The sequence below is a fragment of the Mytilus trossulus genome, chromosome 14 (assembly GCF_036588685.1).
Source record: "Mytilus trossulus isolate FHL-02 chromosome 14, PNRI_Mtr1.1.1.hap1, whole genome shotgun sequence".
In the NCBI taxonomy this organism is placed as follows: domain Eukaryota; kingdom Metazoa; phylum Mollusca; class Bivalvia; order Mytilida; family Mytilidae; genus Mytilus; species Mytilus trossulus.
In genome coordinates this window covers 1,041,931-1,102,878 of record NC_086386.1, presented here as the reverse complement: position 1 = coordinate 1,102,878, position 60,948 = coordinate 1,041,931, and the positions used below count along the sequence as shown (strand labels likewise).

At 32.1% G+C, this 60,948-nt stretch overlaps 1 protein-coding gene and 1 long non-coding RNA gene across 2 annotated transcripts in view; both read left to right on the top strand.

The window, feature by feature from the left end:
- The first annotated feature begins 4,756 nt into the window (after positions 1 to 4,756).
- On the top strand, positions 4,757 to 37,748 carry LOC134696711 (cytosolic phospholipase A2-like). Its single transcript, XM_063558632.1, has 18 exons — positions 4,757 to 4,785; positions 9,410 to 9,437; positions 9,741 to 9,810; positions 10,246 to 10,410; positions 11,696 to 11,805; positions 12,910 to 12,941; positions 14,741 to 14,876; positions 16,396 to 16,532; positions 22,167 to 22,380; positions 23,444 to 23,552; positions 25,880 to 26,017; positions 26,757 to 26,804; positions 28,518 to 28,565; positions 31,205 to 31,226; positions 32,063 to 32,190; positions 34,520 to 34,689; positions 36,857 to 37,037; positions 37,496 to 37,748. The coding sequence occupies exons 1-18, from the start codon at positions 4,769 to 4,771 to the stop codon at positions 37,666 to 37,668; spliced, it is 1,926 nt and encodes a 641-aa protein (XP_063414702.1). The 5' UTR covers positions 4,757 to 4,768; the 3' UTR covers positions 37,669 to 37,748.
- A 14,916-nt stretch (positions 37,749 to 52,664) lies between these two features.
- The window catches only part of LOC134696945 (uncharacterized), a 17,839-nt gene continuing 9,555 nt past the window's right edge, over positions 52,665 to 60,948 (top strand). Inside the window, exons 1-2 of the long non-coding RNA XR_010103038.1 lie at positions 52,665 to 52,921; positions 59,190 to 59,419. This is a non-coding gene — a long non-coding RNA (uncharacterized LOC134696945). The remainder of the gene's footprint in view (positions 52,922 to 59,189; positions 59,420 to 60,948) is intronic.

Genomic DNA, 60,948 nt, shown 5'->3' with positions numbered 1-60,948 from the left:
CTATATTTTTTGTGTATATATTGTCATGCTCAGATAATGTTTCTTCTTTTCTGATATCGATAACAAAACGTTAGTTTGTTACGTTTTGGGACATGTTTTCAACAAAAAATCGGCCCCTTTTTTCCGACTTGATTCTCAACTCAAATGAGCTGACTTCATACAGGAATTATAAGGATATAAATTGGAAGTTAGCAATATCCTTAAACTTAACGTTCAGCTATATAGATGATGTTTTCTTACATAATAATTCAACTTTGGAACGATTATGATGAACTTTTCTTTCCTCTCGAAATTGATATCAAGGATACAACAGATACAGCTATGTCTGCCTCATATCTTGACTTGCATTAAGAAATGAAATTGAAGATTGATTGAAATCAAAACTTGACGACAAAAGAGATGATCGAAGCTTCCTACTTGTTAACTTTTCAGTTTTATGAAGCAACATTCTAGCAGCGCCTTTATACAGAGTATGTGTTTTCAAGTTGATACGATACTCCAGGGCTTGTATTTCTAATCATGATTTCCATGATAGAGGGTTGTTGCAAGTAAGCTATTAAACCATTATTTCCAAATGGTAAAGTGAAATCTTCCCTTCATAAATTTTACAGACGCCATCACGAGTTGTATAACCATTATGGAATATTTGTTACACAGATGCTATCCGATATATATAGAATAACCATACATTGTCTCGAAATATCAATGTCATTTGTACAAGGCTTAGAAACAGGTAGAAAGCGAGGCTGTGCCGAGCATTTCTACCTGTTTCGAGCCGAGTACAAATAACAGATTGATATTTTGAGACAATGTATGGTTATTCTTTATATATTGCAACTCTTATATATAGTTATCAAAGGTACCAGGATTATAATTTAGTACGCCAGACGCGCGTTTCGTCTACATAAGACTCATCAGTGACGCTCAAATCAAAATATTTATGAAGCCAAACAAGTACGAAGTTAAAGAGCATTGAGGATCCAAAATTCCAAAAAGTTGTGCCAAATACGGCTAAGGTAATCTATGCCTGGGACAAGAAAATCCTTAGTTTTTCGATATTTTATAAATGTTCTAAATGAAGTATTTAGGGTTCAAACCGTTCTATTTTAATTGTGATTTGACAACGTAAAATTGCCGCGAACCTGTATGTTTTATTGACGTCATAAATAAAACTCTACGGAAATGCATTGTCAACGTCATAAACAAGGTGATTACATATGAATATACAGTCAATGCAATTTGGTTGCTCTAATAGCACAGCTGTAGTATATATACCCGTTTTAGTGGGGTTCCTGTTGCTTCATCTTCAGTTTTCTACGTTTCAATGCCGTTACTACACTCCCATCCCTTTTTCCTATATGTGACCTTCCGAAAACTTATAAACGGGGATGTACTTACATGAGCAACACGACTAGTGTCAAATGTGGAACAGGATCCGTGTACTCTCCCGGTGCAAATGAGATCATCCAAAGTGTTGGCTGGATTTGTTTTGTTTATCAGCCTTTAGTTTTTTTTATGTTGTATTTTGTGTACTATTGATTGTCTGTTCGTCTGTTTACCTATTTGTCTGTTGGGCTTTTCATTTAAACTATGGCATTGTTAGTTCATTTTCGAATATACCTTTAGTTTATTTCACCACCATTTTGACAACACAATGTTATTTTAGATTCACAAATTCATTTCGTGCCTCTGCGACGCCTGTATATGTTTATTTCAATGAGTAAATTAATTATTAATGCATCTCGCTCTCTTTTGTCATCTTCTACTTACCTTCAATTTACGTACTGTCAATTTTTAATCTGTCGCACTTAATTATAACCTGAACAGAACCTCAAATATGACACAAAAATCACTTAATTATAACCTGAACAGAACCTCAAATATGACACAAAAATCACTTAATTATAACCTGAACAGAACCTCAAATATTACACAAAAATCACCTCCAAAAATTCCCAAACATAGAACGATTCACTTTAATTTTTAACAATTTTGAGATCTAGTTTTATAGAATTTAAAAATTGTTAATTGAAAATGACTATAATAATGATGTTATGCACTATAAATAAAAGCAAAGGTAGTTTACCGATGTTCAAAATTCATTAATCGATTCTACAATATATAAAACATTGACAAAAAGTAATAGTGTAACTAAAAACAAATTAATAAAGACTACCCTTGGACTTCTTTTTACAATAACGTCTTATGACTATAGAATTTTAATTTATTGTTAAGAAATACAATAATTATGCAATTTGAAGAAGATATTTTGTTACAAATATTTAATGCTTTACAAATAATTGTGCCCCAGTGAAGATCATTTCAACTCTCAAAGACGAATGATTATATATTATCAAACTTCTTATATTGAAGAGTATATAATGTTTAAAAATAAAATGAATTTACCAAAACATAAATCACTTACAATAAAAATTAGTACAGAAAAAACAAGTTACCCACGAAAACAATACATTTATATCATGAATGATTTTCAGCAATATTTGGGGTATAAACAAAGCTAAGCTGAATCATTTTAGACACCAAAAACGAATAACCCACCCAGTAGTTTTTTTCAATCAAAATATCAATTCATTGTTCTAAAGCTGGTACATGTAGTTGTAAACTCGGTCAACCGAAACAGAACTATGCGATTTATTTGCTTGGGAAGAGACTATTTTGTTTTACAAATTAAAGTTTTTTACTGCATGTTAAATTTCAAATGCTACAGGATATGCATATTTTTAAAACCTCGTGCTAGATACACTACAACCACAAGATGGAAAAACAAGTACTATGAAGATTATGCTGAAGTGATCTCTATGAGTATGTGCTCGACCATTAAAGCAATAAAAATAAAAGAAAAGTGGTCAAATATTGATATTTTTTTTAAGAAATAGAGCTCAATGAAGATGTATTCTGTATTTTATAATTAAACTAGTATTTTATAGTTTATGCTGAAGGATTTCTTACTTTGTGACTCAATTTTGCTTCCATGACACAAATTACTTTATTTATTTAAGAGGTAAACTATTAACGTATCGCTTCTCTTCATGCAAGGTAACAAAAAACCCCGTTTTTATCGCAAATTAACAATAATTGTATTTTTCATCTGAAATATCTTTCAACAAAGAGTAATGTCAACGCCAAAATGTTCATGTCTATACTCAAACGCACATAAACAAGAAGTTAACACTTCATTGACAACAATTTCTTAATAATAGCGGGATTCAAAAATAGACTTATTTTGGTACCATAAAAGGAATTAAAAGTATTTTATAATTGATAGCAATAGCACTTATACATGTAAGGGTACAAACATAATAACAAAAGAAATATCAAATGTATATTGCACATAGCTTATTAATCTCACAGGAGAAGGTTCACGAGGGGTTGCAATTGGCCATAAATTTTTGATTGATTATCAATCGGGCCAAAAGAATACAAATTTCACATGGAAATACTTATTTTAACACAATAAGACCATAATGTATTTTTTTGGCACTTTCCGTTAAATGTTTTGAAGCTAAGTCCCCTTAAAAGCTTTTTATATTGATGAATTCTATATCAAAATTGGAATCTTTTGATTACAAAACATTTTGTGTGGTGTAGTGTTTAGTGCATTGTTCTACTAACACAAATGTTCCTGGTTCGATTCCCGTTCCCAGATGAACATTTCAGGGACTGAATTTTCGGCTCCCACTTGACACCATTTGCGAGTATGGTATTAACGAAACAATAATGTTCCGTCGGAAGGGGACGATAAATGGCTGACCCGTGATCAGATTGAGCCATATATCTTGGACGTAAAAGACACCCTTGTAGATTTCGGAAAAAGAGTAGGCTAATGCCGCTACAAGGCAGCAATTGCACCGGCAAAATAAAAAGGGATTAATATAAAATCCAATAACTTGTTTCCCAATCCACTATAAATAGATATGTTTAAACTAAACAAAATTAGTCAATTGTAGTTTCTATTGGTGAATATGAAGGCACCCGTAAAGTTTAAATATCAAAACTCATGAATAGAATATTAACACTGTACCTAATGTTCTCCAAATGAACACTTATTTCATTGGATTAACAAAGATCAATTTCCATTCTATACAAAGTTGTTTACAACTAAAATATAGGAAGGGGTAAGTCTTTACAACTATAATACAGGAAGGGGTAAGTCTTTACAACTATAAAAAGGAAGGGGTAAGTCTTTACAACTATAATACAGGAAGGGGTAAGTCTTTACAACTATAATACAGGAAGGGGTAAGTCTTTACAACTATAATACAGGAAGGGGTAAGTCTTTACAACTATAATACAGGAAGGGATAAGTCTTTACAACTATAACATAGGAAGGGATAAGTCTTTACAACTAAAATATAGGAAGGGGTAAGTCTTTACAACTATAATATAGGAAGGGGTAAGTCTTTACAACTATAATATAGGAAGGGGTAAGTCTTTACAACTAAAATATAGGAAGGGGTAAGTCTTAAAATCCATAAAATTGACAGAAAAAAAACTAATTGTCAATAACAATATAATATGATTGAAAGGACATTAAGTGTAGAATCATACCTTAGACGTAGCATACTATAAAGTACCAAAGTAGGTGGTAATAACATATTTCAACCAATCTATTTTTTTTGTTTTGTTTACTGCACACAATACGACCATATCAAAAAGTATATGATAAAAAAAAATGCTCAAAGAAATTAACTGTTGCTCTTGTATATATTTAATTTACTTATCAATTACAGTGAGACATTCGTTAAACATGCTGGGAAATGAAAGGTGCGTATATAATATAATATAGAACTCTACGGATGTGAAAAAGTTATTTCAGATTCGAAATTTCAATTTCAAAGCCTTCTTTGTAACTATTAAATTGAAATAAGCCAAAATTAATAGAACAAACCATTAGATGAATATGAACCACCAGAATATATGGTATGATTACAAATGAGAACACTCCCAACATGAAACCGAATGACACAGCAATTACACCTAAAACTCTCTCGTCAGCCTTCAACAATGAGACAAGCCCATACCTCATAGTAAACTGTTACTAACCCCAAAATGTAAAAGTAATTCAAACGAGAGAACTAACGGCCTTATATGTGTACAAAGTAAATCCACGAAACAAATATATTTCACAGCAACAAACGATAACCACTGAATTACAGGCTCCTGACTTGGGACAGTGGTGTGTCAGTACAACATAAGAACAAACTATAAAATCAGTTGAACAAGACTTAACTAATCAGATGGATAAAAATAGAAATATATCTTACAAAAATACAGAGTAGACGTGGCTGGATACTTGTACATCCAAACATCAAAACGACACTGAATGTGTATAACAGTAACATTCAGTTTGCATTTAATATACTGATGACAAAATAAAAATTAATACCAATAAAACAATATCCTTAGTGTTGAACTGGTAACTTATTAGAAAAGATATATTTAAAAGATCGATAGGTTTATCAGGATCGTTTCTAAATTTTCAGGCACGGTAAATAACATCTCGGTAAAAATAAGGATGTGCTACCCCGTTTGAAATAAGTTTCTAAGTCTACAACCAAACTTAAAAAACAATTCTTTATAATGTATGTGAAGTTAGCAGCCGGTTCGTTATTCGATACTCGATTTTCAAAATTTAGTTGAAAACCATAAAAAATAACTTGACAGCATTAAAATCATGATTTTCATAGTCTGAAAGAGGAATGAGAAGATACGTAGGAAATCGGTTAATGACCTCTTCAAGCTGTCGTAAACCCCTTTTCAAGTTGCATATTTGTCTTTATGTAATATGAATATCCAACTGGCACTTGTGGCGCTCCGTAAACGTGGAACAGGAAGTATACCGCATTCCTTTGAGTCACGTTTGTATCTACCTATAAACTAAATGTCTGCATACTATTAGAAAGAGTGAGAGATCAGGGGCTCTCACCATTGCCATATGCCCCTTTTCCTTAATTGTTGACAAATTTCAGCTGAAAAGTGGCAATCTAAGCCCTTCGTAGATATCGACGATGACATTATTCCTTCTTATATAACCTTTATATATATTCTCGCTATATTGAAGACCCATTGGTAGCCTTCGGCTGTTGTCTGCTCTATGGTCGGGTGGTTATCGCTTTGACACATTTCCTTTCTCAATTTTAGAGTCTATGATTTCGTTTAATTTTATAAACATTGAAAGATCAGAGGGGTCTCATCCTCATTTAAGCGGTCTCATGTAGGATTTCATTATATATTTCTTTTTGGAGCTTTCCATAAACATCATTTCTTTTAATATTACTAATTGTTTCTAGAGTTTTCGGTTTTTCTTTTTGTTTTAAAAAATATCATATTTTAAAGTACATCTTTGAAGTTTTTTTATTGATAAAAATCTATATTACATAAAGACAAATATGCAACTCAGAAAAAGGTTTTTATACTGCAATCAGCTATTTTACTGTACAGATAAAGCTATACGTATAAACGTTAGCTTTATACGTCAATGACCCCAATTGACCTATAAGCCCCGCCTCCTTATTGTATTTCATCAACAACATCACGTCACGACCATGACAACGTAAAGTAACAATGGTCAAACTTTTTTGAATTAAAACTTTTATGTCTTCAAATTGGTTATTTATATATCATGTTTATCAAATGCTATTAATTAAGTTCATTTTCCCTTTCTAATTCCGTAATACGCCAATGTCTTACCACCTGGACTACGCTCATAGGGAAATACCCCAAAATGGTACCCCAAGAGGGAAATTCCAAACACTTTTTTTAACAATTTTTGTTACATGTTTTTTTCATTTTTCATTTTTTTTTTCGATTTCAGTATAAAGACAATATACGTATAGTGTCTTGAAATATGAAAATTATTTGTATTCGGCACGAAACGGGAAAATGCTCGGTAGAACCTCGCATTTTCCCGTTTTTAAGCCTCATACAAATAAATTTCATATTTCAAGACACTATACGTATATTGTCTAAATATTACTATAGTGAACGAACAAATTGTCTCTTTTGTCGTAAATGGTAGACCTGTGTATTTCCCGTGTAAAACTCAAATATCTTAATCTAGAAATAATAATTACCGTTAATATCTGATTATTTTAAGTCAATTCCATTGTGTAAATTTCGGCAGTATGTTTATAAAATTCTTGATTATTTAACGAAAATATTTCATCAAGATAACGGAAAATGTTAATGAATCATTATGTTATATTGGCGGATTTTTAATGAGTTTGACTATAAACTGTGATTAGCAACAGTACAAGAAAAAGTCTGCTATTACAGTGGCAAATTTCGTGCACATACCTACAACCTGTCGTTACACTTTGTTGAGACATTTTGTTTGATAAAAGTGTGTGGAAGTGTAATGTAAGAGAATTGAAAAGTAAAAACTGTCAAATTGAATATCACCAGCACGTAATTTATCCAAAACATCCGAAGAATATTTCACACTCCAACAATTGTTAATTCTACTATTATCTTGAGATTATACTAATCACATGTACAGTTATTTCATATGGGAATACAACCAAATAATAACCTGATTGAAAGAAAAAAGGGCATTGAAAAGAGAAATCAAACAAATTAATGATTGCAATGGATTGAAACGGGTACGAGTGAAAAATCTTACTTCTTAGGACTTCTTATATTCCAAAACCATATTCTCCTAGCTCAGAGTTGTAGAGAGAAAATCAGAAGGAATATAATTGGGAAACTTAAACGTTGTAGATAAAAATACGAAAATAAAAAAGAAAACTGAACTAATTCAAATGTGTGGTTATAACGCTTAATAAGCGGCTAATACTTAAATATTGTATGTTCAAATGGAAAGTGTTTTCCCAAGCAATTATAAACATGTTTCATAACCTACTATAAAAAATTGGGAAAAAAGGTCGAAAGGGAGAATCATAGCAAAAAACAAGATGGAAAACAACGAAATCTGCATACAGGGATAAAGACAGAGCAGAATGAGCTCCACAAAAAGTCATGGGTATAATAAGATGTGTTGGCACATAACTAGCCCGACCATGGCTGCACAACGTTTCTGTGTGTGTTACATTTTAATGTTGTGTTTCTGTTGTGCCGTAGTTCTCTTATATTTGATGCGTTTTCCTCAGTTTTAGTTTGTAACCTGCATTTGTTTTTTCTCTATCGATTTATGAATTTCGAACAGCGGTATACTACTGTTGCCTTTATTAATGGTCCTTGTGAAATTTTTAGAGAATGTATAGACCATAGAGTTACGGATTATTCATTTGTGAAAACTTTTGAAATTGCAATCCATGTCTCACTTATTTCCAAATATTTTATTGTTTACCGTCCTTGCGTAGCTTGTCCGTGATTTAGTTAGATATATTGTTCTATGATATGAAATACTAATTTATATTTGGATATTCATTACGTGGTATATTTGTCATGTTTTTCCTTTTGTATATGTCCCCATTTATTTCGTTCCGCCATTTTGAATACGAAAATAAAGGAACAAGTCGCCAAAAACAATTCCACAATTGGTTCTCATGGGAATGCATATAAAAACGCCCTCCGAAATCACACATTTGATGTTATAAAAAAATAAAAAAATAAGGATATATTCAACTAAAAGGTTTCCTCATCAAATACTATCCATGTTCGTGAAACTATATGATTTTACCTTCAAAATGGTTTGATTTGGGTGTCATTGATGGGGTTTAAGAAGCTAATGTTCATGTTCTGTAAATAGTTCGATATGATAGATATGATAAGTTGAAAAATTGTTCGAAAGACAGTAAGCATGCTGTGTCTCATTCATATTTTCATGTTTCAAAATTCTATTAAAAAACCGATAACGGATTTTTCTCCGTAAACTTCACGACACAATGTCTGTAACATCATTAAATACTTCGATAAGATTTTATATGATATTATGTATTATTTAAGTAATAATAGAAAATAGAAATGTATTAAATGGCTATGTATAAGATAAGTTAAGTTTTACTGTATATTCTCCCTGGATATCAGTTATAATTGTATGTAACAGGGATACTTGATGGAATGCTGTACATTAAGTAATTTGTTAAAACAGCAAAGAGTGCAATAAAGAATTTATGAATGTTAAAAAAGAAAAATAATTGTTCGAACGAATACGGTTTTATAACCACAGGGAATGTTCAGCCTAAGATATGTTTTGCTAAAAATAGCTTTAAATTTGTTTTATTTAATGCTCTTGCATCTTGTATGAGATTCAAATGTTTTCATTCGTGCGCAACTGATATATGTTATGTTGATGAAATGTGCGTGCTGTAAACCAAAAATATCAGCATCTTTAATAATTTTTTCATCCAATTCAGATAAAAGTAGTTATTGCCGTTATCATTGTGCTTTATATAAAACGTAATACTTTTTTTGTATAAATTTTTAGGTCGGAGAGTAAATACCAATATTATAAAGTAAGTTTATTTGCTGAAATCTGTATACACTTTAGTTGGTACATTGTTTAAATGTTTTACAATATCTATTATTTCAGAGTTAATAAGTTTCCAATTGAACTATTAATACATTGCAGAATTACATCCCAATTGTGTTATGTTTAAAACAAATCCTTTTGAGAATCATTGAAGGACAATATAAAGTGTTTTTATTTTTAAATGTGAACTATTTCAAAATGAAACGTGTTCCTACTATCTATATGGAAATTTTTTGAAATAGAACTTGGCTATATTAATGTTGCAATAATGGATTTTTTTCTTCAGCTAAGCTCTCCGTTTGCTTTCGTGAAGTTTGACATCACAGTAAAAAATGACTTTCGAACATGGGGTGTCGGTAAGTAAATTGAATTGAATTTGAATTATATTACAGTTATGAATGTAATCTTCTTATGTGAACTCTTTTTAATTCAAAGTCTTAAGAACACAAGTAGCAAAAGGCCACAGATACGAGCGGTCAATGTAAACATAAAGAAGGATTTTATATTTTTGAACAACTGTCTACATGAACTCTGCATCCTTGTTTGGATGAAATTGGAAATGTAAAACAACAGTAATTATAATCCTGGTACCTTTGATAACTATTTACAACATCAAACACAATAAAAGCAATATCTTTTTATTTAAAAAAATCTCAGTGAAAACATTCTTCAGAAAACAAACAAAACAAAAAATAAGCCACAGGGATATTGTTGTCAGCATTAACAAAAACAATTTTGTTATGTCGAATTTTGTATTGAATGACGAAATGACATCATTTTTTTTTTCATAGTTTTGGCTCATATTGGACTTCAGAAAAATCGACTTCTAGTAAATCAACACATGTTTACTACCTTTATGGATGAAGGTTCTTCAATATCACCAACTGCCTGGAATGAAACATTTAGATTTATTGTCGAAAAAAAAGAATTAAAAAAATTGGATGAACTAATGTTCGGTATGTTTTTCATCTTATCGAATGCAGCTCATTCTTTTTTCAGAGGTAACACGACCTTAAATTTCAATAATTTTGGTTTAAGTTGACCCTGATAAAGGCAAATCCAGAAACGCGGTTATAATTAAATGTTATAAAAGACCAAATAGCTCGGATGAATTTTTAAAAATAAAAAAATGTGTATTTTACAAGGTTAAAGTATTTACAGGTAAGAAATAAACTAAAAATGCCCGTTTTTACTCAATTTGTCTCTCTTTTCACATTTAATATGCGACTCGCTTAAAGTATAAATCACATTTTTTTCGCAGCGAAACCTTACTAACGTTTTGTCACGGGAATTTAACGGTTAACTGAATGGTTACATTTTTGCCCCTGTAAGGACTAGTATGTACTTGTTTTTTAAAATTTACAACTGAAATTCCAGCATACCGATGACTTGAAACGTGCGTATGGCGCATTTGAATTATAAGACTTATGGTAGGGTTTTGATCAGGTTTACGGTAAGGTTCGAAAACACTTAGGATGTTGCCACTACTGGTAAATTTTTCATTTAATGGATAACACCTGTGTAATAGGCAGGACTTTGGTGTTTACCTAATATATATAAAATAATTTCACCTTTTTACAGCTTTTAAGACATTCAAATATGAAATATTCAAAAACAATTATGACATCAACCAAAGGTAAATGGTTTTCCAACCGTTTTTGGCAGTGCTTGAGTTTTGTCTTACAATGAATGATCCAGATTTGGTCTTTTAACTGTTATGCTGATAAGACCATTATCGATTCTTCTGCAGACAAATCGTGCTCTTGTATTGAATGATATGGCTGGTATCTTTGATGGGTTTTAATAGTCTTCAGCGATTGACAAACATATATATTTTACACAGGAAATCCTTTAAAATTACAGGAGAAGGTTGTGAAACGGAATATATCGTTACCTCCTGAGAATCTTTACAGTTCGAGGTTTAGTTAATGATATTCACTTTAATAAAATTAGTATTGCGTGAATTGTATTTTTAGCCTTTATATGTGTTGTTTTTTATTGGGTCTGTCTTTTTCCACCTTATCGAGTTTAAATGCATACGGTGTACCAAAGCCTCAAACTAAAAAAGTACGTTCAAAATCAGTAAAATTCACTTCTTAATCTGTTGCAAACAAAGTAAATCTTCTTGAATTGTGCAAGGAGAGCTGGAATTTAAGTTTGAAAATAATTGCATGATCTATATTATTGCAATTTTTAAATCTAGTTCAATCTTTTTCATACAACTTTTCTTTTGGTTTCCAGATATACGTTTACTTTCATTTGACAAAACAGATTTTCAAACAAGAGACGAACTGAAATCTATCAGCCTAGAGAAATTAACTGAGCCGGCGTTCGACGTAAACTTTAGCCATGTAAGCTGCAAAGTTATGAATGTCTTAATTTGTATTTGTACCAAAGTGCATATGAAATAGAAGAATAAGAAAAAAAAATATATTTTGTTCCAATTAAGGACCTCGAAGGGTATAAACATTAACATGGCAATGCGATTTTGAATAAAAAATTACAGCAAAGAATGAAATTAAGCTTAAGTGTAATTGTTTTAGTATCACATATAATTGTAGATTTTTGCTTCTGTGCCTTTTCTGTGCCTTTTTGTGCTTCTTTGTAACATATTTGTTTGTTTTAATAGTGATTTAGAACATAACACAATGTTGATTGCTTTATCCCTATATGTGACATTTTTACCTATTATGTCTGTTTGTTATGTTCACACGTCGTTGTCAATATAATGATATTTAATGCGAATGTCATAAAAGTGAGAGGGATCTAACTAGATTAAAGATTAAAACTAGATTAAATCTACTTTTTCCACATAAGAACATGCCTGTACGAAGTCAGAAATATGAAAGTTACTATCGATAGGTTTGATGTGTTTGAGCTTTTTTTTTTTATTTTGCCATTTGAGTAGGAACTTTCCATTTTAAATTTTCCTCTGAGTTCAGTATTTTTTTGATCTTGGTTTTTTTCACACCAATGATTTTAATATCGATTCAAGCTGCCTTGTTTATGCAAATGTCAAAGACAATATTGTACATAAATGTTAAATGAAAAGAGCTATTGGAATGTTTGAAGTTTTTTTCCCACACAATTCTTAGTGACCTCGGATGACCATTAAAACCGGAATATCCGGTGAGAATCATCTGCTTTCAGCAGAAAAAACCCCCAGGAAAATCTAGCTAATCTAACCGGGGTCAATTTAACTTGGCGAGTGATCTACGACATACACAGAATAGTCGCCACGGGAGCTCCCTAATAAAAGATGGTATTGACAACAATTTAAAGCTGTTGTTTTATGTCGATTAGAAAAGACGGTTAGTGGATGTTCAAATCTCGTTAACCGATGGACAAAGGACAAATCAAGGTCACTTAATCAAAATAATGGATATAAGATGGATGATAAAATATCGTTTACTCTTTTGTAGTATGAAATAATCAAAACAAACTTGTCGTTTTAGGCCAAAATAGAATTTGATGTTATTAGCAACCCGTAAGTATTAAATGGTATAATATTAAGGAGACTTGACGACTACAAAATACATGTGTTTTTTTTAAACTTAAACAAAGGAGTGCCGTAGTGTACTGGTAGGCGCATTAGCGCGTCGGACTACACATCTGATTAGATCCCCGTTTTGAATTTTCGGCTGTCCCTTCACAGCATTTGGGAGTATGGCTTCTGACGATTGTGATGATTATATCAAATAGAATAAGACGATGTTGTATGATTACAAACCAGACAAATATCTAATGGAATGAAATCAACGTTGATCTAGACAACTTCATGTCACTGTTCGGACATAAACTTCGTGAAAAACTGCATAATGTATATTCAAGTATAAAATAGTTATCAAAGGTACCAGGATTATAATTTAGTACGCCAGACGCGCGTTTCGTCTACATAAGACTCATCAGTGACGCTCATATCAAAATATTTATAAAGCCAAACTAGTACAAATTGAAGAGCATGGAGGATCCAAAATTCCAAAAAAATGTGCCAAATACTGCTACGGTAATCTATGCCTGGGATAAGAAAATCCTTAGTTTTTCGAAAAATTCAAAGTTTTGTAAACAGGAAATTTATAAAAATGAACACATTATTGATATTCATGTCAACACCGAAGTGTTGACTACTGGGCTGGTGATACTCTCGGGGACGTCCACCAGCAGTGCCACCGACCTAGTGGTGTAAATAGTTATCAAAGGTACCAGGATTATAATTTAGTACGCCAGACGCGCGTTTCGTCTACATAAGACTCATCAGTGACGCTCATATCAAAATATTTATAAAGCCTAACTAGTACAAATTTGAAGAGCATTGAGGATCCAAATTCCAAAAAGTTGTGCCAAATACCGCTAAGGTAATCTATGTCTGGGATAAAAACAATCCTTAGTTTTTCGATAAATTCAAAGTTTTGTAAACATCCTGACAAAATGTTAAACAATTTAAAACGTAAAAACCACAGGCCTAATAAATTTGTAAAACAATTCACAAAACAACGTTATAACAGACAGCGACAGTCAACAACCCCTCAATTAAAGACAACGATTCAAAGATAGGCACACAAATAATTCAGCGGATAAAAACATGTTTGTGAGCGTTCACCTACCTCCAGAACTTTGAACAGTGATGTTACAGCACAAAATGAAATACAACTTCAGAATCTACTGTAAATGGCTATACTCACCAATAAACTAAATCTTAATAAAGCTTATGTTAACAATGAATAATGCAAATTCCTGAAGCTTGATATCTAATCCATTACCGCGATGCTTTATTACAAAAATTAACGATAATAGTTATTAAAGGTACCAGGCTTATAATTTTGATATGCTAGATACGCGTATCGTCTACATAAGACTCAACAGTGATGTTCAGATCAAAATAGTTGAAAAACCAAACAAATATAAAATTGAAGATAAAAGAGGTGACGTTCCATTTTATATTGTTAATTACTAATTTTTAGATGGTGACGTTCCCTTGTCACAATCGAAAATTCGTGACAAGTACATGCATCGACAGAACGTAAAACCTAAAAATGCTCATAAATGTACAAGGGTACAATTTGGTTACGTTTGTTACATCAAATATAAAAATTGATTTTGACTTGCATTTATGTGTCTTACTTGAGCTTATAAATATTGTCATAAAATGCTGTGAATGTGTCACACTGAAAACATTTCCACAAACATATACACAATTAAATAGATAAAAACATAATGGTATATCAAGGAATTTTATTTTCATTATTTCATTTTGTTTTAAATATGTCGTTCGAATGTCATCAATAGGCATACAGATGTCAAATTTAGAAATATTAACCAGTTATGTCGTAAAGAGGAAATATTTATAGAAAAAAGGAGGGAACGAGTGTTTATCAATTTGAAGAGACGATTTGGGCTCCACAATCTTTCAGAGGAAAAAGATGTAAGTCTTATTATCAAATATCATTCATACAATAATGCAAAATGAAATGTAAATACCGTTGTTTGTCGTTGTTCAATTCTCGTATATAAATCTAGAAAAAAACAAAAACATGATGCAAACCCAAACGGACTGATTTACGTAAAGGAGAGTGACCGATTGCGATGACATGATCAGCCTCTCCTGCTATGAATTCATAATCTGCCATTCGTATCCCGATTCAGTCATTAAAGAAAAAAAAAAAGAAAATTATTAGAACTATTTCGTATGTTTTTTTTAATTTTAATTCTATGTCAATTCAAACAATATTTTCAAGACACATACAAAACAGTTTTTATCTTGTCTTTTACGTCGCTTTCCTTTTTCATGAATAAGACCAACCAAATTAGACAATTTTCCCGATTTGTTATCAAATGAGCAACACGACGAGTGCATCATAAGGTGTAATATCTTCTTGCACTTCCGGAGCACCCAGTTTTTTTTGGGGTTAGTCTTACTCAGTCTTTAGTTTTCTATGTTGTTTCCTGTGTACTATTATTTGTCTGTTTCATTTTTAGCCATGGTGTTGTCAGTTTATTTAAAATTTATGAGTTTGACTGTTCCTTTGGTATCTTTAGCCCCTCTTTTATCAGATATGTTCCTCACGGTGTAACTACAATCCCCTTCCCTTTCATGAATGTGACCTTCCGAATTTGACTATTTACTGGATTTGTTATAACATAAGCAACACGATGGGTGCCACATGTGGAGCAGGATCTGCTTACCTATCCAGAGCACCTAACATCACTCTTATTTTTTGGTGGGGTTCGTGTTGCTAATTCTTTTGTTTCATATGTTGTGTCATGTGTTCTATTGTTTGTCTGTTTGTATGTCGCACCTACGATAGTAGAAGTGAATTATGTTTTATGGTCTGTGCGTCCGTCTGCCGGTTCGTCCGTTCGTCCGTCCGTCCGTTCGTCCCGCTTCAGGTTAAAGTTTTTGGTCATGGTATAATTTTAGTTTCTTGTGTACAATTTGGAAACTAGTATGGGGTTTATTATCACTGAACTAGTATATACTTGTTTATGGGCCAGCTGAAGGACGCTTTCGGGTGCAGGAATTTCTCGTTACATTGAAGACCTGTTTTTTCTATGGTCGGGTTGTTGTCTCTTTGATACATTTCCCATTTCCATTCACAATTTTATTAGTTTGTGATGAAGCTGAAGTCCAATCAACTTGAAACTTAGTACACATGTACCTTTTGATATGATCTTTTTAATTTAATGCCAAATTAGATTTTTTATCCAATTTCACGGTCCATTGAACATGGAATGGAAAAAGATTATGCGAGTGGGTAATCCGTGTATTTTGGACACATTCTTGTTTTAGTTGTAATGAAAATGTTTGTAGCAGACATAAGAATCACTTTTGTGTTCAGATATAGTCAATTTTATTGATTAAGCAGTGTTTTATTTAAGTCTATTTGTCTCATTACTAGAATTGTATAAGTCTTTATGCCCTTAAAATGTATTCACAAATTCAGACCCCAAACATTGCAATCATTGGATCTGGTGGTGGTTTGCGTGCTGTGATTGGAATGTCTGCCGCTATGACTGCACTTAAGGAAAGAGGAATTTTAGATTCTACAATGTACACCGCTGGCTTATCTGGATCTGCATGGTATGTGTAAATTCTGTTTAACTTAGTTTTTTTTGTATGGTAATAACTACTTGATCAAGAGACGTATCAAAAAATTAGAGTAAGGGTGTCTAAAACTTTTGTTTTGGTACTTGCTAACGTATAATTATCTTAAATCACTGATGTTGATCTTATGAATTTTGAATTTTGAATTTGTGTGACTTTTTTTTTTTTCGAAGGAATGATTTCAACTTCACCATTTAGAATTCTTGGTTTAATAGCTTCCTTCTGAGCAGCAACCCTCTATCAAGGAAATGAAGATAAGAAATACAAGCTCGGGAGTTAGTAGATATATACTCCGTATGCAGGCTCTGCTGGAATATTGCTACAAAGAAGTTCATAAATGTGAAGCTGAAATCACGTTTTTGTCGTAAAGCTTAGTTTTAAATCGACCCTCATTGTCAATTTCTAGATATAAGTCAAGATATGAGGCAGATTTTACTGTATCTGTTATATCCTTTATTTCTAGTTCGATGGGATAGATGCGTTCAACATAGTCACAAAATTTTGAATCATATAGTTAGAGAACATCATCTATTTAGCGGAACGTATAAGAAAGGAAAGGATATTGATAATTTCTTTTCTTTCGGCTTAAGAAGTTCCTGTATGACGTCAGCTTCAAAGGAATAAATAAACAAGTCGTCAAGAAGAGGTACACAATTGGTTCCCATGGGAATGCCGACAGTCTATTGAAAAACAAGTCTTTCAAACGTAACAAATATGTTGTCAATCAAGAAATCTAGCATCTTGGAATTGTCAGTTTCAGAGAATGTTTTGTTCAAATCAGAGCGGGTTTTACAATGTAGAATTTATCCCTCCCTAAAACAAAATACTTGTATTTACGTTGGCAATTCTTTTTTTATGAAACAATGCAACAACAATTCTTTCAACTTGTCTTTTAGTTCAAAATGGGTAATGCTTGTGTAAAGTGTAGAGTGGTTAAATGTTTTATACTTTTGCAAGATGAAATAGTATAAAATTGTATGTACTTTGGCATTTGTTTAGGATGAATTGGATGCATAAACTACACAAGTGTCCTTACAAACAACGGTATATTGCTTTGTCTTGCAAGTGCTCCGCGAAACCTCTTTCTAAATGATTCACATCTATTGTATCAGCAATCAAACCCGGGCTTCAAAGTTATTGTGCAACTGCCCATGTTAAAGGTGGCGTGAATCAGAAGTGAATACATAAAAATTCTAAAGATCTTTTGATGACTATGTTAAATGCATCTATCCCATTGCACTAGGGATTAGGGATGCAACAACAGTTTAGTCTGCTTCATATCTTGACTTATATCTAGAAATTGACAACGAGGGTTGGTTAGAAACAAAACATTATGTCAAAAGACAGGAGTTCAGCTTCCTAATTGTGAACTTTCCATTTCTATGTAGCAACATTCCAGCATATGGAGTATATATCTGGGACAATACCCCTAATGCGCCTTGAAATGAGGAACACAAAAGTCACGTGTAAACAAAAAATCTCTGTGTAGTGATATTTGACACATTTCTATGATAAACAAATAACTGAGCTGAACCATTAGTGTTAATTTAGAAAATAAGGGAACACAGAATAAATGTGTAAAAACCATGGAGCTATGAAACGTGTTCAAAGTATTAAAATTTCAAAGAACTTATTGTGTTAAAATTGGGATTTTTTACCATGAGGAGCGACATCGTAAAAGGATACTCGGGGTTTGCTAAATTACGGAAAAATGAATCACACTTCGTACCCCGAAAATTTAACCACATATGTAAAAATGTCTCAGCTTCGAAACAAGCCATCATACATATACTTTACGATATGGGCTGAGCAACAGAAGAAAACGTTACCATTACGGCCTATGGAATAACAATTGCGCATATTGCCCCATCTACAAATTGTTTCGATATTCCCGCGCTTGTGTTTACTTGAGAAAGGATTGCTGCTCTTAATGAAGCTTTTAAACCAAGAGTTCCATATGGTGAGGTCGAAATCATCCCCTCTTAAATGTTACGGACGCCATAACAAGTTGGTCATCATTAATAGGTATAGTAATAGTAGTAAAATTATTAATTCTTCCAAATCAAACCTATTTTGCATCAAACATGTACATCCCAAGGGAAATAATACAAAAGTTTAAAACTCTAGTATTTAATTCTATATGAAATGGGAAAATAGATAAAATTAAATGCGCAACCCTTTGAAAAGACTACTTAGAAGGTGGGTCAAAAATGATCGATATAAACTTGTATCTCAAAGCACTTAAATTACGCTGGATTAACACAATTCTGGTGATAATTGGTCAATCATACCCAAGTTTCCTTAAACGAATTTGGTAAAAATCTCTTGATATTTCAAATTAAAAATGTGAAAATGTTAGAGAAAAAATATGTGAATCCCTTTCTGAGTTCTATCAGCAAATCATTAAAACTTGGATTATTGTAAAGGGAGGACAGACAAAGACCCAACAAACGTTTTCACATAAGAATGCAGAATTTATGGGGCAATAATAACATACAGAACAAAAGGGAAATACTTAGTGTTTACTAAATGGATGGAACATTATATTTTGTACGTAAAAGGCATACTTGATGAAAGAGGTTACATATCAGACAATATTGGGGTTTATTTTCTAATGAAATTTCTTTATTGTAACAAATAGACTAGCACACCATGTATGCATGAACAAAGGTGTACAGAATGGCATTTTCACACAAAGGAAGTATTCAAATTAATAAAACAACAATTTAATATATTTGATGGTGCAATAATAGGTTGAAAATGAATAAATATCTTATAACAGTGTCTCGTAAGTCAGTTTTTGGCTGGATATTGGTTGTTTTATTATGGATGTATATTGTGTATGAATTATTTTATTGCAATCAATATGTGACACTTTAATAAACAAATTATTTATTTTAAATGAAATGTATTTTTCTAAGTGTTCCTTAAAAAAAGTTTTGTAAAGAATTTAAATTTGGCAAAACTTCTTGTAGTTTTGTTCGGTAAATATAGTATTTTGAAAGTAGAATAATCTTATTTTTAACAAAATTCAATTTAACATTTTCGTAGATACCAAATAAAATAATCATAAAAGAGGGACGAAAGATACCAAAGGGACAGTCAAACTCATAAATCTAATACAAACTGACAACGCCATGGCTACAAATGAAAAAGACAAACAGAAAAACAATAGTACACATGACACAACATAGAAAACTAAAGAATAAACAACACGAACCCCACCAAAAACCATAATATTCAAAGGCAGTTCAATATTTGTCATTTCCAAAATCCAGATGTTAAGGGCATGCCAGAGACTGGCAACCATCGGACAGCTCCAAAATAAATGTTAGAAATAAAATATTAATTAAAATAAAAGATAGACGTGATTGGATTCGAGAATTATCCTTATATGAAGAAAGCCATTTCAAAACATTGGCATAATATTTTAAAGCAAGAAAACTCATTTAAAATAAAAGTAAATATAAAAAATACAAAAAATCTACAAATACTACTCAATTATAATATTTATCCGTAAATGAGTAATAAAGAAATATATTCAATACGATTTGCCCGTCATAAACACGAAAAACCTCTAGATTTTCTGAAGTGGGAAAGAATTTTGAAGAAAATTTAAATATAAAATTTAAAAGCACTCGTAAGTTCATATTTAATTGCATAGAAAACAACAAATTTAAAATGTTTTAATGGGAATTACTTCCCTTCATCCTTCCATGGAATGAATTGCTAATTCAGTGGAAATTATAAGAAAACAATTCTTGTAACTTTTGCAAAGAAATTGACAACTATAAAAAAAAATTATTACATGCCCTTATAATAATATTATATAAGCTACTACTTTATCTGCAAAAAGATAGTCACATTCTTAAAATAGAAAACATAATAACTGGCCATAAAAAAGCAGATAGAGAATATTCTGATATAAACACCTTGATAACAGTTATAGTTTTCTCCATATATAAGGCACATTTGTTTCAAACAAAAAAGAAACAAAGGGCTCAAATCTTCATGTAACATGACCAAGTATTGTCTGACCAATTAAGAACATATTCACACTTTCGAGTGACCTTACACAATTAGCCTTTCCCATTGTAATATTTAAACCTTATTAAGAGTTCACTTTTTTTTTATAAACTAAATGTAAAAAAAATGGCATAGTTTGTGAGGACCGAGTTGATAATTTGTTTTTCTCCTGCTTCGGGTAAAATTTGATACTTATATATCTTGATATTTTTTTCATCTTAAAAGCAACACAATGTTTTGTAAATCCCCTTTTAGAGATTCGATTTTTTTTTATAAAAATAAAACTCTCTGTATAAGCATTCAAAGTCTGACCATTCAACATTAAACACTTACTTTTTATTGTAAATTCTATATGTATCGTGTTTCTCCGCCAAAAAAAATTTCTTGAGAAAAAAAATCCCTCAAATGCCAGGTATATAATAAATAGATATTTTTTTTACCTACATCCATACCCCCATTGCTTCTGTTTATTCTATAAATGTGTACCATAAGAAAATGTATGAAAACTTGTAAAATTCTAAATGTTTTGTTTTGTTTAATCTTTGCTCTTTAATCTTTAATCAGAAGGCAATTTTCTCAGGGAAAATGCCCCAGAGAATTGTACACTTCATTAGTGCAGTTATTTAGAGTACACTTTCATAATTAACTGACAATAAAAGTAAACACGCTTAATATAATCACAAAACGGTAGATCCGTTATTTTTCCCTATTTGTAAACAGACACACATACACAAAAAAATGAATGATACTATTTGTATTGATGTTATTTATATAATGTATTATGTTAAATTGTAAAATACTAACATTAATATAATAATTCGGTTTAAAATATGGTGCTTTTCTTAGTCATACATACCCAAATAAAATCCTTTTTCTTCAAATAAAAAAGAAATGTACATTGTGGAGTGACCAAGCCAACATATAATCAACTTGAATGAACCTACTAAATATGGATTTTTTGTTTAGAGAAATGATAAGTCTTTAATTTTTGCCGGGTTGTAGAGTCGAAAAATGGTGCGATTAAAAAAAATGAGGTAAAAGTTCGTTAATTGAGATTTTCACACTTTTGTAATAAAATCACGAGGGTTTATTATTTTTTGTAAAAAAAGCAAGACATTACTCCTTAATGAAAGGGTAAACAATACCCATTAATTTTTTAATCATATTGATGTGCGAAAATCTAATTTAATAATGAATGAATCTTTTGTTAGCACAATCCAATTGTTCCAAGAAAAACAAACACAATTACGAATGTTGCAGTATGTCCATTCTGCAAATCCTAAGGACTATTATCTGTTGTTATGTTCTGTGACATATTATATTTGTGAGGAAATATATTGTCCAATTTGATGGCTTTGCGACATTTGTTGCCAAAGGAAAGTTTAAAAAAGGTTCTTTCTTTCGTTTCATATTTTCAAATACGACCAGGAAAAGATGAAAGATCAAATAAAAATATTGCAGGTTGTTATAATAAATTGGTTTACTCAAGGAGAAGCATCACAATTGGAATGAAGCAAACATTTTTATCTTTAAAATGCAATTGTACATTTGCTCATTTAATGCAAATATTATTCTTTTATACAGGTATCTTATGTCTTTGTATTCTTGTAAACGGTCAAACGCAGCAGAATTAAATACAAAACTTCGGGAAGTAGTGCCAAAAATTCGTTCAAATGTGTTTTTGTATGCATGGTATACTTGGAAGTATTATACAAACTGGGTACTTCATTTCAAAAATAAGAATATAACTGTTGCAGATCCATTTGGATATATTATTAGTTCTTTTCTTCTTCAAAAGGTAAGCTTGGACTTTCTCTCTATAACTGTCAACAACACAACATATAAGTTATACGTTATTTAAAGAACAGCTTAAGAGCACCAAAGACCAACAATAAAAATCATCATGTTGACTTGAAACAACGAGGTATCATAAGATATCGGTATTTTGATAATTTGCTTTCAATCAAACACAAATTCTTAAAAGGACAAACACAGTGATACAATCTTATTAAAGCCAACTCTATTGAGATATTCTTTGACTTTTGAAAACTTTTTGATAAACCCTAAACCAACTCATTCTCGCGGCTATTTCATTTCTCCTTTAGCCCTTACCAGCAAATTTGGCGGCAATATAATTTCTCGATTTTCAAATTTGTTTGATGCCATCAGAAAAGGAAAGATCATAGTTTTATATAGTCGCTATGATCTTAATTCGCGGTATTTTTTTACTCGCCAAATTGCGATTTGTCTCTCGTTAATAGCTGTCTCGTTGGTAATAATACCGCATTTCAATACTTCTGAGTCTTTTGTTTTTCGTCATTTATTCATTGTTGTTTCTTCGTGTTAATTTTGGGTCAAGAATTATTCAAAAGAGAGGCGAAAGATACCAGAGAGACAGTCAAACTAGTAGATCGTAAATAAACTGACAACGGAATGGTTAAAAATGAAAAAAAGACAAACAGACACATTATAGTACACAAGATACAACATAGAAATTAAAACTAAAGACTAAGCAACACAAACCCCACCAAAAACTGGGGATAATCTCAGGTGCTCCAGAAGAGTGAACAAATTCTGCTCCAAATGTGGCATCCGTCGTGTTGCTCATTTAAATACAAACCCGGTAAATAGTCTAAATCAGTAGGTCACATTCATGAAAAGTGACAGGGATTGTAATTACGACGTAAGGAACATAACCGATATTCTGTATACAATATACTGTATGCAATTTAGAAAACACGCCTTTCTGTTTTATTTATCCGTATGTTATAAATATGAGATGTATCATGTAAAAGTGTATAATAGACAAGTATTGCGATTAAACAATTATCACATATTGATAAAGACATATTTATTAACAGAATGTCCCTTGGAGTGAACAGGCAAAAAAACTGAAAAACGGTTCCATGCCTTTACCGTTGATAGCTGCTCTGCATGTTCGTGAAGAGAAATCAATTGAAGATTATCATGGTAAAAAGTAATATGACAAAAATACCTAGGAAAATTCAAAATTGAAAGTCCCTAATCTAATGTCAAAATCAAAAGTTCATACAAACCAAATGAAAGAACAACAACTGTCATGTAACTGTCTCAGAACAGGCATTTTCGTAAGAAGACAAAGTAGAATAAACCTGGTTTTATAGCAAGCTTTACCTTTAACATTTACCATAGCTTACTAATACAATGCCAAGATGAATAAGTACAAAACCAACAAATTAATATAAATTATTCACTTGGAAACGTATTCACACACATACTGCCATGTTATGAACTAGATAACATTTTTTTCGCTATTAAATTTCATATATCGTCCATTTATCGGAATTGCAAAGGGGGCTTTTCTTTAGCATTAACAAATTCTCTATTGCACTAGTATCTAGTTGTTTACAACTGTCCTATATAGTATACTTGTTAAATATAGGAGTATAATACACGTCAGAGAGTGATCAACACTATGTGTGTATTTAACACAAATTGACTTTAAAAACAGCCAAAGCCGTCTAATAACAAACGATTCAAAGAGAGTTTCACATTACATTTGTTTACAATTTTCTGCTTTAGCTTTACAGGCATTCTCTATTACACTAGTATCTAGTTGTTTACAACTGTCCAATATAGTATAACTATTAAATATAGGAGTATAACGTATGTTAATCGTCGAATTAACCAGGGGATTGACTTGACGAAATTGTATATTCTGCATAATTAGTTTTATTTTCCATTGCATATTACCAAGGGTAGTAAGGTCGTCATGTCGAGGGGCGTTTAGCACAGTGATTTTGTCATAGTTTGGTTAAGTTAGACATTGTTGTGTTAAGAGGTTTTATTGACAATCAATGACACAATATAAACATTCTGATGTTTCGCTAAAGGAACCTCTGAATATCAATGCAAGCTGTTAAGTATCTTTGTTTATTGCTTATTTGTTAGAACATTGACGTTTTCATCATATAGTTATAATGTGACACACACTAATGCTTGCGTATGTCAAAACTTATAAGTTGTTGTTCGTTTCTAATGCATAAAGTAGAGTTATTTATTTAATGTCTGTTACATTCCATATTTCGTTATTGTATAAATCCGCAATCAACTATTCCCACATAAACCTACACTTACACACAATTTAAGATTACAGAAAATTCGGTGTCATGGTTTGGTTCATTAGTGTCATGGTTAAATTCATGTACAACATGGTTAAGTCATGTGATTCCTGTCGTAAGTGATTGAAATGATACGATCAAAATGAACCGGTATTATGTGCAACTATTAAAATACTAGTACTGTTACACAATATTTTCGATGATACTTTTTTTCTTGTTAAACCCATTCTGTCCTATTTTGAGTCGACATAGTGTCGCTATTTTCTTATGTTGTTGTTTTGTTCCCAGACGAGTAGATCTGAGTTATACATTTTAACGATGAGCGTTTTCTTGCAAAAACACACAACTCGAGAAAATAAGTCTTCTACAGTAAAGCTAAGATATTATCATTAGAATCATCATAACTATAGCACAAGCACGTATAAAGAGATCACTAGAGAAATATATCAATGAGTTTCAATTAAAACAAATTTCTTTAAAAGTTGGTGCATTCAGAATACACTGTGACATAAGAAAACACATAGTAATATACAATTAGTGAGTTATTATAGTTAATATACAATTAAAAGTAAAATCACAAAAATACCGAATTATCTGAAAAGTTACTTATCAAACAAATGGATATCACGATATTGTTCAGTCAACAAACAAGTTCAGCAGTTTGTTCTGCGCGTGAATGATCAACAACCAAGTTCCGCGTTTTGAAATAAGTTTATCGGCAAATTCAAAAAGGGTTTATAATCATGCTGCATTGAACAATATAATTTCTTATGTTTAATTATTAGGCTTTACCAAATGTATGAATATGAAAGTTTGAAAAGATGAAACGGATTTCAAGACATGGGATAGAAAACAAAGATAATAGCAGAAACTTCAAGGACATTTAGATGTGCAATTTCTACAATGCTTAACATCGATACTAGCGCAGCATCAGTCTCAATAACCACTCTAATTAAACTTATTAGATTCTCATTTACAGGTTATTAAACCGATGCACAGATGAGAACTTATTTTATGTGAAACCACTGTTTATTACATGAAACTAATTTAAAACATTTTGACAGTATGCGACGTTTGGTGTGAACATGGCCTCAGAAGTAGTCTGATGTGAGGTTTTGAATTTTTCATTAAATCTATAATATATATTGTGTAATCAATATTCAACAATATATTTTTTAATCATTTTGAATATTGCAGAATGGATTGAATTTTCACCATATGAGGTATTCATCCCGAAATATGGCGCTGCTATTGACATGGAGAAATTCGGTGATACATTTTATGGAGGATTTGCTATGGAGGAAGGCGAAGAAAAGACAATACATTTTTTAAATGGTACCTGCTACATGATAAAGTCATCGTATGAATACGAAATATAATCAGATGGTCAATGAGACATCTGTCTATCAATGATATTAAACACCGTTCGATTTGAGCAAAACTTATGCCGTATAGTATTCGAGTTGTTCATCTCTCAATATAATATAACCATTGGTTAAATATAAATCAGGGTAAGGGTTAAATCTTTTGACTGTGGGTAACGGAAGAAGGATTTAAAGAATGTTGATCTTCTTTTAGCACTGGTTGCGTAACCCATGTTTCAATTTTCAGTGAATGTTCACTTTAATCGAAATAAAAAAATCAACACTTTTCTCCAGTCTTAGGAGAACTGTTAGGTCTATACATATGATTCATATTAAAAAAAGAAATGATTTTTAGCGTCTAATTTCATGAAATAGTATATGTACAACATGTACGCGACAAAGATGCAGAAAAGTTGCAGGGTTATATGATGTAATGATAAGATTTTGTTTGATATATGATAATTGGGAGCATAACATTAAAAGAAGCCAAGAAAAGAAATCTGATTGGACATTAATTTAAGCACATGCAACTAATATATAGGCAACTGTTTTTATAAAAATGTGCATCATTTCATTATTGTCTTCAAAAACTTCAAAAACAACCAAAGCCGTCTAATAACAAACGATTCAAAGAGAGTTCAGCACATTGTAACCAAATAGAATTTAGTCTGTAAAGTGTATATTTATAATACGGCATTTGTTTTACATAGGAATGTGTGGGAGTGGGTATGCAGTTCTAAGAAATTTAAGACCAGCAGGTAAATCATGCAAGCACATAGAATCAAAACTTACAAACGCCAAAAAAATAAAACAAAAATAGAAAAAATAAGGAATATGAGATTCTAGTGAAAAGTTATAAACACGAAATACTCACGATATTTATATGAACAATGACTCAATTAAGTAGCTATAGGTAATAGTATGATATACAATAGAGACTTTATCTCACAAACAGAAGGTTTTTTTTTTATCCCATAGTTATCTAATATTCCACAAATTGGATAATTTATAAATTTCTGATTTCAAATCAAAATACACTTGTTAGTGTATTGCAAAATTAAATCACATACTACTATTAAAGTATCTCAAATTCAAAAGATTTTCTTGTTATTAATTGTCAGTTTCTGAGGATATCATCAGCTCAGGTTTAAGCGTTTCTATATTAACATTATTTAATCCATTTCTTCTAACAATGTGTGCTAAAAAGAAAGTAAGATTAAAACTGCTGTGGACAAAGTCTGTTTTTGTTTTATCAGAAACACACCAAATTTTAAAATCTTCAAGGAATGACTATAAGATTTTTTTGTCTGTCTATGAATAAATAGTCAAATGGTGCACATTGAATAACCTGTTAAGCAAAACATGAAAAAATATGGATTTGAGCTGATAGACAAAACACGTTTAGCCAATCAGAAGACGTGTTTTCCAAATCAAATTATACACACAATCTGCAATTTTCATATAAAGATAAAATTTTCATTAATAGTTTAATGCTGAAATGTTAACTATGCCACTTTTTTTATATCCTTCTCACCTAATGGAATGTATAACACATTTATTAGAAAAAAAAAGTTAAGGTATTGGCCATATACCCCTACCATGTGTATCTCTAATCATAATTATATATCGATCATGGAAGGCATTAGCATTAACGGTCAGACAGAATATATTGGATACAAGGTTGAAACTGAAAACATCATGATAAAAACGAAAAAGAAAAAATGAAAAATATGAAAAAAAGTATACAAAACACAAGACAGAAAATAAAAGAATACGCAACACAAACCTTCACCAAAAACAAAGGGGATGGGATGTAGTGGATCGGTGGTTATTTCAAGGTAAAATCTGCTAACGAATATGTTTACCTTAATGCATTCGAGTTTTCTTTGAGATACCAGTTACTCGTTTTGCTCCAAGGTCCAAATGGCCCCATGTGAGCTTAAGCCATCACTTGGAGTCGGTCGTTGTCTGTCTTCGTTAACTATTTAAAAATCTTCTACTCTGAAACTACTGGGCCAAATAGCTTTAAACTTTAACTAAGTGTTCCTTAGGGTAGTACCTTTTTTATATATTGTATCCGATGTTTTGATCCACCGACAAACGTGGTCGCCATCATTCTCATCTGAAATACAGGTTAGTCATTCCGGCTTTTGAGAGCCTCTTGTTGTCACTCCTAGCGACTGGCTTTCAAAAGTTCAGTTAAAATTGTTCTTGACATACGTTGATTCACAACAAAAAAAAATATTAATTGTTATCGTCAAGGAAACCTGCAACAGAAAACGCATAATCATTTGAAAACATGTCTTACCTTGACCCATAACGGTTTACTATTATAAATTGTGACTTGGATGGAGAGTTGTCTCAATAGCACTCATACGACATCTTCCTATATCTACATATAACTCTTTGATATATCTTAGTATATATAGCACATTATAGTTCAATATTTACAAATAGGCATTTTTTCCTAGGAATGTGTGTTAATGAGACGAAAATAGCAGAAAATATTATGCAAGCAGGTAAGTTACGTATTCTTACAATATTAACGGAGTTTTAAAACATGAAGGACAGCATGACATAGGTATATGAAGTCAGAAACTGTATGCTAACTGTTGTCAGATCTCAATCGACTGACATAATGTTAATAGTTTTAAAATGATTTTTTATCGAAAGTGACTACAGGCATTTAAGATATGTTCAAAAGATTGCGTTGAGGCTTTGATTAACCCGGCTGTGTATTTTTCACGTGCTGGATCAGGTTGTTTTATGTAACGCATCTGTTTTTATTGTGTAGTTAGTCACCACTTCAGTTTTATCATGTATATCTATCATATAGTTATGTTTTCCTATGATATTTACTGTTTGTAAAAATATGAATTATTCTTAATAATAAGGATGTTTTTATCCTAGGCAGATAACCCCTGTCTTATTGGGCACAACTTTTTTGAACTTTTGATCATCAGTGCTCTTCAACTTTGTACTTGTTTTGGCTTTCGATTTTTTTTCGTCTGAGCGTCACTGGTAAGTCTTGTGTGGACGAAACGTACGTCTGGCGTATTATATTTTAAACCTGGTACAGTCAAACTTGATTAAACCGGACCCTGAATAAACCGGTTTCCTGTCCATGCCAGCCGAAAATGAAAGTCCCATATTTTTTCCATGCAAAGTCTTTGTTAAAAATACCCTTTGTAAACCGGACCTTGTGTATTCCGAATTCCGGTCTAATTATGAAGTCCCAATACTCTTTATTACATTAATTATTACCTGTCAAACCGCTTTGTCTAATTAATTTCAATGATCGATATGAAATCAAAACATAATTGATAATCAATTAGTCAGGTGTAAAACTGTGAACCTACAATCGTACAGTAGTGAGCTGTATTATTTATTAAAACATTATAAAAGTGTCAATTAAAGGAAAAGACACACCGAATATATCTCTGATTGAACATACGTTTTAACTTGGATAAAAAAAATTAAAATCGCGAAGTAAGAAATTCACATCGTGATTTCAAAATCCTGGGTTCCCTGTTGTGAACCCCTAAAGAAATGACCTTGATAATTAAAGTGATGAAATTACGATTGATAATATTCTGGCCTTTTAATCGGCCATTCCAACATTTCAAATTATTGATCATGGAAGTAAATCAAAACTCTCGTCTTACAATCCAAACAACACGAGCATTATGATGCAAATGCAAACAATGAAAAACGAAGTGAAAGTATTTTAATTTATCAGATATATTTAACAATCAGAGAGAATTTTTACATGCAAAATGTCGGACGTCACAAGTCATTAACTTCCGATTAAACGGAAACCTGAATAAACCGGCTCACAGTCCAAATCGGCCCTTTTTCATAGTCCCGTAGCCGGTAGGTTTATACAGGTTTTACTGTACCTTCTGTTAGCTATTATTTGTGTGTTTCTCTGTCCTATATGTTCTCTCATGTATTCGTATTGTAGTATTATCATGTAATGTTGTAATTTTAATGTTATATTTAACATTGCCATAAATAAAGGCAACAGTAGTATACCGCTGTTCAAAACTCATAAATCCATGGACAAAAAACAAAATCGGGGTAACAAACTAAAACCGAGGGAAACGCATTAAATATAAGAGGAGAACAACGACACAACACTGAAATGTAACACACACAGACACGGACCAGGCATCAGACAATATCCCACGAGAATAACAAATATAACATCAAAACCAAATACATGAATTTGGGATAGACAAGTACCGTGACACGTCTTATCGCAATGTGAATTTACACTAAAAAAAAAGAGAAAACATACGACGCAACTTTAAAATGTAACACACACAGTAACGAACAATAATATAACAATGGCCATCTTCCTGACTTGGTACAGGACCTTTTTCAAAGGAAAATATGGTGGATTGACCCTGGTTTTGTGGCATGCTAAACCTCCCACCTTAATGGCAATGTTAAATATAAAATTGAAATGACAACATAATTAAAGCGGGATTTTTGGCATGCCACAAAACCAGGTTCAACCCACCTTTTTTTTTCTTAAAGTGGCCTGTACCAAGTTAGGAAAATGGCAATTGCTGTCTCATAGTTCATTCTATGTGTGTGCATTGTCGTTTTGTCTTGTTGCATTTTAGTGTTTCTGTTGTTTCGTTGTTTTCTTCTTATATTTAATGTTTCCCTCAGATTTAGTAACCTGGTTTTGTTTTCTCTCAATCGATTTAGGACTTTCGAATAGCAGTATTCTACTACTGCATTTATTTAATAAATGATTTGATGATTGACCTATCAAATTCATCGACGGGAAAGAACGTTTAATTATTTTGGTTGTCAATAATTTGCATAACTTTGGAATACTATAAAGACCGATACGAGAAAAAAAAGACTTAAAATTATACTTAATTTGAAAAAAAACATTATCACATATCCCAGGATATAAGTTTATGAATAATTAACCCATGCATCGCTACAAAAGATTCAACAGTTACAATTGAGTTAATTAAATTATGAAGTTAAAGACTTTTAAAAACAAAAAAATAAACTATGATTAAAATAACATTGATATGCATTTAAAAAGGTTAAAATGAAAAAAAATAAAAAAAATAAGAAAGGTCTGAAACGGAATAATTTTTCATATTCTTGAAAGAACTTTTTTTTATTGTAGAGAATCCATGGAACCTTTGCAGGTATTGTAACAATAGTATTAACAAATAAGTACATTGTATTAACAGATTATACTATATTTTAGGGACAGCATGTAAAGCTACCATTTTCATCAGTTAAATTCCTACTTACATATATTTAAAACAAAAGAAAAAAGAAAAATATCCAATGTTGCAATAATTTTAACCTTAACAAAATCGGACATATAGACAACATATTGTACCATGTCCAATTGGTGTATGCATTAGTTTTTAAATCATCATTTTTGGACGTTCTGCTTTGAAATATATGCAATGTTATCGACAGATTTTAGCTCTCTTTTATAAGATACACATCAAGTTTACCTTATAAAAGTTGGATGATCCTTACTTACCACATTTAACAGCGACTAACCGATGAAGGCTCTGTTATTTCACTTAGCCTTCATCGTTAACAAAATCGTAAACATATTGACAAAAAAACATAACGCGTCGTATTATTACAAACCTTAACTTCATTCATATATGTATGTATAATTTAATTTTGGACGTAACGTGTCTTCTGATTGGCTGACGTCGGTTTGTTAATCGGCTCATAGACAAAATTTAGTCATGTGACCGTGACGTTTTTTAATGGTTTACTTCGGTTTAAAATGGAATTTAGAATTATTCAAAAAAATTTCTGTAATATTTTATCTGCCTATTCGCGGGTTATTCAGTGTGACCATATTCTTATGTTATTTCTTCATAGACAGAAAAAATATTACAGTCCTTCCTTAAATAAATAATATAAGCTGAGGTCTAAAAGCGTATCTATGTCCTTGCTTGTATCATTTTGTCCCTAATAGATCCTATGATGGTTTTTTTTAAATGAAACACAGATTAGTATACAGTTCTGTCAAGGATATGATGCGGCCCATGTTCAGCGAGTTTGATAAAAAGTTTGTTGGAAAAGTTCCTAATTGGTTACGTGGAATATCAGTGGATGAACCACTTTTCCATGGACCAGGTAAATCCTTATATTAGAAAACAAGTTATTTTATTATCGATTGTCTTTACATTTTAACTCAACCATGAAAAATTCTTAAGCTTTTTCTTGACAAAATGTATAATTGGTTGTATGTTATGAGAGGAGATTGTATGATTTGTTTTATAGTTTGTACTCTATCTTTAAGTATACATGGGATGTAGGGGATAGATGACGAAGACATCAATTGAGCAATAAAATAAATTAAGACATATGAGTCATGTTCCATCATCGACAACAGACAAGCAACAATAGGAAATATGCGAAATATACCAAAGGGACAATCAATACTAGTGTATGTATGTGCCTTTCCTAAGTCAGGATCATGTTTTTCAGTGGATGTGATTTGTTTCTCTGTTGTGAATTGTTTTACATTTGTCATTTCGGAATCTTTTTAAGCTGACTATGCGGTACGAGCTTATTTAATTGAAGAAGGCCATAGGGTAACATACAGCTGTTAATGTCTGTGTCATCTGGTCTCATGTAAAAAGTTGTGTCATTGGCAATCAAACCACATATTCTTTTTTTATATAATCTACCAAAACAATTATATGGCAATGTTAACGTTAACTGCACATTCTTATCTTATAAAGTATTAATGTTTGACATTATTTTAAGAGTAAAACTAAAAGATAGTGCCCAACACCAATGACTGTGTTTGTATATCCGTCATCACTTCTAAGTCTTATTATTACTGAAAACAGCTTTAGATGATTCTCGTACTTTCAAGGGACACCTTGATTTCCTATATCAAATGTAGAAAAGTTTATTTTTCAAGTTCCTAAATTTTTTTAAACATCTTTTTGTACTGGGATTTATTGGAAATTTATGTCTATAGGATTTATGCAATTCCAAATTGATTAACAGTGTCAAAAAGTATCAGTATGTCGTCCGACTTTTAAATAAACTCATCATAGATACCAGGACTAAATTTAGGATACGCCAGACGCGCGTTTCGTCTACAAAAGACTCATCAGTGACGCTCGGATCCAAAACAGTTAAAAAGGCCAAATAAAGTACGAAGTTAAAGAGCATTGACGACCAAAATTCCTAAAAGTTTTGCCAAATACAGCTAAGGTAAATCTATGCCTGAGGTAGAAAAGCCTTCTCATAGTGCTTTTACTTGAACGATGCTAGATATATACGAAAGACTTGTATTTACGTAATTTATTACATCCAAATGAAGCAAAAAATATTATTATGTTTTATATATAAAGATTAAACCTTTAATGACATTAAATCTAGCAATTGTTACTTCATTTGCTGGCAGTGACAGTTGTGCTTTGTCTGCTTTTACCGGTTTTTTTTACATTTTTAACGTAATGTCAAATTTTTCTGGTATTATCTGTTCTTTAGAACACATTTTTGAAGGGAATCATTTGCATGTTATGGCATTTATTAATGATTTTGTTAATATTAGATTATCATTTGATGTATTCTCTTTATATTTAGCCAAGAGTTTATCACAATATAACTAAAAGCAAAAACAAAATTAAAAACCTATGTTTAAGTCAAAGTTCGATTGAGCCATAAAAAAACTGGTTACAAATTTAAATAAAGGCAACGGTAGTATACCGCTGTTCAAAACTCATAAATCCATGGACAAAAAACTAAATCGGGGTTACTAACCAAAACCGAGGGAAGAGGAGAACAACGACACAACACCGAAACGCAACACACACAGAAACGGACCAAGCATCAGACAAAACACATCGGAAATAAAAAATATAACATCAAAACCAAATACATGAATTTGGGATAGACAAGTACCGTGCCACGTCTTATCTCAAAAATAAGAGAAAACACAAACGACTCAACGTTAAAATGCAACACACACAGAAACGAACAATAATATAACAATGGCCATCTTCCTGACTTGGTACAGGACACTTTTAAAGGGGAATAAAAGTGGTGGGTTGAACCTGGTTTTATGGCATGCCAAACCTCGCACTTTAATGGCAAAGTTAAATATAACATTGAAATGACAACATAATATTACAGAACTACAACCAAACGAAAAAAGATTAACTATAAGAGAAAACAACAGAAACACTGAACTCCAACATAAATAGCTTGGTATTGATATAAACAAATTCTTTTTATCGGGCGAAATTATAGGTTTTACTTGAACAAGCCTTGCTGGATTAATTCAATTATTGTTGATTAATATTTCTGTTTGTCCTTGCTTCAATTTTTAACCTTCGTAAAAGATAACATGCCCATGTGTATTGAAATAAGTTTAGATTAACACATCAACAACTATAAACTATAGATTCGCATGCATAAATTCTATCATATTTCTATATTTCAGATTCAAAAACTGACCTCATTGACTTTAAAGAAGATTTCATGATGCTAGTTGACGCCGGTCTGGCATTCAATTCACCATATCCAACGGTACTGCATCCTTCAAGAAAAGTGGATGTCATTCTGTCATTCGATTTCAGCTACCGTGGTTCAGATAGTGAATGGCCGTTTCGGGTAAATATAGTATATTATTTGAAGTAAATGGAGCCCATCTCCATTTAGCAATTTTCTTTTCTTTTATAAAGTAAATAAATGCGAGATTTTGTTGCAAGTTCGTATGCTTTGATAATTTGTTATTCAAGCAGATATTATTTGTATTACACTTAGATGAAATCGTGTCTTACACAATCTAGAGTGTCCTTTTCATTAAAAAACCTGATCCTACACCTCATCCATTATCGTTGTATCATAATCGTTATTAGAATAATCATCATAGCTATCAGGATTGAAAGTTTGTATTTGCAGCAGACGTGTGTTTTGTCTACAAAAGACTCACCAGTAAGGCTCGAATCCAAAAAAGATTAAAAAAGCCAAATAAAGAACGTAGTTAAAGAGTATTTGGGACTTACAATTCCTAACAGTTTTACTAAATACAGCTGAGGTAATCTATTCATGAGGTAAAAAGGTAGAAAGCAATGGTAATTTGCCCCAATCTAACCCTTAAACCTTCCTCATTGATGATAATGCATCAGCTGCTGCATCCGTTCACAAAAGTTACATGCAAAAAATGCAAGTTTTAAAATATGATTGTATCTTGTAATATCATCTATAAGATAATTACCAACTGAAAAAGACGGACATTCTTAAACCGTTATTACATTAACCAAATATAGGTTACAATGAAATTGATTGAAAAGAACAGATTAACGTGAAATTAACTTGTAAATGAACTTGTATGTTTTTCAAATAGTTTATGATACATAACGTTCATACTAGCATGATGATAACAATTCGAAATTCAAAAATCATTAGCTTTTATTACTTTGGCTATTTCAGCAAGGTCCGTTTTGGAAATAAATATGTATATCTCTATACTTTTATACACCTCTGACTCTCACATGTTTTGGTATAAGCTATGCTAACGCAAGAAATTTCATGAAACGCAATTTTCATAAATAAGTTGAAAAGAGTCCGGCAAAACACAAAAAAAATGAAATAAAAAAAAAACTAAAAGGAAGCAAGGAAAATGACAATCGAATATCGGCGTCGATATCAGGTGGTTGAAAAAGATTAAATATATACTGCTCCACATTTGACTCCCGCCGTGTTAGTTACGGTACGACATATTTGGTATTAAGATTCAATCAATTGTGTCACAAAAGAGTAAAAGATGACGGAAGAATGTCTACTTAAATAGTAACGTATCTGTGGTTATTTGTGACTCAAGTTCAATAACGGTTATGCAGCTCATGCATGCGGCCGTTAAAATTCCTTGGGGATAACAATAGTATTGCCATACATTCCATGATATTGAACTATAGGGAAAGAAATTTCTAACAAAAACAAATTCAACTATCTCTGTTGGGTACGAAGAATTGTTGCATCATAATTGTTCACACTATTAATAGAGAAAATCCTAAATTCTCACTATTGTTTTTGCTGACCAATTTTGTTTCAAAAGATATTGAGCTATGCAGTGATTATCAATATTTTTTAACTTGGATGTGTTATGACCCGTATACACCTGTTTATAACAACTGTTTTTGAAGAAGTAATTGTGTACTAATTATTTTACAAATCTTCATAAATAACTAAATTTACCGATTTATGAACTGGCATGTTTTTATCATAGTATAGTACAAATGTGGCCAGAATTAATTCATCTGTATGTGCCAAATTTACTGATTAATGAAAGCAACTTATAATTCTTACTATGACGTGCAAGAGTTGCCTTCGTAAAAAAACGGTATATTATGTACTGATATATCAAGACTACCGATTCAGTGTTTTAAGTATAATTAGAAAATGTTTGCGCATCTTATTAAAGCATTAACAAATTAGTTGTCACTGTGTACCAACATTGGTGTCGTTAATATCACACAACCTATCTTGAGTTACCACATTTTATGATGTATGATGCAGATATTTTCATGTAGATTTACATGTAAAGCCAGAAATGATTGAAACAAGCTATCGTGTGTGTGATGCTTTCTTTCCATTACTGTCTCTCAATGAGTATTGGTAAACGATTAAACTAAATTCATGCGAGTAAACATCATCCATTATACAAATCACAATACAGAAAAACAACATGCAAGGAATGAGAAATATTTCTGTCGAATCAATATGTTCATGAATAAGATAATTATATTGTGAAGTGAAGGTGTATTTCATTTTTAAGCAATTAGAAAAAGCGGAAGAATGGGCACGAAAAAGATGTATTCCTTTCCCTAATTTAAAGCTAGATACGATAAAGGAAAAATGCAAAGGTGGAAATTATGAAGAAGTATACGTCTTCAAAGAGGATGATTCGCCAATCATAGTCCATTTTGTCATGATAAACAAATCGTTTCGAAAACTTGGTTAGTAAAGTAATTTCTTTTTATATCTTTACCATACAATTATTGTATATTTTGGTATTGAACTTGACTTAAAGATAATTATATTTATTTTATTGATAAATGCTGGCTGACTTATTTGTGACAAACTACTGTTAAGATTTGACTTTGACAAGTGATTAATTTCCTCGATATGGCTGGTGGTTTTTCACGAATTAATCTATCTTAAACATTTTAATGGAAAAACAGTTAACTTACATTTTATTATCACCATATAGAAGAGGGGCGAACAGTCAAACTCATAGATCGAAAGTAAACTGACAACGCCATGGCTAAAAAAAGAAAAAGACAAACAGAAAAACAATATTACACAAGACACAACATAGAAAACTAAAGACTTAGCACAACAAAGTAAATATTACATGTAGTTTGTTTGATTTGAAATGCAATCTTATCTAATCAAACAAATTGATTTTTTTTAGGTGATAGCAAACATGATTTTGATATACATTCCAATTATCACACAATGAGATTAAACTATTCCGAAGAAGAATTCAATAAATTAAATTCCTTGGTTCAACACAATGTTCTAGAAAACGAAAAGAAGATAGTCGATTGCATTTCGGAAGCAATTCACCGAAAGCAAAATAATTAAATAAACTGACTGTGAAAGGAATGAATGTAAAAAAAAATCATAAATGAAGTGTCCAGTTATTGTCATTAATCCGCTCGGAAAATGAAAACACTAAGTATATGTGTATTTGCAAAATAAATAATGAGAAACATCCGTTGATTTTCTTATCAAGCAAATTTGTTTATAAATTTCTGGATTTTTTTTTACTTAATTAAATCTGAATGATTTAAGGGGGATTAACAGGGATAAGTTGCAAAAGAGTGGAAAAGGCAAACCACACATCTATTATAGGGGCAGGGACAACACATAAATGTTATATGTTTTGTAGGAGAGCAAATGTTCAGCAAGGACAAATGATGGAAGGAAGGCTGTTTCTAGTCACTTTTTCATTGGTTTCTCTGAAAGGAATATTAGTAAGATCGAATAAAATTGTTCTTTCTTGTAAATGCCTGACCCAATTAACAAAATTTTGTTAAGAGAAATAAAACTAATTAATTAAATTTTTTGATAGAAAACCCCTCAAAATTCAAATGGAAATTTTTCAAGCTATCTTCCATTTGGGTATGATCAAGCTGGTTTCCATTAAGAGTTGGTTAAGTCATTTTTCAATAGAAAATGGTCAAGCTATTTTCTGTTTGAGAGAAAGTACAGCATTATTAGGAAGGAGATGGTCAAGCAAAAGTAATTGACAATAACAGTAACACCACCATATTTAAAGTGAAAATATGTAAATTTATCAAGTTTTCTATGATTCAAACAATCTGAGTATTATGATACTATATTATCAGTTTATTTTCTATCTATCAGTTTGAACTTTTTAGTATCTTTCGACCCTTTTTATAGAATATCCTTTTCACAGATGATAGCAGATATGTTCTCAATGTCGTAACTACACTCCCATCTCCTTTTCCTTTATGTGACCCTCCGAATTAAACTTTTGAACCGGTTTGTACTTACACGAACAACACCACTGATGTCAAATGTGGAACAGGATCTCCATACCCTTCCGGTGCACCTGAGATCACCCAAAGATTTGGTTGGGTTTGTGTTGATCAGCCTTTAGTTTTCTATGTTGTATTTTGTGTACTATTAGTTGTCTGTTCGACTGTTTGTCTATTTGTCTGTTCGACTGTTTGTCTTTTTGTCTTTTTGTCTTTTAATTTAAGCTATGGCATTGTCAGTTTATTTTCTAATATACCGCTAGTCTATTGTACCATCTTTTTGACAACACAATGTTATTTTAGATTAACAAATTCATTTCGTGCCTCTGCGACGCTTGTATGTGTTTATTTCAATGAGTAAATTAGTACTGCATGTAGCTCCCTTTTGACGTCTTCTATTTACTTTTAAACTACGTACAGTTAATATTTAATCTGTTGTACCTAATTATAACATGAACAGGACCTCAAATATGACACAAAAATCACTTAACTATAATCTGAACAGAACCTCAAATATGACATAAAAATTATTTAATGATAACCTGAAGAGAACCACAAATACGACACAAAAATCACTTAATTATAACCTGAACAGAACCTCAAATATGACACAAAAATCACTTATTATAACATGAACGGAACCTTAAAAAAGGACACAAAAATCACTTAATTATAACATGAACAGGACCACAAAAATGACACAAAAATCACGCAATTATAACCTGAACAGAACCTGAAATAGGACACAAAAATCACCTAATTATAATCTGAACAGGACAACAAATATGACACAAAAATCACTTAATTATAACCTGATTATAACCTCAAATATTCACACCCCAACATAGAACGATTGATTAGTAACTTTATAATTTTAAACAACTTTGAGATTTTGTTCTATAGAATTTAAAAATTGTTAATAAAATGACGATAATATCGATGTTTTGCAATATAAATAAAAGCAATAGTAGTTTACCGATGTTCAAAAGTCATAAATTGATTATACTATTTATAAAACATTGACAAAAAGTAATAGTATTACTAAACACAAATTAATAAAGACTACCCTCGGACTTGAGATTTGAAAACTTCTTTTTACATTAGAGTCTTATGACTTTAGAACTTTCATTTATCGTTAACGAAATACAATAATTATGCAATATGTAGAAGATATTTGGTTACAAATATGCAATGCTTTACAAATATTTGTGCCTAAGTGAAGATCATTTAAACTCTCAAAGACGAATGATTGTTTTAGCAAACTAACTACTTATAGTGTAGAGTATATAATGTTTACAAATAAAATGAATTGACCAAAACAGAAATCACTTATGATGAAAATTAGTACAGAAAAAATAAACCAAGTTAACCAATACATTTATAATATGAATGATTTTCAGAAATATATGGGGTATAAGAAAGCTTAAAATTATTTGAAGACAATATCTAAGTACTTCGTTGAACTAAAGCATGTACATGTGGTTGTAAAATCGGTCAACCGAAACAGAATTACGCGATTTATTTGCTTTAGAAAAGAATATTTGCGAAAACCTCGTGCTAGATACACTACAACTACAAGATTCAAAATCAGGTAGTATAAAGATTAGGCTGAAGGATTTTTTACTTTTTTACTCTCTTTTGCTACCATGACACAAATTACTTCAACTATTTACGTATCTCTTCTCTTCAAAATGAAAATAAAAGATACATACAAGGTACAAAAGAATTGTCTATTAAAAGTAAGTTTGAATGATTGTAAAAAAAAGCCATTTTAATCGTAAATAAACAAGGATTCGTATTTTTCATCTGAAATATCTTTCAACAAAGAGTAATGTCAATGCCTTTCATGTCTTTACTCAAACGCACATAAAAAAGAAGTTAACACGTCATTGACAATTTCTTATTAGTAGCGGGATACAAAAAATGACTGATTTTGTTTATATAAAGTCAGTCTATTGTTCTATTGTTATTTTTCAAGAATCCACTGATCACCATTGCATTTTTTTTTTTAAATTTTAACTCGCGCGTATTTTCGTCAGAAAAGTCTGTAGTTCATGCATGATACCACTAGACCACGAGTGTTGATATAAATTAAATATCACACTTACAGCGTATATCTGTCAATGCATATCAATACACTGTATTTCTGTCTTTTTGTTATCGAATAAAATATATAAACACTATAGAATCAAGGAATTGTACTTATAAGTGATATTTACAATTCCTTGATTCTATAGTGTTTATATATTTTATTAAACATCTAAACATTTAGAATAAACATCCATGTACATATTACACTTATCACTTTTAACGTACATGGCCTTTCCCTTTTCATCATAGCAAATGCTAACTTTTGGTTTTAGTATTATAATGTTATCATACCATGATCACTTAGTTTTTCTTTTTTTGATTATAAATGGTCCAAATATACATCAACGTTTAACTGACTCTAATGTGAATAAAGTGTGATAAGCTCAGACTCTAAAACTACTTCTTTGACGGTAAAACAAGAAACAAAATCGGCAAATTTTTAATATGAAAAAGGGAATATAGATACTTCTAAGATTAAAAACAATATTTTGGTAGATAAAGCATTACAATAAAAAAAAATCCGGTAACTAGGCTTGAAATTGGCACTGTTAAGGTCGCAGTTATTTCTTTCGGTAATTTTGACATCGTAGAAGGAACGCACAATCTTTTTATTTGTTTGAAAATTTGGTGCGGAGGGGCATTTTATTTCGTACAGACAATTTGATGAAGTATATATGAAGCATAAAGAATAAAACTGTTTAAAAATCCTATGTTTAACCACAAAAGATGAATGGTCGATATCTAACAATATAAACAATCAGATAGCTAACTACAAGGGGGAGTAATGTTGATTTTAAGCAACTATTGGTTACCGTATGACCTTCATTATTGAGTTTTAGTCCAGACCCAGGGCTCAATTTCAGATTGCCTTAATTATGTACTGACGACAATAAACAAACAAGAACTATCTTCGACACATGTATATGTTGGCGTGAAGTTTTGTATCAACCATTAAAATTTATCTATAGATATTTTTTTATAATTTTACACATGGTGATTCTGACTTGACTATAATGTCTTTCTGACGGGGTTAAAACAAACCTTCAAAATACTAGTAATAATAACTATACGCAAAACACAACTTTAACTACTAGTATACGCAAAACACAACTTTACGTAAAACACAACTTTAACTACTAGTATACACAAAACACAACTTTACGTCAAACACAACTTTAACTACTAGTATACGCAAAACACAACTTTACGTAAAAACGTCAAACACAACTTTAACTACTAGTATACGCAAAACACAACTTTACGTAAAACACAACTTTAACTACTAGTATACGCAAAACACAACTTTACGTCAAACACAACTTTAACTACTAGTATACGCAAAACACAACTTTACGTAAAAACGTCAAACACAACTTTAACTACTAGTATACGCAAAACACAACTTTACGTAAAACACAACTTTAACTACTAGTATACGCAAAACACAACTTTACGTCAAACACAACTTTAACTACTAGTATACGCAAAACACAACTTTACGTCAAACACAACTTTAACTACTAGTATACGCAAAACACAACTTTACGTCAAACACAACTTTAAATTAGAGATACAACCTATTTTGGTGTGAATATCGTGAATATCGTCAACAAAGTGAGATGATATTTGTATTTTGAGATTTTTTACTTCAATTATAATATTATAATAATTATATCATGCTTTGACTTAATAATTAACCCTTGACATTTAAAACAAAGTATAACAGATGTATAGCAGTGTTTCCAGTTATTGAATCCTAAACTGAATATCAGCTCTTTATAACTTCCTTTGCTTCCATTAATTACGATTATTTTTCTTGCGATTTAATGGGCAATAATTTTAAGTCACCAAAATCAATAATAAAAAAACAAAACTGCTTTTTCAAGTTTTAAGACGTGCATGTTAGCTTAAAGATCGACTAATTGTGCACTGACGAAATCTCTTTTTTGGAAAGGGAATTAAAACGAGAAAGCAAACATGTGCGAACCAAACACAAATATTATAAGCAGCAACAAAGTCAAACACCGAGTAGCATATGACTGAGCATAAATTATGGCGGTGGACAAACATGTTTACCGACTCAAAATGATCTCCTAAGTTTAGAAAGCGATACAACAGCAGTCGGTAAAAATCAGTTTAAAAAAAAGGTTGCAACAATTCACAATAAATAACTCGTAAGAAATAGTCTAAGCTAGGACATAGATTAACGATCTGAGATATTAAAGTCCGGGATGACGAATTATAAAAAAATGAAAGACGAAAACATTTCAAAAAGACCACACCAGATCATAAAGCAAAATTCAGCCAATTAATGGCATTGGGCTGTATCTGTTTTTTGATCGGTTTGTTTCTATCAAACAAAAACTTACACGTACAGTATCAACCAACAAAATATTGTTTATTTGTCCAATGTATTCATGATTCCCTAACTGAAAATAAACGTTTTCCACTAATGTTGTTTTACTTCAAATACTAGTATCCTAATTAGATAAAGAAAACATATGAAGATAAAGGCGAAATTATAGCTGAATGCATTTAGGAAAAAGGGAGACAATTCAATCTCAAATATAGTCTTAATTTTGATTTCTTACGTATACTTTATGTTTGACGTTAGTAAAGTCAGATATCGAGAATTCTCTATAATACGTTTGTTGTACGTTGCACCTTTTAGAAAAGGATTTTCAATTGTGTCCATCGTTCTGGTGGTAACAATGTGTTCTTAACTCGTATGCACCCGTTCCAGCGCTCGGTTAATATCCTGATACCTATTTGTTACCTATTCGTAACCTATTCACTTATAAAACGTTTGTTGTACGTTGCAACTTTTAGAAAAGGATTTTCAATTTTGTCCATGTCTCTGGTGGTAACAATGTGTTCTTAGAGATGAAATGACCCTATTAGCACGCATGTACCCGTTCCAGCGCTCGGTTAATACCCTGTTACTTATTCGTTACCTATTCGTTACCTTTTCACTTATAATACGTTTGTTGTACGTTGCACCTTTTAGAAAAGGATTTTTAATTGTGTCCATCGTTATGGTGGTGACAATGTGTTCTTAAAGACGAATTCTAACATGACGTCCTTCATACGCTTTGAGTACACACCCGTGGTAAAATTTGAATATATTGCATGGGCTGTTCCGATCGTACTCCCACGTCATATGCTTTTTTATGAATGAGTTTCGCGACGTCATAAAACGATGACGTTAGAATATGAGCATTTTACGGGAAAAATACACACTTTTAAATCCGAAAATCATCACAACATGGAAACGTAAACAAACGATGCTAAAATGTGTTATAAGCCACATTTGTTGAAATATTTAAGACATATAAGTAAATTATCATTTATATTAATTAAAACTATCTATATACGTTATTTTAAATAGTTTAAGCATGTCACTAATTCAGTTTGCTCCGTTCTTTTACGCCAATTTAAAAGTGCGTTTATTTATGGGAATGGAAAATATTTGCCTCCACCTAGAGCGCTTCGATCCAAAAGAATTGCCGTATTTGACCTATTAGAATAGAAATAATTCATGGGGGCTTGAATATATCTAGATTTTACCACGGGTTGTCCCTTTATGCCGATATTTTACCCCTCGCTATCGCTCAGGGTAAAATATTTGTCATAAAGGGCCAACCCGTGGTAAAATCACGATATATTCAAGCCCCCATGAATTATTTCTTAAATAACCCTATTAGCTCGTATGCACCTGTTCCAGCGCTCGGTTAATACCTTGTTACCTATTCGTTACCTATTCACTTATAATACGTTTGTTGTACGTTGCAACTTTTAGAAAAGAATTTTCAACTGTGTCCATGTCTCTGGTGGTAACAATGTGTTCTTAGAGAAGAAATGACCCTATTAGCGCGCATGTACCCGTTCCAGCGCTCGGTTAATACCCTGTTACCAATTTGTTACCTATTCGTTACCTATTCACTTATAATACGTGTGTTGTACGTTGCACCTTTTAGAAAAGGATTTTCAATTGTGTCCATGTCTCTGGTGGTAACAATGTGTTCTTAGAGATGAAATGACCATATAAGCGCGCATGTACCCATTCCAGCGATCGGTTAATACCCTGTTACCTATTCGTTACCTTTTCGTTACATTTTCACTTATAATACGTTTGTTGTACGTTGCACCTTTTAGCAAAGGATTTCCATTTGTGTTCTTAGAGATGAAAAGACCCTATTTGCGCTGATGTACCCGTTTCAGCGTTCGGTTAATACCCTGTTACGTATTCGTTACCTATTCGTTACTTATTCGCTTTTAATACGTTTGTTGTACGTTGCACCTTTTAGAAAAAGGATTTTTCAATTGTGTTCATATCTCTGGTGGTAACATTGTGTTCTTATAGATAAAATACCCCTTTTAGCGCGTATGTACCCGTTCCACCGCTCGGATAATACCCGGTTACTTATTCGTTCCTTATTCGCTTTTAATACGCAGGGAAAACGTTGTACCTGAAAAAAATTGTATATAGGTAACAGGGTATTTACCAAGCGCTGGAACGGATACATGCACGCTATTAGGGTCATTTCATCTCTAAGAACACATTGTTACCACCAGAGACATGGACGTAATTGAAAATCCTTTTTTTCTAAAAGGTGCAATGTACAACAAACGTATTATAAGTGAATAGGTAAAGAATAAGTAACCGGATATTATCTGAGCGCTGGAACGGGAACATGCGCGCTAATAGGGTCATTTCATTTCTTAGAACACATTGTTACCACCATAGTCATTGACACAATTGAAAATCCTTTTTTCTAGAAGGTGCAATGTACAACAAACGTATTATAAGTGAATAGGTAACGGATAGGTAACAGGGTATTAACCGAGCGCTTGAACGGGAACATGCGCGCTTATTGGGTCATTTCATCGCTAAGAACACATTGTTACCACCAGAGACATGAACACAATTAAAAAACGATGTATTTTAAGGTACAACGTTTACCTTGCCATTTAAAGCGAATAAGGAACGAATAAGTAACCGGTTATTATCCAAGCGCTGGACCGGATACATACGCGCTAATAGGTCATTTCATCTCTAAGAACACATTGTTACCACCAGAGACATGAACACAATTGAAAATCCTTTTCTTAAAGGTTTAACGTACAACAAACGTATTATAAGTGAATAAATAACGAATAGGTAACGAAAAGGTAACAGGGTAATAATCGAGCGCTGGAACGGGTACATGCGCGCTAATAGGGTCATTTCATCTCTAAGAACACATTGTTACCACCAGAGACATGGACACTATTGAAAATCCTTTTCTAAAAGGTGCAACGTACAACAAACGTATTAAAAGCGAATAAGTAACGAATATTTAACAGGATATTATCCGAGAGCTGGAACGGGTATATATGCGCTTATAGAGTTATATAACCTCTAAGAACCCAAATGTACCACCAGAGACAACAAAACAATTGAAAATCATGTTTAAAAAGGTGCAACGTATGACACACGTATTATAAGCGAGTAATGGAACGAATTAAACAATGTTCACCCTGCTAACATGTTTAACCGCACCACATAATGTTAGTATGTGCCTGTCCCTAGACAAGAGCCTGAAATTGAGTAGTTATTTGTTTTTGTGTTACATAATTGTTTTCCGTTTATTTTTTTGTATATGAAATACGGCCGTTAGTTTTGTTGTTTGAATTTTTTGAGATTGTCATGTCTGGGCCTTTTATAGGTGACTACACGGTTTGGGCTATGCTCATTGTTGAAGGCCGTACAGTGACCTATAGTTGACAATTTCTGTGTCATTTTGGTCTATTGTGGGGTGTTGTCTCATTGGCAATCATACCACATCTTCTTTTTTATACAAGCGCTAACACGGTGATTTCATCCCTTCGAACCAAGATCCATCTTCAAACTTACGGACATAAAGCAGTTAAAAGGTAGAACGTATAAAAATCAAATAAGGAACAAATGAGTATCGAACACAAAGTAAAAGGATCGGTTGAGCACAAACACATATAAATAGGTCATAAAAAGATCATGTTACCTCAACAAATTTAGAACTATTACCAGATATAAGAGTATAAACAATTAAAAAGTGGGAAGGATATTAAAAATCGAATAAGTAACGAATAAGGAATAGGGAATAAGTAACGAATAGGTAACGATATGGAATATGTAACGATAGGGAATAGGGAATAAGTTACGAATAGGTAACGAATAGGGAATAGGGAATAGGTAACGAATAGGTAACGAATAGGGAATAGGGAATAGGTAACGAATAGGGAATAGGGAATAGGTAACGAATAGGTAACGAATAGGGAATAGGGAATAGGTAACGAATAGGTAACGAATAGGGAATAGGGAATAGGTAACGAATGGGTAACGAATAGGGAATAGGGAATAGATAACGAATAGGAAATAGGGAATAGGTAACGAATAGGGAATAAGTAACCAACTTGACGTCCATGTCTATGTCCCCTAGTGCGTTTACATTTTCGCTAGTTTTGAAATAGCTTTCAGTGACCTCGAGTACTTTTATCTCGGTGCTTTGTGTTCATTGTTTTTATGTAAGTGAATATTGTGCACCGTACCAACATTCTAAGGGAAGCAAATTGCAACTGATATTTAACAGTTTTTCTTGCGTTTGTTGTCCTAAGTTGGGTTCATTGGGAAGGGTTTGGTTTATGGCCACTACATTTGTTTATGTGACAATGCCCATTCAAAAGCCAGGAACATGTAGTATAGTGGTTGCTGTTCATGGTTCATGTCGGATTTTCGTAGACTCTTTTGTTATCAATAAGGCCGTTAGTTTTGTTTGAATATTTTCAAATGTTTATGGTCGGGGCATTTTATAGCCGACCAAATGTTGTTTTTTTCATTGTTGGAGGCCGTATGGTGACCTTTAAGTACTTACTACCACGTCAGTGTAACTCCGGTAGATATTTGTACCATTAGTACTGGATCGTGGTCGACCCTATGCACCTTTAGGGCAGGCGGGATATTTTTGTAGATCTTGTACAGCTCACACTAATTTGGGTAGTTCCTGTACTTCTACGTCTCCCATGCTGTTTGGATAGGGTGTACATATCTCCTCTAGGTTTGATAACCTGAGTTTCATCCGTATCGGACTTCTTCTCCTGAAAGAAACCTTTCAGGTAACGAGTATTTTTCACATCAATGCCTTTAATGGGTTCTTTTACTTTCTGATATAAACATGATTTATCATGTAAAGTCATTTCACCATAGTATGTCGGACACATCAAATACATCTGTTCAGGAAAAAAATCACCAAACTGATAAAAAGTGGTTAAGGCAATTGTATTCATTTAGTCAATGATACCAAAGATTCACAAAAGAGAATGGATGTGATCAGAATGTTCTTCTTGTGTATGACTATAATAAAATTGAGAATGAATATAACATGTATGTTTATATATAAATACATATCAAATGTATATTAATACGATGAAGATTAGGTACCACTTACTACGGAGCCCTGCTAGGGACATTCAAAGAAAACAAAATATATTGTGCGCACAACATAAATAAATTGTGCGCACAAAATAATATAATTTGTTTTTATCTTTTATAACAAAAAAGTTATGTCTTTCTTTCGAAAAAGAAATTACGGCTACAAATCTCAATTTCGAGCAAATATACAAAATTTCGACCTCATTTTACTCAAAAAGTAGCACATGAAGGTATATTTTTCATTACATATTTGATTTAATCAGGTAAAAAATAGCCTTTATGCAGATTTTCATGAACTTTTAAATACAGGATCGAAACTGTATCGTATGCCCTTAATAACTTTGACCCGGACATATCAGCGACGTCATAATGTGTGAACCGACGTTAATAACGTTGACCCGAACTTATCAAGTAACCTTTTGTGTGCTGGTGAAACAATTAAAGAAAACACGCAAATATAGCCCGATAAATCGATTATAAAATTATCTGCATATTGATATTGTAAAATATCAGCTGCTTGACATTATATGAAGGCTTTTTGATCTCGTTCGCTACGCTCACTCGACAAAAAGCTTCATATTATGTCTCGCAGCTGATATTTTACGATATCAACATGCAGATAACCTGATAATCGGTACATATATACAACTCGTCTAAACATCAACCCAACAATGTTAGATCTGTAAATTTGCTTTCGCAAATGTTTTGTTCTTCCCTCGCCGGGATTCGAACCCATGCTACTGTGAAATCGTGACACCAAATCGCCTGCACTGCAGCCGTCCCGCTAGACCACACGACCACCTGGGCTCTACAAAAGAAAGCTTTTAGTGGCCGTGTGTTACCTTTCCTCGTCAGTTTTAATCTAGCGGCGTACTACAGTGCATGATATATAAGGCATGGAGATGTTATTGTTATAGATCAGCTCAATTATCTATAGTAAAGGATCCTACAAATTAATGTAAGATACAGTCACAGAAAATAATTATATTTATAAATACATCTGAGTCAGTGACAACTCTACAACAGATTTATCCGAAGATCGGATCGCCACTTATGATCAATGATGGTGATACATGGCTGTGTACATTATGTATATACAACTCGTCTAAAAATCAAACCAACAATGTTATATCTGTAAATTTGCTTTCGCAAAATGTTTTGTTCTTCCCTCGCCGGGATTCCCATTTTCAAGCAATATTTTGTACATGTTATAACATGTATGAGGTACTTTTGTACATGTTATAACTTGTATTTTTGTATTATACAAGTTATAACATGTACAATATTTTTGTACATGTTATAACCTGTACAAAATCGCAACTTGTACACGACATATATATATGTATATGCATTTTGTCCCTTGGTGTACTTCTGAAGGAAATGATAAAGAATATTCTTTTCCGTCTATACGGATCCGGGAAAAGCTTCTTTATTATGTTATATAATATAAAAAAACGCACAAAAAACTGACATAGATAGGATTAATAGTGGGCGTTCCACATGTTTTGAATTTTGTTTGGACAATTTTAATCATCGGTCCTACTTAAAAGCGCCCGAGAGCGTCCGGGAAAAGAAAAAGCGCCCGGAGAAGGGAAATCAGCGCTCGGAGGAGAAAATTATAAATAAGTATTAAATTTTATAACAATATTTTTTTTCTTTAAATATAGATAAGAGTATATAGAAGAATCATGAGGAACGATATTGTCCTCGATGAAAATGTTTATTTTGTTATTTAAAAATAATCAGTGCCTGAGGTGTAATATTTTCGCAACTGCATGATGAACACTTCCTTATTCAGATACTGATACAGATTTATTATTTTTACATTTTACATGTTGATATCGTTTTTTAAAAACATGTCTTTTGACGTCTTACATTTTATAAATCTTCCGCATTTAAACTGTGATCCAGTATTGTTTGTGTCTCGAAACAGTATTCATATATTATTGTTAAAATTGAAACATCCATACTTAGTGTAAACATATTTTATTAATTATATTCAGGTACATACATAGGCATTTACATAATAATACAAGTGAAATAATTAATAGGATCCAGAAACAAGCTCTTAGCTTATATTAATCCGTTTCCTAATAAGAACATTTCATATTTTAATACTCAAAGGGTAAATGTTATACTAGATGGAAAGAAGAAAAAAACATATAATAAGGTTTGTGACACACAAGAAAGAAGAAAAAAATATATACATCGGAATAATAAAGTGTATGTTTCTGAACGGACACAATTATAGATATAAGTATCACTTGTTGAACAAGATGTGTGCTATCATATGACAAATCTTTTGCTACTGAGTATAAATGTTTGAACTGCCAAGAATATTTCAATGTTTTGTTCGTAGCTGAAGTCCGTTGAACCGGGTAGCAATATTTCTTCCGACAAAAAATGTATTATATTGATATTATAAAAATGCTGTTCACGCATAATGTGAAAACGGGGGCAGTGCAACAAGTAGTGCGCTGTAGTTTCTATAGCACCACATAAACAAAGTGGCGAATCCACTATATTTTTAACAAAAAGATGATAATTTAGAGAACTGCATTGCATACGAAGTCTTGAGTGATAAATTTGACCTAATCGCTTACCAATGTAATAATAATTTGGAAGTTTAACCGCCCGAGACTGGACACAATTCCTGAATGCCCCCACCGAAGTACTGGTCTTAGCATTCTCAGGTAGGAGATTCCATGAACGTACAGTTGCCGGTAAAAAATAATTTGAATACAGGGCTGTTCTTGTTCGAACAGGGGGGATTAGGGACGAGTTTCTCGTATTATGATAATGTATGGCTGCATGGGACTCTGGAACTAAGGTGGATAAATATTCCGGAGTAATATTATTTTTCATCTTGTAAAAATAAATTAATCTGTGGGCCTCCCTTCGATCTTTAAGCTTTTCCCAACCCGTTTCGAGATATAATCTCTCTAGGGACACCAACCTAGTACCCCCAGTTACGATCCTGGCAGCCTCTGTTTGCACTTTTTCAATCTTATCAATCAAAAGATTTGTGTTGTTGTCCCAGATGACATCAGCATATTCTAATAATGGTCTTATATATGATAGGTATATTGTCTCGAGTGTCCGTCTGTCTAGGATAAAACATCCATACTTGATTTTGTGCTGTATTACAAATACATGTCTATTATCTAAATTTGCAAATGACTTATCTAAAATTAAAAAAAATGATTTCATCAACACAAAATTGTCTCATGCCAATAATTTTTTTTAATATATTCCCCGGGCCTTATTTTTTCTTCTCTGGGCGCTTTTTCTTTTCCACGGGCGCTTTTTCTTCACCCGGGCGCATTTTAGTAGGACCCATTTTAATCGATTTACTCGGTAATCTAACTTTTTAAAGTTCACTAAAACCTTTCGTTGAATTAACATAGTCATATTTTCACGACAAATATTACTCTGGGCACAGGAAAATTTCTGCACAGGGGATTTTTTAAAGCAGGGGATAAACTTAAAAGCCTACACCTAGATGAATAAAATTAAAATGCCTGTTAAAATATTTGTCCTTGAGCGTTCCCGACTGAATGTATCATAAAATCAAGAAAAACGTTCCAGACGCATGAAATTTATAATGTGTTGTTTTCATTTTTTTAAGTTTCAAAATAATAGAAATTTAGAAATTATTGATTAATTGATCTTCTTCGGAAGTCCATCCTATTTGCAGGGTTACCGCATTAAAATATTCTAGTTTTAGATAATATTTTAAAATGCGTATAGTTATTTATAAAATATTTTAAATTTGAAAGTTTTAAATATATAACTTAGTTTTAGCAGAGACATGTCTCTGGTTTTAGGTTACACATCACAGGCACTTGTCTCAGAAAAAAATAATCCTATATTTATAGATTATCGTTGGTCATCTCAACGAGATTGATTTTCTCGCTTGAGCTGGTACAGCGAAAGTGAGAAAAGCAATCGAGTTGAGATGACCAATGATAATCTGTTTATCGCTATTTTACCTATGACAACGTTGTCAATTTCAATGTCAATTTCGTTAGCAATGCACGTGCGTGCTTAGTTTCTAGCGATAATTTTTCCATCTCAGGCGAGAAGCATGATATGAAAATTATCACAAAAAAAGATCAAAAGAAAAATGCGCAAAATAGCGATAATTATAGATTATCGTTGGTCATCTCAACGAGATTGATTTTCTCGCTTGAGCTGGTACAGCGAAAGTGAGAAAAGCAATCGAGTTGAGATGACCAATGATAATCTGTTTATCGCTATTTTACCTATGACAACGTTGTCAATTTCAATGTCAATTTCGTTAGCAATGCACGTGCGTGCTTAGTTTCTAGCGATAATTTTTCCATCTCAGGCGAGAAGCATGATATGAAAATTATCACAAAAAAAGATCAAAAGAAAAATGCGCAAAATAGCGATAAACCTTATTATAACAAGGTATATAGGATTTTTTTTTTCTAAGACAAGTGCCTGTGTTACGCAATCGTAACTACTCGGCCATTATCGCTATGCAGTACAATAACTTCGTGCAAGCAGAAAGGCCGACGGTAGTTCCGATTGTGGTAAAGTGATAATTTTTCATTCCTGCTTTTGGTAAAATTGGTCCAAAATATAGTCTTTCGAAAAATGTTTGAGATGTTCCCTTCAATGAATGTAGTAAACTGTAGTCATGAATCGACACGGCTAACAATATTGGTGATTTAAACTTATTGACTGAGTAGACCGTATCACGTGAAACTCAGGTGTTTGTTTCTATTGTCATCTGCAGACCCTGAAGAATACACACGCATAATAAGTAAGTTTTTAATTTTCAGAAATATGAAATGAAAATATTTTTTATCAGGGCGTATAACTACGTAATATACGTCTTTGTTTTGATATATGGCCGTGTCTATTTTTATCAAGGTCGGCAAATATCCCTTAAAGGGTAATTGAGAATATTTACATCATTAGATAAAAACGTATAGAATGGAAATTGCTTCCCATTTTCGTTTTATTTTCACGCTGTTAGATCCTTTTAAATTGGCGTGTGTTCTGATCATTCATTTTATAATTCCTTGATATTATTATTTGTCCATGATTCCTTTTGATGTTTTATTTGTACGTTTATTTTAAGGTTTAAGTACCCTTCTATTGCCATCTCGAGGTAGCCATTTTTGTACAAATTTTTCAAACCTCAATTTTATCAAAACTACAGATATAATGAATAATAGAGATAGGCCATTTTGTACATATGCCCGGGGGGGGGGAGGGGGGGGGGGAACTTGATGCACAACATTATTTTTTACTGTTTCATTGCATTTGATAGAAAAAGAGGACTTTGTGGCAAATAAATCAAGATTTTTATAGAAAATCCACAGCTTTTAATACAGAGATTTTTGTGGTAAAATTTGAAACATAAATTATTCCCTTGATTTTCTATGATGTGCTAGTGTTTATTTTTTACAAAAAGTTCTAAGAAACCTGTAAATTCCAAAACACCTCGTGCTGAGTCACTAAAGTCGAGCGCACCCTAAAAGGTGTACTTGATTTTGGCCATATTTATATTTGTTTTAACCAATAACTGCATTTATAAACTTGTTTTAAGGAAATCAATGCTAGCACTGCATGCAATAATCCTATATCAATCAGTCATCAAATTGCCAAATATGAGAGTACAAGGATAAAGGCTGTGGATTTTCTATAAAAATCTAAATTTATTTGCCACAAAGTCCTCTTTTTCTATTAAATGCAATGGAACAGTAACAAATAATGCATTGCATCAAGTTTCCCCTTGGAATATGTACAAAATGGCCTATCTCTATTATTATACCCCACGCAACGAGTTGCGGAGGGTATAATGTTTTTGACCCGTCCGTCAGTCCGTCCGTCCGTTCGTCCGTCAGTCCTGTTTCTTGTCATCGCAACTCCTCTCAAACCACACAACAGAATTTCACGAAACCTTTTCAGATAATAAGGACATACTATGTAGTTGTGCATTATAGACGGGAAATTGCGATTCAATTTTTTTCTAGGAGTTACGCCCCTTTGAACTTATTTACTTTAATGTACTACTGCAACAGTTTGTCATCGCAACTCCTCTCAAACCACACAACAGAATTTCACGAAACCTTTTCAGATAATAAGAACATACTATGTAGTTGTGCATATCGACGGGAAATTGTGATTCAATTTTTTTTCTAGGAGTAACACCCCTTTGAACTTATTTGCTTCAATGTACTTCTGCAACAGTTTGTCATCTCAACTCCTCTGAAACCGAACAACAGAATTTCATGATATTTTGTAGATAATAAGGACATACTATTTAGATGTGCATATTGGCAGGAAATTATTTTTTTCTGATACAATTTTTTTTTCTTACACTTATTTGATTTCTCCAATGACAATGTGGGAACGTGGGGTATGTGAGCGTGCTCACTAAGGTTCTTTAATTCATTATATCTGTAGTATTGATACAATTGAAGTTTGAAAAGTTCGTACAAAATGGCTACAGAAGGGTTCATAAACCTTAAAGTCATAAGAAACCTCAAATTAAAAAAAAACCGTGCATATGTTTTATAAAACTAAATGGATAGTTTTCATTATACAACTTATGTACATATACTTTTTTCTGAGGAAAATTCTCCAATTTGTCCACATTTAGAAGAAGTTTACTTATTTTTAATTGCTTGCTTCTAGGGAGCAATTCGTCGACATAATTTCCGTATGCATAGTGACCCGAGCGTAACTCTCCTCGTAAAAATCAGGTGACCACAATACGCATGGATCTGTCATTAAAATAAACAAATATCTGATTATACATGTTAAACATGGGCTCTATACCCATGCTTTTTGTGATTTGTTTACTAAAAGGTGACATCGGTAAAGCTCGGCTTCAAAACACAGCATTTAATGAGCAGCCATATTTGTTAAATCATAACAAACAGAAAGAAAAAAAAATTGACGATTATAGGATAGATTTGCAAAAATAATGATAAAATCATGCTCAGAGGACTAAATTTATGATGTAAACATGCATTGGTTCAAGAATTGGACAAACATTATTTTTCACCACTCACTCGTTTCATATGACTTTAATAGTGGTTTCAGTATAAATTCTTTTATCATATACCTAGACTAAATACCATATGTTTTTTACTGTATGATAATAACATTAAATTAACGTAAACTCCATTTTTTCGGAATTGGTGTTTAAATAGCGGGCTGATATGAAAAGTTTATCACATGCTTCACTTGAATTGTTATTACATTCCTTTCCGTAACGTTATCGCATGGCATTCCGGTAATACTCTGCAAATTCGGGAAAATACACCTTAATGATACGTTTTCAGTGAAAAACATTGCAAAGTAGTGTCAGAGATATATTAATACATTATACTAAAACACACCCGTGATATGGCGGGTCTGTGACTGAATTTAAGAATATAACTATGCGTAAGCCTTATTTTAGTATTGGTATTGTCATCTGATAGTCATGCCGATTATATGATGCACAGTTTTCTCTGCTTTCAACATCTTTCTGTTTGAACCCGTCGACCTGGAACTTATCAATTATTGGTATTATTAATTTTATTTGGAAAACAAAAGGACCTGGAAAGGAGTATTTTTTAATCAACAGCATTGTCCTTTATGAGTTATAAATTCTTTGATTCGCTGTTGTACGTCATCTCGGCTAACAAATTGAAAACTGTACATGCTGTACCTATACGCCTTATTTTAAGTCCAGATTTTTATTATTAGTGTTCTCATCTTAAAAAGTCATTCTGAATAAAATACTACAATCAGGAACAATTTGACAATGATTGAATTTAGCAGTGTCAACCCTGTGATTAGGGCCCGTGTATATAGCGAAATCCTAAATACAGCGTTTGGTGGTGTGCCTGTCAGATGCGGAACGTACAGATAAGGTAATAGGTAACAGGTGAATATACTATTGGTATCGGTATCGGATTCGACCCGGAACTTCTTAATTATTGGCAATATTAATTATGTGGAAAACAAAAGGGTCAGGAGTGGTGTAATTTTTAATCAACAGCATTGTACTATATATAAAGTTGAATGCTTTGATTCGTCGTTTTTACGTGATGACGGCTGATAAATTGGACCTCGTAATTTTAGTATTATAGATGTCTCTGGTAGTGTAATTATTTGGATACTGAAAAGTATATTGTGTATGATAATAAAAAGCAGAGAAAAAAGTATAAAAATAAATGCATATTTTACTGTATAAAAAGTTTTAAACTTAGAAAGTTTCTTTAAAAAAAATGACTTTTCCTAACAGTGTTCTATAGGTATATTGTTGAATTATTTTTTTTTGTCGATTCATCCATAAATTTTTCTTCTCTGTTGAGGCATATGATGAGAAAGATTTGATATTGAATGTACTAAATCTGGGGTCCGACATCCGTGAACTTTTAAATCTTTGAACTTCTATTTTGGAACCACGTAAAATGATCAAAAGATGATGGCTGTGAAAAACCTCTGATCTTACACCTTAGTTTTTCCACATACAAAAAGTATAAATGTAATCCCAACAGTTTCAGAATTAGGGGCCAAAAAGGGGCCCAAATAAGCTTTTTTCTTGGTTTTGGCACCATAACTTTAGTATAAGTAAATAGAAATCTATGAAATTTAAACACAAGGTTTATGACCATAAAAGGAAGGTTGGGATTGATTTTTGTCCCAACTGTTTGGGAATAAGGGACCCAAAGGGTCCAAAACTAAACTTTTTGGTTTGATTTCATCAAAAATTGAATAATTGGGGTTCTTTGATATGCCGAATCTAACTGTGTATGTAGATTCCTAATTTTTGGTCCCGTTTTCAAATTGGTCTATATTAAGGTCCAAAGGGTCCAAAATGAAACTCAGTTTGCATTTAACAACAATTGAATCCTTGTGGTTCTTTGATATGCTGAATCTAAAAGTGTACTTAGATTTTTTATAATTGGCCCAGTTTTCAAGTTGGTCCAGATCAGGGTCTAAAATTAAACTTTGTTTGATTTCATCAAAAGTTGAATAATTGGGATTCTTTAATATGCCAAATCTAACTGTATTAGTAGATTCTTAATTTTTGGTCCCGTTTTCAAATGGGTCTTCATTAAGGTCCAAAGGGTCCAAAATTAAACTATAAGTTTGATTTAAACAAAAATTGAATTCTTGGGCTTCTTTGATATGCTGAATCTAAACATGTACTTAGATTTTTGATTATGGGCAAAGTTTTCAAGTTGGTCCAAATCAGAATTCGAAATTATTATATTAAGTATTGTGCAATAGCAAGAAATTTTCAATTGCACAGTATTCAGCAATAGCAAGAAATCTTCAATTGTACAGTATTGTGCAATAGCAAGAAATTTTCAATTGCACAGTATTGTTCAATAGCAAGAAATCTTCAATTGACAGTATTGCGCAGTAGCAAGAAATATCTAATTGCACAAAATTGTGCAATAGCAATCAATTTTCATTTGGAGTTATCTTTCTTTGTCCAGAATAGATATTTGTGCAATGGCAAGATATTTTCAATATTCTTTGAAAATTTGAGTTATCTTTCCTTGTCCAGAATAGTAGTTGAATCAACTTAAATCATTGTTTTATACAATATACAATGAATTTTCACTATTACTACCAACTGATAAATTAAAACAATCTTTACTATTCAGTGATAACAAGCACTTTTTTTTAAAAATTTTAATATTTTATGATGTATTTAAATGAGCAGTTATTGTTGCAAACTCCATTAGAAATTTGAATTGAGATCAGTTTTGGAATAAGGGAAAGGGGGATAAGAAAACAAAATTTTTCTCCTTTTAAATTTCATAAATAAAAAGAAAATTTCTTCAAACATTTTTTTGAGAGGATTAATATTCAACAGCATAGTTAATTGCTCAAAGGCAATTTTTTTTAAAAGTTCATTAGACCACATTCATTCTGTGTCAGAAACCTACATGTATGCTGTGTCAACTATTTAATCACAATCCAAATTTAGAGCTGAATCCAGCTTGAATGTTGTGTCCATACTTTCCCCAACCGTTCAGGGTTCAACCTCTGTGTTCTTATAAAGCTGCGCCCTGCGGAGCATCTGGTTATCATTCGATACACTTTTTGCTACTCGATACTCACTTTTTATAACTCCATACTCGCTTTTTATAACTCGTTATACACTTTTTGCTACTCGATACTTCTATAACTCAATACTCACTTTTTCAACTCGATACTCACCTTTTATAACTTGACACACACCTTTTACAACTCGATACTCAAGTTTTACTACTTGATACTCACCTTTTATAACTTGACACACACCTTTTACAACTCGATACTCAAGTTTTACAACTTGATACTCACCTTTTATAACTTGATACTTACTACTCGACTAAAAGTAAATCTCGTTGTATTGATGGCTATTGAGGTATCGGTCTCCGGTGAAGTCCCTTGAGTCATCTCTCATCTGGTTGTATAGTTAAGTTTCCCTTCGAGTATTGGAAGGAGCGGTAATTTGCAAAAGAGATAATATTAGCGACAAGAAGTGTCAAGAAATGACAACTGGAATTATTTTAGGTACAAGAAGCAACAAGAAACAATTAAAGTGACAAAATACATATTTTTTATTCATGAAAATTACTTATTAAAAGAATATGCAAAAGAAAACAATTTTAGCAACAAGAAATTAAGTTGATATTGATACTAAGAAAAAAAAAATGAAACATTTATTTACATGATATTTTATCATTTATTATGTGTAACAGCAAGTATAATAAGTTTACCCTGTGGTATTATGATATTAATTTTTCTTGTGTTTTAGAACAATAATATATTTATCTTATAATTTGTTTTTTAAAACTCTTTGTACATTTGTACTATATATAATATAAACTAGCAGAATTCATTATTTGTGCATCATTGTCAAGAAAATAGATACAAATAATAAAATACAAATAACTGCAGTAAAGCTTTATACTAAGGACTGTCAACATAATATCAATGATTAGAAAAGAAGGCAAGACATTTCAGTGTGTGCAGTGTGCACTCATATTTAATTTATGACAAATTGTACTTATAAATTTCAGGAACTTGGATGATTATGAGGAAGATGGAAAGCTTAGTTCAATGTGAAGATTTTTGTATAGCTATATAAAACTAAGCTTTGTATTTGGCTGATTTAGTCAAAGCTGGTATATCTTCACCACAAAAACTTCCACCAGAACTTTACCCAGCCCAAGTCCGAGCAGAAAGTATGTTTGGTACTGTACCAGGAACAGGAAGCTTTACTGGTACCGACCATCCCACCAACTAGCTGGTATGATTATTTTTTTTTTAGACCTTTGATAGAAAAGTCTTTCATTTTCATGAAGATAAAACACTAGTAGATTGTTTTCTACTGCATACAATGTATAATATAAGTAATTGCAATTTGTAACATTTTAGTGATTTCAAAATCAGTGAGATTTTCACCAAAATGCTTATGTGATTATGATAATTTTAATCTTTATTTTGAAAGGATATTCTCAATTAGTGCAAACAATTTTCTTCCAAGAGACTCAACAAATTACGTATTACACAAAATTTGACATCATTAAGATAAAAAAACAACATTTAAACTCAATAAAAAAAATATATAGTTCTATATTCTTTCATATCCAAAAAGTACAAACAAGCTTCTTCAGGTTTACACAGGGTAACTTCTGGTTCCCTTTTCAAGGTCATATGGCTTGGAACTTAATGCTAAAATTCCCATGGCTTTATCATGTATACATATGAGGTAAAAGCAAAAGTCAAAATCTGGAAAGTCAAATTTACCTATAACCTTGAGCTCAATTTCAAGGTTATAAACCAGACCTCAAATCAAAAGACCATAGGTCTTAATTATATTTGGTGAACGAGTTATATCACCATATGCACATTTTTGTCGAGCCTGCAACTTTTGTTGCAGAAAGCTCGACATAGGGATAGTGATCCAGCGGCGGTGGCTACGGCGGCGGTGTTAGCTCACTTCTTAAAAGCTTTATATTTTAGAAGGTAGAAGACCTGGATGCTTCATACTTTGTATATATACAGTCCGCCAAAAGTTAAGTTCCACCGATTTTTGTTCAAACATAAAAAATCAATGCTTCCTCGAAAAAAAGAAAACAATCATAAAGCCATTTGCTAATGTATACCATAAACAAACCACAAATATAATTTTGGTCACAAATGAAGGTTCTATGCAAATAGGTTTTTCGTTCATAGAAGTAGTGTAAATTACACAATTCAGAAACAGAATTTAAGTTTCACTGTGATTTTATTTTTTTACAACAATTGATTACCCAATATCAATAAAATTTTCAACACATAATCTTTGGTATGTTTGGCAAATTTAAGGTCAATATTTGAGTCAATAGCATGTGTAACAACCTCTCTTCCGGTACAGTTTCATAACACGACGTATCATTCTCGGTACAAGCCCTCAAAACTTTAGTTAAGGAATCTGTTGCATTAAACAACAAATGCCACTTTAAAATCGACAAAATATTGTGAAGGTGTATCTCTGCAATTGAGATTTCCGCCAATGGCACCTCATACATGTTTGATAGGGTTCATGTATTGAGACATGCAAGGTCAAAACATAGTGTAAATGGCTTGTTGCTTTTTGGACTCGGTTAAAATCCCTGCCCTGTGTGGTCTAGCGTTGTCGTCCATGTACAAGGGTCTTGACAATGTTGACGCAAGTGGGGAGATATTAAAACAAGTGACTACAAAGTTTTAAGGCATCAAATCTCGGTATGTCTGTGCGTTTATGTTACCCATCAGAATATGCATACCCAGCTTATAACGGTATAAGAAGCAACC

What these genes read in the sequence shown, in the direction of transcription:
- LOC134696711 (XM_063558632.1), top strand. An exon ending in CTTTCGAACATGGGGTGTCG is followed by an intron (nt 9,811 to 10,245) that starts GTAAGTAAATTG and finishes TTTTTTTCATAG; the next exon opens with TTTTGGCTCATATTGGACTT. An exon ending in GGCTTATCTGGATCTGCATG is followed by an intron (nt 16,533 to 22,166) that starts GTATGTGTAAAT and finishes TCTTTTATACAG; the next exon opens with GTATCTTATGTCTTTGTATT.